General features: G+C 50.2%; 2 protein-coding genes and 1 pseudogene across 3 annotated transcripts; 1 reads left to right on the top strand and 2 right to left on the bottom strand.

Annotated features, from left to right (window-relative positions):
* The first annotated feature begins 22,020 nt into the window (after positions 1–22,020).
* Pou3f1 (POU class 3 homeobox 1) lies at positions 22,021–24,607 on the top strand. Its single transcript, XM_051171363.1, has one exon. The coding sequence runs from the start codon at positions 22,021–22,023 to the stop codon at positions 23,365–23,367; it is 1,347 nt and encodes a 448-aa protein (XP_051027320.1). The 3' UTR covers positions 23,368–24,607.
* An 18,835-nt stretch (positions 24,608–43,442) lies between these two features.
* Utp11 (UTP11 small subunit processome component) lies at positions 43,443–55,482 on the bottom strand. 2 transcript variants are annotated; one of them, XM_051171378.1, is made up of 8 exons: positions 55,336–55,482; positions 50,357–50,418; positions 48,090–48,192; positions 47,541–47,654; positions 46,807–46,900; positions 46,577–46,707; positions 44,413–44,523; positions 43,443–43,704 (listed from the first exon to the last, which is right to left on the bottom strand). In XM_051171378.1, exons 1-8 carry the CDS (start codon positions 55,396–55,398, stop codon positions 43,621–43,623), a joined length of 762 nt encoding a protein of 253 aa, XP_051027335.1. In that variant the 5' UTR covers positions 55,399–55,482; the 3' UTR covers positions 43,443–43,620. The 2 variants fall into 2 exon arrangements, with proteins under 2 accessions (XP_051027335.1, XP_051027334.1); XM_051171377.1 differs by lacking the exon at positions 43,443–43,704 and having other exon boundaries at positions 43,881–44,523.
* A 4,028-nt stretch (positions 55,483–59,510) lies between these two features.
* LOC127212144 (uncharacterized) lies at positions 59,511–59,610 on the bottom strand (annotated as a pseudogene).
* Positions 59,611–61,932: the final 2,322 nt, after the last annotated feature.

Raw genomic sequence — 61,932 nt, forward strand, 5'->3', positions numbered from 1 at the left:
CACCCACCTTTTTTCCTCCTCCTCTTCCTCCTCTTCCTCCTCCTCCTCCTCCTCTTCTTGAAACAATGCCTCTCGCTGGCCTGCATCTCCAGCTGGACTAGAGTGGCCAGCCATTGAGCCTAAGGATCTGTCTAACCCTGGGGTTACAAGCACATGCCAGCTTTCTTTAATGTGGGTTCTGGGGATCTCCCCAGGCTGACAAAGACTATTTGAATTACTAAAGACAGAGCCCCTCCCTGCTTCCCCTTCCTCATCTGTCCCTGCCTAGGGCAGAGGGGGAAAGCTGCAGTCTTTTAGAACCCTCACCATGCCTTTTCCTTAATCATTCCTGCGGCCGGGTCTGTGCTCCTCTTGACTCCAATACCTCCGATCTATTCCCTCTGCCAGTGACTCCACTCACGTCCAGTGAGTGGCTTCCCTTGTGTCCACACCTACCCAGAAGATGCTACCCCAGGACCTTTGCACTGGCCACGGTTTGCCTGCTCATTCACTTAACTGTCACCTCCCTGCACACATCTGAACCTCCCTTCTCATTTATTTATTTTTCCCTCTGTAGCAAATGTCACTAAACGCTTTATTTTCAAAGCTCAAGAGATGGCTTAATAGTTATGAGCACACGGCTCTAGCAGAGGGGACCCCAACTTGGTCCCAGCACCCATGCCAGGCAGCTCACAACACAATCATTTGTAACTCCAGTTCTGGGGGATCCAATCTCCTTTTCTGGGGCACTGCATGCACACGGTCCACAGGTAGGTGTACATGCAGGCAAGACACCCATATACATAAAGTAAAAATACAACTTTTTTAAAGGACGAAGGAAAGAAAATGAACAAGCCAAGGTGAAAAGAACAAATCCAAGCAAGCAGTCTAGGCAAAGGCCAAGAGCAGGAATTGTGGGACTCGGCAGGACCTTCCTGCAGGTTCCGGGGCTGTGCTAAGAGATATCCCTGCTCCAAGCCTGGGAGCCTGTTTGTGCGTCTTCAGTTCATACTGCTGCCTTTTTGTTTGTTTGTTTGTTTGTTTTTTGAGACAGGGTTTCTCTATGCAGCCTTTGCTGTCCTGGACTCACTTTGTAGACCAGACTGGCCTCGAACTCACAGCGATCCTCCTGCCTCTGCCTCTCGAGTGCTGGAATTAAAGGCGTTCACCACCATGCCTGGCTTTTTTTTTTTTTAACTGAACCTTTCTCTGTAGCTGGCCTCAAACTCACAGTCTTCCTTCCTGGGCTCCCAAGTGCTGGAATTACAGGTGCATTTGCCAATATAGTTTTTACAAATTTTATTACGTGCGCGCTTGTGTGCTCGCCATGGCACACCTGTGGTGATCACAGGACAACTCTGAGGAGTTAGTTTTCTCCTTCTATCTTTATGTGGGTTCCAGAGCTTGAACCAAAGACTTGGGGCTTACGCCATGAGCACCTGTACTTGCTGAGCCATCTCACAGACCCTCAGTTTGCTTATTTTTGAGGTACCAATACTCCCATTTGGCCACGCTCAAAGAACCAACACGACATCATTGTACTTGAAACCTGCAGGCCTGTATGCGTGGCTCCCAGCCTATAGGCTGGCTTGCGTGGTGTGGCCTTTATCCACCCCACTCTGTGGAGGATTAGCTTCCATCTGTCTCTTTCCTTTAGCCCTCCCCAGAAGAGGACGGCTCAGGTATGGTCCTCATGTGACAAGATGTCAGCCATCTCCTACCCAGAGAATCCTGGGAACCAATGGCAGCATATATGCTTTTTTGAGACACAATCTCATTAATTACCCAGGCTTGCCTTAAATTCACAATGTAGCCCAGGTTGGCTTCAAACTCTAAACAGTCTTCTGTATCGACATTTCATGTGTATGCTACCATGTCTGGCTATGGGATTCAGATTCCTTGCCCGCACCCCTGCCCCCGCCCCCTGCCAGTCCCTCTCAGCCCTGAACCCACTGAATCCATAGCCACTTGGATATGCACATATCTGCCTCTAAGAAGGACCAAAACCATAAGCACTTTTAGTGTCCGAAATGGCGTGGGGGATGGGGCTTCCTAGGTTCCACGCTTCCATCTCCTACACGAGTTTCCTTTTGAGGACCTGTCCCCTCCAAGGGGCTCTGCGAGACCAAGTGGAAAGACTCTAGGAGTCAACTTCAGAGGCTTGGGGCTATGCCAGTCCCACAGAGGGGGAGGCCTCAAGCTCCAGAGTTGGCCACCTTGCTCCCTGCCTCCTCCCACCTCCTCCCCAGCAGGTTATCAGCATGAAAACAGGAAGGCTGGCAGTGCTATTAATAAAACATGAAGCAGAGCTCTGCCCCATCAGGCTGCAGAGGCGCTCAGCTCGGCAGCCCCCAGGGGAGGGAGAGAGCCACTTCTGGGCCGGATCAGGGGTATCCTCTCCTCACTGATGCTAGACGCTGGGGGACAAGGCTCCATTTTGCTGACTGCTGTTTTCCTCTTCCACCCCCACCTCTACCCCTTTCATCCCCACCCCTTTCACCCCCACCCTGACCCCCCACCTCTCACTCCCCACCAACGGAAGACTCAATCCATATAGAAAGTCCTCTGGCCTGGGACACCGGACTCCTCTGGGAATTTGAAAAGGTAAACGATTTCTGCCCTATGGAGAGAAATCAAAGTACAAGGAATTAAGAAGTCTGCAAAAGAACAGCGCAAGCCTTGGTAGCAGACCTGAATTCCAGTCCAGACCCACCTACTGGGTGACTTCAAACAAGTCGCTTTCCCTCTCTGAGGCTCAGAAGAAATGATGAGAAAAAGCCAACAAGATGCTGAGACCTTCCTGCAGATGCTCAGGAAAGGGCAACTCAGGTGGCTTTTACCTCGACGACAGTGCACTTGGGCAAGCTCCTGACTCCCCTGGGCCAACAGGAAGATTACTGTTCTCCCTGAGGCATGAGAGAGAAGTTGGTGGCACATTCGTTTGCCACAGTGGGCAGAGAAAGTCCTTCGAAGAGGGACAGTTAAAGGGGAATCTGAATCAAGTGGACAGACAAACTGGTCCTAGAAAGTGAACTGGGGCCGGGCGGTGGCGCACACCTTTAATCCCAGCACTTGGGAGGCAGAGGCAGGCGGATCACTGTGAGTTCAAGGCCAGCCTGGTCTACAAAGCAAGTCCAGGAATTGTCAAGGCTACACAGAGAAACCCTGTCTCGGGGGGAAAAAAAAGAAAAGAAAAGAAAGATAACTGGGGAGTTCAAAGGCTCTGGGGTAGAAACAAACTCAGTAAGTTTAAACATGGAAGAGGGGAGAACAGAGTGCTGGCCAGGAAAATCTACAGGAAGCAAAGGGGTGGGTCACCTTCAAAGGGAGACAGAAGCCAAGGTAAAGACCTGGGTTTGCCCTGTGTTATGGTTTGGGTATTAAGAAACTCTTCACCCAAAAGATGAGTATGTTAACGGCATAGCACCTAACAGAAGGCACGTGTGGGGCTTGGGGTCTGGGGGCAATGGCTGGGTCACGAGGACCCTGCCTTCACTGACAAAAGATAGGATCTACTTGTGGGAAGTGGGTTACAGAGGCATGCCTTCAAAGGATGTCTCTTACCCAGGCCCTTCCTGACTGCTCTCCACTTTCTGGCTGCCATGAAGTGAGAAGCTTTCCTCCCCAGGCCCTCCCGCTACAGTGCTCCTCCACACAAGCCTAAGAGTACTGCAGCCAACAGGCCCTGAGCTGAAACCTCAGACAGAGTGAGCAAAATGGAACCCAGCCCACTAAAGGGTTCCTCCCTGGTGTCTGCCTCCCCGGCCTGCATCCAGAGGAAGCACTTCAGAGGCCATGAGCTGTGCACAGGCATATTCACCAAGGTTTAAAAGCCGCCCGCCCGTGGTAAACAATGGGCTCTGAGGCAGCACTGGCCACAGGAACGCCATTCAAGATTCATGTGTGAGTTGAATTTTTCCAGTGACACATCCAGAAAGGTAAAGACAGCTGGGCCTGGTGACTGATGCCTGTATCATAGTTCTTGGAAGGTATGTTCCTCCCAAGACAAGAGTTTAAGGATATCCTCCGTGTCCAGTCTGAGACTGGGGCCAGCCTAGTCTACATAAGAATCTACTGTCTCAGGAAAATAAAATACTAAAACAAGTGAACTTAACTGTAGGGATATATTTAATTTTGTCCATCTCATTAAATCACACACACGCACACACGTACGCGCACACGCACACGCACACACACATATAATACATATAGTCCCCCCCCCTCAGGCCAAGTCTTCGGATTCAGTGCACAGTCTTTCAAGTTGGCCTAGTCCTGTTTTAAGCCCTATAAGTTACATGCGGCTGCTGTTTGGGATGGGGGCAGGGTGGGGGCTTGGGGAAGGTGTAGAAAGAAAGCAGAGAGACTCAGGCAGAGACAGGGAGGAGCAGAGACAGACCTGGGGGGGGGGGGTGGTCGGTGCTGAAGCAACAGAAGGAATGAGTTCTGGGAAGGTGATGTGGGAGGTGAACGGAGAGGTTGGGGTGAGCTCCTGGGAATAAGAGCTTCTCTGCCACATGGTGACCCGATGCTGTGCTGCAGGTACAATGCAGCGCTTACTTAATCTTTCAAAGCTAGCTCAGTAGCCTTGCATCTGGCCCCTTAGGGAGCTGATAAGGCTAATACCTAGCCTGCAACCTGGGGTGGGGGAATATGAGCTTGGAGCAGGCATCACTTCTGGGACAATCCATTCCTAAGCAGGCACAGCCCCCTGCCTGGGACTGACCTGTACCTCAAAAAAGGCTTGCCTTAGGGACCAAGGGTAGTGCCTGATGCAGGCTCAGGAATAGGACCCCAGAACCTGGGTCTGCTCAGGCCAGAAGCCCTGGGGAGTCAGGCCACCTCTCTGCCTTGACTACAAAAGGAGGGGTTGGCACTGTGTAAGGCTAAGGGACACAAGAGCCACCCAGAGGACTCCTTATTCACATGAGAAAGTAATCCCTGCCCGGTTATCTCTTAGACTTGGGCTCCACAGTCACACCCACAGGAGAATTGGGCATTACTTCAGGATCCTGTGGTCTGGATGGATGGTCTCCTCAAAAACTCATGCTGAGATCTGATTCCCAGCACCACAGTACTTACAAGGGACTAGGTTGTTCAGAAGGCATAAGGCAGCTCTTGTGGGCATGGAACCCCTTGCTAAGAAAGCAAACCCAGGGCTGGAGAGATGGCTCAGTGGATAAGAGCACTATTTGTTCCTCCAGAAGTCCTGAGTGCAATTCCCAGCCACCACATGATGGCTCACAACCATGCATACTGGAGCCTGATGCCTTCTTCTGGCCTGCAGGCATACATGCAGAGAGACCCACTCATACATAATAAATAAATAAATAAATAATAAAAATTCTTTTAAAAAAGAAAGAAAGAAAGCAAACCGAAGCCCTCACATCCACCAGACTCTTCCACACATGCATCTTTCTTTCTTTCTTTTTTAACATTTTTATTTATTATTTTAAATTTATGTGCATTGGTGTGAGGGTGTCAGATCTTGGAGTTACAGACAGTTGTGAGCTGCCATGTGGGTGCTGGGAATTGAACTCGGGACCTTTGGAAGAGCAGACGGTGCTCTTAACCATTGAGCCAACTCTCTAGTCCCATGCATCTCTTTCTTCTTTTCTGATGCTGCAGATGGCCTTAGCCAGAAGCACCCAGCAAACATCATTCCAAAGGCTTGGTGTTAGCAAGAGGTCAGCAGTCCAAGGGCCTAGCTCGATCTACTTGGTGACCAAGCTAACATCCTGAACTTAGAGGTCTGACGGTCACAGGTCACAAGCCTGGTCTAGAATGGGCAGAAGCATCGTGCAAGATTCCCCACCAGGGTACACAAGTTGGACGGCCACTACCAACCCACAGCCAAGTCAGACCTCGTCCTTGGTTCTACAGAGGGGGGCAGGCAGTCCCACTGCATAAAGAGTGTCCCCACAAACCAGACGGGGAGAAGACAGAACAGAGGACTCACGGAAATAGAAAACACTCTGGCCAGCTCCCCAGAATGCTAAGTCGATAAGCAGAACTGAGCTGCAGGCTGCATCAGGCATCATCAGTCAGCAAGGCAGACGGATGGATGGATGAAAAGATAGATGGATTCATAGGTTGGTCGACAGGTGGGAGGAGGGACGCCTGAATCCACGGATGAACATATGTAGACGGATGGACACAGCCACGAATGCATAAATAGGTAGTCAGGTGGGTGGGTGGACGCAGACAAACGCATGCATGAGGAGGTAGGTAGGTGAGCAGGGCGGTGAATGGAGGGTTGATGGGTAGGCAAGTGAACAGACGTAAAAGGAGACGGTGCCGCAGTTTCCAGATCAACACAGCAGCACGGGCCTCCATGCAAGACTTGCTTTCACTTCATCTCACCAGCAGCAAAACTCCCTTTGCCAGGTTCCTCACTCACCGAAGGCAAACTGAAGAAGTACCAGGCTTCTCCCTTGGCCTCTGAATCTTGAGGAAACTTCCCTCCCTACACCTCTCTTGCACCACACATCAGTGAGGAAGGAGCTCAGACCATGGGTGTCAGCTAAGTACATGACCACGAGAAGCCGACCCTTGTGGGTTCTAAAGCACCATGAGGAACGGAGTGAGCTGAGCAGGCCACACAGCAGCCTTGCTGCCTCCAGCAGAGTGAATCTGATCGGAAAACCGGGAAAGCGGTTAAGGACCCTTCTTTTGTTCCTCCCGGGAGCCTCATGCCTGAGCTGGGGTGTGGCTTCCCAAGAAGAGCTGATAGACAAGACTTGAGCTGGGCAGAAGAGCTGGGACCAGACGGGTGAGTCTGGGTGGAGCAGGGCAGAGCAGGCGAAGAAGAGGGATGGCAGTGCTGAGATGGTAAGAGGGGACAGGAAAACTGGGTCCAGCTGGGTGCCTCCGCCCCACCCACCCTGGTGTTCTTGGGGGGGTTGGGGGAGCAAATACTGGATGCCCAATGTGACTGGCACCTAAGAAGAGGCTGCAGGAGTCAGAGGAAGACCAACTATCTCTCCAGATGACTTTCGTGACTCACTGCAAAGCTGTGAGTAAAGGCAGTAATGCATGTGAAATGCTTGGCTACAGCAAGCATCAAGGGTTACCTACTACCTGGGATAGTGCCTGGCACCAAATGGGCTCTAAATATTTGTTGGATGAATGACTGTGGCTCGGGCCTGGAGGGTTGGCTCAGAGGTTAAGAGCACTGTCAGTTCTTTCAAAGGCCCTGAGTTCAATTCCCAACAACCACATGGTGGCTCACAACCATCTACAGTGAGATCTGGTGCCCTTGTCTGGTGTGTAGGCACATATTCAAGAAGTGAAAAAAAAAAAAAGAATGACTGTGGCTCTCACTGAACATGGGAGGACAGGAGGACATATTGTCTCTGCAGCGACTGTGGGAAATGTACACGTTCAGTCCATTCATGCCCCACGCTTCCACAGCTGATTTAGAACTCTCCAGCTGGAAACCCAGAAGGGTCAAAGCACTGCCTGCCAGCAGAGCTCCCTCTCTCCACGGTGGCCCCTCCTCTTCCACAAGAGAGCCTCAATGGTCCTTCTCCAACCCACGGCTAGGGTTCTTGCCTGGCAGGGGGAGACCACCTACATAGAGATGGCCTCCAATTTCCACACCTGACGACAACCAGGAGTGAAGACTCTTGGCTTTACCATGCGTGTGTGTGTGTGTGTGTGTGTGTGTGTGTGTGTGTCTTTTATTGAGCGTGTACTGTGTGCCAGCTACCGTTCAAAGCTCTCCACACACTTGAACTCATTTCACCCTCACACCAACCCAAGAGGCTGATAAAGCTATTTGGCACCAGAGCGGGGCAGAGCGAACTAAGCGCCTTGGCTCCCGAAGGAGGCAGAGCTGGGTTCTGAACCAGAACCTTTCCGCGCCCTTGCTGTGTGACCTTGGACAAGTTGCTGCAGCAGTCTGAACCTGCTTCCTCCTCCACAGAGAGATAAGAGAGGCTCAGCCCCTCTGGGCCCTTGTGAGGATTAAGAAGATAATGGGTGTGTAAATACCACAGGGAGCCAGGCTCACAGGCCTCAGAGGTGAGGTCAGGGCCTGCCCTTCCCTCCTTATCTTACCAGTTCCCCCTGCCACGGCTTGCAGGCTGAGACAGACTTTCTCCTCAGTTCCAGGCACAGGGCTGGGCGCTGTCTGCATGCGCGCGCGCGCGCGCGCGCGCGCACACACACACACACACACACACACACACACACACACACACACACATTACTGCTGATCAGCAGCTTTTCTCTCCTTGGGCATCCGGAGCCAGGGATTTCCTTGGCAGCACCAGAGGAGAGCATTCTAAAGCCAGGCCCCCTTCTACCTCTCAGTTTCTGGGTGCCTTGGAAGGCCCTCTGAAGCTTCCACTTTCCCCCACTTCTGTGGCCCTCACTAGCACTCCAAATTCTGTCCTGGTTCTGCACTCCTTAGACAGCCCGCCTGTCATTATGATAACTATCTGTCCCCTCACTCTGGCACCTAGAGTTTTGAACCTGTCATCTGGTGATATCTCTGTGTCTCTCTCTGTCTGTCTATCTGTCTGTCTGTCTGTTTCTCTCTCTCTCTCCTCAGTGTTCAACCCACCCACTCCTGAATCCCAGGCTCTGGTTTGCCCATTCTGTGCCCCTGAACCTGCCAACCACCTACCCACAGCTTTCACCTGCACCCCACCCAACAACCCCGAACACATACACAGTCAGAGCTTCACCCGCATTCACCCTAGCCACGGCCTCTGCAGGGCCCTGAAGCCTGACAGAAAAATCACAGACACACTTTGACATTAATCAAAGACTCTCATAAATAAATATGTGTAAATCATATGCAAACCAGGTAGGAATTTACATCTCTCTCTCTCACTCTCTCTCTCTCTCTCTCTGATGAGTCAGCATCTCCAGGCACCAGGGAAGCTATCTACTGCTGCTCGGGAGGTTTGGGACAAGAGCCCTCGGCATCCAGGGGAGCCCATTGAATTCACTATCTCAGATTCTAGAATTTTCAAGTTGGAGGCATAAATCATTTAATTGCCACCGTGCTTTCCCCTACACACTGGCTTCTGAAAGCATTTAATGAGATAACATGCGACGTGCTCAGAGGGGTCGTTGGTGGTATGCGCCCAGTTTATCTACACTTCTCCTCATGTTGCCTCATCTAGCTTTCCCAATAATAGCGATAATAATCATTATGACAACAATAAAAGTAATAGGTGTTCTTCTTTCTTGGTGGCTTCCAACACCACAACAGCCCCCCCCACCCCCGCACGCGGGCGGGCAGCAGAGGCCTAGTGTTCCACCCCCCCATCCCTCCAGGCCCTACCATTTCAGTACACTCTAGCCTGGCTTCCTACTGCCAGTAACTGCAGCTTTGCCTGAGGGCTTCTGCTGGTCTCCAGGAGGCTGCTCTCCCCTCCTAGGGCAGGCCACATGTGTTGGAGAGTCAGCCCCCACGGCAAAAAGAGTGTTACACGGCCAGCGAAGCGACCCGGCTGGTGGCAGAACTCCCAGGTGTGTTCAACACGGATGCCCAACCGGCCTCTCTGGGACAGGTGTCCCCTCCACACTAACTTGCTACTCGCTGAATAAAGCTCCCACTGTTGGGTAAGGGCCGCTTCCCTGTCTTCCTCCCATGCTCTTCGAGCTGTTTCCTGGATCGCTTCCCTGGGGTCTGCTTTGGGGAAAGCTAAACCGAAACATGAGGCATCTCGAGCTCTCCTATCGACCACCCTAGGAAGAGAGGATATGCCAGGATCTGGGAGTCGGCATGCTGCTCACCTTGCCACGGGGTCCTGCTCTACCTGGCTCAGCTTCAGCTCCTCCTGCTCCCCCTCCCCCTTCCTGTTCTGCTAGGATAAGTCAGAACTCCTGGACACCCAGTCCATCTTCTACCCTGGAACCTCTCTATGCTAGGTGTGCAATGTGCTGATCTCATCCTGCAAGGTGCAGAGCTTACACTACATAGTCCCCAAAAGGCCTTTCTCAACCTAGAATCCACACCCTTGCAGCAGCTCCACTGTCTCCACTGATGCCTCCTTACTTGATACAGTCTGTACTGAGACTCTTTTCTTCTCTTCCAGAAAGTACTATGCTCCCTGTAGGCAGAAGCCTTGTCCTTTTCGTTATCTCTTCGGTGCCTGGTCCAAAACAGGAAATCAAAATCATCAGTGAAAGGCTAGCTAGGTGAGTCATGGGGTAAAGGGGCTGGCCACCAAGCCTAATAACAAAAGTTCGGTTCCCCTGAACCTACGTGACAGAAGGAGAGAACTGACCTCATCAGGTACACATGTTCCTGCATACACAGGGAGGCAGGTGGACAGACAAACACACAAACATACATACATGCATGTATACATACATGCATATAAATAAATAAATAAATAAATGTTTGTATATTTGTTTTTAAATAGCAGGGCCCAGCCAGCTGATAACATGCTAGTAAACCAATAGCATTTAATCCCAGCAATTGGGAGGCAGAGACAATTGGACCTTTGAATGCCAGAGTCCACCCTTGGCTACAGATAGACACTAGATATAGATAGATAGGTAATAGATAGATAGATAGATTGATAGATAGATACCTCATATACTATGGTTACAATTTCCATTAAAAAAAAAAAGTTCATGTCCTGAGGCCAGCAAGATGGCTCAGCAGGTAAAGGCCCCTGTAAACAAGCCCCAGAACCTGAGTTCAATCCCCAGGACTTCCTCCATGGAAGGAGAAAACTGATTTCTCTAAGTTGTCCTCTGACTTCCACACATGCCATAGCATGCACAGGTACAAATAAATACTTGTAATTTTAAATTTTTAATAAAAAGAACTCATGTCCTATGAAGCTGGACAAAGTGGTAACTGCTTCACATACCAACACAGACAAAGCTGAGATAAGACCAAGGTCAAGATTAGCCTGGGCTATATACCAAAGCCTTTCTTTCTATCTTTTTTTTTTTTTTAAATACAGAGAAACCCTGTCTTGAAAAAATCAAAAAAAGAAAAAGAAAAAAGAAAAGACAGTTATATCTATGTCTACAACTATATGTTTACATGAGAATACATCCATAGGTATATGTAACAAGCTGTCACTTTGGCAGATTAATTCAATTCTCCAAGCCTCAATGTCTTAATTGGTAAAACAGGGTAATTAATAGTTGCAAACATTTTTGTAAAGATGCGGCGCTGGGGAGGCCAGGTATGAGCAGTGAGCCCAGCACCTGCACAGAGTAAGCACTCAATAAACCCTGGCTCTTATTAAATATCATATATATGTGCAGAAGGTTCTGGAAAGCACCAAAACATGAGTCGTTAGGAGAGGTGAGGCAAGAAAGGCAGACCGAGGGCTTTCGCTTCCTAGTTCAGATACTTTCAGCGTAAAGAATCTTTACAAATGAGACAGCTTTTATCAGCAGCAGAAACCGTTACAGATACTTTTGGCTACAGTAAAAGCTACAATGTCTAAATCATGTCTCCGGAGCCCTCACTTCCTAGCCATCTCCTCCAGAAGGCTCCAAAGCCCAGAGGAGTCCCGGGTGCTCTCCTAGGAACCGGCAGCTCTCTGATGCTGGCCAGATGCCAGGCAGGCCCCACCTGAGAGCTCACTTTGCTCTACACAAACCTGTGTTGCTAATACCTTCCTTACTTCCTCTCTGCCCAGATAAAGCCCAGAACCCTGCAGCTTCTCCGTTGGAGTTCAGCCATGATCTGTGCTCCCCAGGCTCTCAGGGAAAGGTCCTGACATGTACGGGGACACTGTCCTCTTCCCTAGATTGAGTCCTGTCGCCCACCCCACACACAGGCTGGCATGCCCGGATTCATGGCTGTCCCTGCCCTTCCCTGTTTCTCCCCGCCGGCAGCAATGAACTCCCTATTTATCTTCATTTTGGTCGTGGATCAAGAATGTTAGGCACGACCCAGCCCTAACAGGCCCCTGTCCCGGTGCTCTGGGTCCACTAAGCAGACCACTGTGGCTACAGGCAATGGCCCAGTGTGAACAAGAAGGGCCCACTCTCTGAGGCTGAGAGCCAGTAGCTGCAGTCTCCTCTTGTCATCCCCCCCTTTAAAAAAAAAAAAGAGAGAGAGAGAGCACTAAGCCAGGCGTGGTAGCGAACAGAACACCTGCAATCCCAGAACCCAGGAAGCTGAGGCAGAAGGGACCAGAAGGACCATTGTTTCCAAGCCAACCTGATTTACATAGCAAGAGCCGGTCTCCAAATCCCAAGAAAATGGGGGGGGGGGGGGGAACCTAAAAGAAGGAAGTAAGATAGGCACAGCTTTAATCCCAGCACTGGAGACAGGAGGATCTCTGTGAATTCAAGGCCAGCCTGGTCTACATATCTAGTTCCAATCCAGCCAACCCTACATAGTAAGTGCAAGGCTAGCCTAACACTTGTTTGTTTGTTTGTTTGTTTTTTAATTATAGGTGCTCACTATAAACTAGAAGCTGAGCTGGGTCCTGGGGGACCCCAGAAAAAATGGAGCCAGCAGAGAAATAGACAACAAAGAGCCCCGGGAACATGGGCCCATAAATGCTATCACAGAGATGACAGAGACCACATCTCCTTCTGGAGGGAGAGGCGTTCTCCAGTGCCTTTGACCCTTGAGCCCTAACTTGAAGGGCAGGAAGCAGAGAGAAAAGCATTCTGGGAAGAGAAATTCTGGTGTACACAGGCAGGAGGCAGGGGAGGGCCTGGCTGCTTTGGGGACAGAACAGGTCTTTGTTTCTATGTTCAAAGAGACCCAGGACAGGGCCACTAGGGGCTAGGACTTGATGACAGGCACGGAAGCCTGGACACACTGCTCAGAGCCAAAGCCATTGCTGAGCTGGGTCTTAGAGGGAGCACTCTGATTTGAGTCATCCACTCGAGAAGGAAGCAGAAGCCTCCCAGACCAGAAACTAAACTGCGAACCTGTCACTGTCTTTAACCATGGCTTCTGGGAGTCACTGAGGTGCAGGTCTGGGCCACCCTTTAAGACACACAAGCAACCAGCCCATGGGACCAGCCCTGGTACAACTGCAGATAACCTGAGGCACGCCGTGTAAGAGCTCTTCCCTTAAAGGGAAGGAAAGTGAGGGTGTGAGTCCTCCACACACGGTTCTCAGCCAGAGACCAACGTTAAGACCCCAGGGTGATTTTATCTGGCATGACAAGCCCATTCCCAGGCTCAGACAGGTGTTGTTCTGGACCCAGCAGATGTCCCCAAGTCAGACACATGTCCAGAGCTCAAAGAGACATTGCCCCCAGGCCGGGAAGATGTTTCATGAGGCCCAGACAGATGTTGTACTGGGTTCAGACACATGTCCTGAGCCCAGACAGAAGCTTTCCCGGGGCCAGATAATGTTCTGGGCTCAGCCAGGTGTCCTGGCTTCAAACAGATGTTGTCTTCATCCCAGGCAGATGCTAGCTTAAATTAAGACAGATGTTTGCCACCAGAGATACATAATGATGCTGGGAGGTCTCTAGGAACACACAGTCCCTGAATCTCCCTTTGCCTCTTCACCCTCCACCTGCTGCCCCAAGAGAGTTGAAGAAGACCAGCTAACACTCCAGAAAGCCACTAAACTACCTCCTTGTGCTCCTTCAGCCCCCCAGCTCCAGGCAGCCACTGCAGGAGGAGGCAGAGCCGAACGGAGTGGTGGTGGTCAGTGAGCCACATGCGCCAAAGCCATCTGTGCAGAGGTACACAATGATGTCCAGGGCACCTGAGCTGAATGTGAGAAAGATGGGGACACTCGAGGAAGCATGTAAGGACCTGAGCCTGTCACTGTGGGACTCTAGGGGAAGTCCTGAGACCTCATCCCCACAGACACATCCCCAGCACCCAAGCAGCCGTGTTTAAAAAAAAAAGGACCCAGAGTAGGGAGAGGGTCCCATCCATCAGCTTATCCTTAGGTGGAAGATGATCTTTCTTCTCCAAAAGCATCTTGCTCTGGGTAGAAAAAAGAATGTCCCCCTTGTGGCCACAAAATTGCCATCAGGAAGCCAGAACTTTGTGGATCTCGAGATCTGAGGGACAGCCTGAGGCCAAGGGTGGAAAAAGGTCTCTTTACCTGTGGGGGAAGCCTGGCCATTCCATCTGCCCAGAGAGGTCTCTGCAGGCAGATGGCTCATGAATATGTAAATAAATCATGAACCACGCCTCTCAGCACGTGCTGTTTGGGACCATCTTCCAGACAGAACCCTCTCTGGCCCTCAAGAGCTACACCTAGGCTGAAGAAGGTGAGGAAGACAAGGTATGCGCTCACACACTCAATAAGGCATCTCCAAAACAGACGCTAGTGTATGCCCATTAGTACAAATCAAGCCCAAACGCAGTAAAACAAACATATACACTTAAAGGAAGTTTTAAAACATAAGCACAAGCTCAGCACACTTAGATACATGCAAAGCATTCATATACATGAAATAAGAATAAATAAGTTGTGCATGCCCGCATATGTGTGTGTGTACACAGGGCCAGTGAGATGGCTCAGCTGATAAAGACACTTGTGCTAAGTCTGATTATAAAACTTCAACATGCCAGCCAGGTGTGGTGGCGCACGCCTTTAATCCCAGCACTCGGGAGGCAGAGGCAGGTGGATCGCTGTGAGGTCGAGGCCAGCCTAGTCTACAGAGGGAGTCCAGCACAGCCAGGGCTATACAGAGAGACCCTGTCTCAAAAAACCAAAAAAAAAAAAAAAAAAAAAAAGACTTCAACATGCCATACCTGCTGAGTGGGAGGAGTAGACCATCTCCCACAAGTTGTCATCTTACCTCTACATGTGCACCGTGACATGCACACACCACACCACACACACACACACACACACACACACACACACACACACACACACGCACCACTATATAAAAAAATGTAAACTATAGACATATTAATTCGTGGAAGCCAACATAGATACAGTCACCATACACAAAAGCACCACCAGCCACCAGCTACCACTGAAAATACTGAAACACAAGGCAAGTCCAGTACCCTTACTAAGTATCTACACCAGCCTTCCAGCCTCCAGCTGAGCCACAGAGTCAACCCCAGCCACTTACACTAGCACTCTCTGCATTCGTTCAAGTAAAAGTGAGAAAGGAAGGAGGGAAGAAGGAGGGAGAAAGGGAGAGGGGGAAGAGAAGGAGGGTAAAGGGATGGGGAAGGGAGGGAGGAAGGGAGGGAGGGAGAAGGAAACCAAGCCCAGCCCAGCCTTTCCCAGTAACTAATCCCCTCAAATAATTTACCAATTTGTGCATGCTCCACATAGGACTATGGGCATTGGCACCAGCTCAGGGGCTCCATTCTACTAGAAGTACATTACAATAGCAACTACCGCTCCTGACGCAAACACTACACACTTGAAGGACCAGCACTCCCACCCACAGCCAGCTGAGGTGGCAAGGAAGAGGAAATACATCCCTCCTTCCCTTCACCAAGGAGAGGCAGGAACCCCAAGATTCGTGTGAGACTGTGTCTCCTCTGCCAAAAGGTGAAACAGCCCTACCTTTGCCTCCTCGCCTGCCCTTGAGCTCTAGACAGAGGGATCAGGAAGGACAGAAGACTAGAGTTCACAAAGAAGGGGGATTGCGGCTGTGAGTGGCGAGCACCTCGCTGGTACCCACCCATATGGACAGAATGACCCCCCCAAACCCACGCCCACCTCCAGAGACTAGGGACCAGTGACAGACGGTACCTGACAAGTGCTTCCAACCGAAGCCACGCCCTAGTCTGGAAGAGCAGCTCAGTGGGTACAAGTGCTTGCCTAGCACACAGGAGGTCCTGGGCTTGATCCCCAACACTGCATAATTAGTGCGGTGGCACACATAGAGCCTCCGCTCTCAGCTGAGATGGAGATGGCAAGTTAAGAGTCAGCCTTGTGGGGCTGGAGAGATGGCTCAGAGGTTAAGAGCACTGACCGCCCTTCCAGAGGTCCTGAGTTCGATTCCCAGCAACCACATGGTGGCTCACACCCATCTGTAATGTGATCTAATGTCCTCTTCTGGCCTGCAGGCGTACATGCAGACAGAGCACTGTATTCATAATAGTAAATAAATAAAAAAAAAATATTAAGAGCCGGGCGTGGTGGCGCACGCCTTTAATCCCAGCACTTGGGAGGCAGAGGCAGGCGGATCACTGTGAGTTCGAGGCCACAAAGTGAGTCCAGGATGGCCAAGGCTACACAGAGAAACCCTGTCTCGAAAAACCAAAAAAAAAAAAATAAAATAAAATAAATAAATAAAAAATAAAAAAGAGTCAGCCTTGCCTTCACAGGTCATTCGAAGCCAGCTACAACCTCCCAACCCAGGGCAAGCAGGCAGCAGGCCCCAATGGACATGGTCCTTTCTCATACCCTTCAGCAAGACCTACTGAGGGAAGGCAGCTCGTCAAGGAAAAACCTTTGCTCCTGAAAGTTGTTCTGTGACCTTCACACACGCCCTGTGGCATGTATGTACCCACACACATGCTCACACCGTACACATGGACAATAATTTAAAAATTAAATAACTAATCTGAGGAACAAGCAGTTTCTGCTGCCACCAACAAACCCAAACAGCTAATATAGAGCAAAATCAAGTCATCCGTACCCTTTGCAAGCTTCCATTGGGTGGTAACCTCGTCCTACCTTCTTTTTCTTCCTTCCTTCCTTTTCTTTCTTTCTCTTTTGGAGTCAAAACACTTTATTCAGAGGCTGGGGGAAAGGTTAGAGAGGGCCCAATATCTGCTGTCCTCCATGGGGCAGATCTTAGAGGTCTCCCATGGCTAAGAGTTCTACTACCCACCCCCATTTTTCAAAACAGAGTTTCTCTGTGTAGCCTTAGCTGTCCTGGACTCGCTTTGTAGACCAGGCTGGCCTCGAACTCACAGAGCTCCTACTGCCTCTGCCTCCCAAGTGCTAGGATCATAGGCTTGTGCCACCGCGCGCCCTGCTGAGTCCTACCTTCTTAATCACCATTGCAAGCCATTCTGTCCCATTTATAAAGGAAGCTATGAAGAGGTCAAAGGTCACAGAGATCAGGCTACTGAGACTTGCTCAGCCTCCACAAGCCCCGAGCCAAGGCCCAGATGAAACACAGGACCCTGACTCCCAGGCCCCGCTTTCCATGTGCAGCAGATCTAGGGCATGAGAAGGTTGGCAGGAGGGGCCGTGAATGCTACCCAAACCCAGCCAGCCCCCAAACAAAGACCCTAAGCCCTTGGGTGGGAGGACATCCTAAGACAAGGCACTTCCAGCAGCCCAGCCGGTAGACTCTATCACACCCTTCTTCCTTTACCTCTTCCCAGTATCCCTGATTTGCAAGGGCTCCAAGTGGTACATCTGGAGTCTGCCTCCCCCCACCACCCCCACACAACCGCCACCACCACAAAGGCTATGTCTGCAGCTAAGCCTGCCCTCTGCCCTTCCAAGCTTCCTGACTAATGGTTAGGAGAAAGCTCCCGGGGCTCAGGGACCTAAGGGGAAAGCAGCCAGACCCAGCTGCCACCAAGAGACACTAAACAGGACTGCACTTCTTTCTCCCTGAACCTGTGCTTATGAGCCACTGTACAAGTTGCCCTACCAGGGAGATGGAACTGAACAGTAACAGTGAGTGCAGCACTTCCAGGGTGCTGATGGTGACAGCCTCAAGAGTGTAGCTGCGTTCACAAGGCAGCCTCTGGGGTGGGGGTGGGGGGGGTCTATGTCTATGACCTCAGGCTCCGCAGACTGGAGCTTGCATAGCTCTGACTCCTCCCTACGAGAGAGCCCTCCCCACACCCACACCCACCCACCCCCAACCGCCGCCCTGCAGCTCAAAGGCCCCCCACAGCGAGGGCCCCATCTGCTGGAGGCTCGGTGACCTGTGTCAAATGAGCAGGCGCTCGGTCACACTCCAGAGCCTGGAGGGGGCTGTGCACTCTGGGAAAGCTGAGGAGCTCCTGCCTGGGGGTCGGCTGGGCAGGGGCCCCACAGGGGAGCCTGAGACTGGCAGCAGTCTAGCTGAGAGCTACCCTGCACAGGCAAGAAGCAGGGAGGGGAGGGAAAAACAAATAAAAGGGAAGAGCTTTCCCATCTCCTTGAGGCTAACACTGAAGACAGACCAAGTGGACCAGACTCAGGACTGAGCACAGCCCCTTCCGCTTTCTCTCCTCCCTTGTGCAGACCTGGTGGTTCTTCAGAGAGTGGATAAGGGTGTCTGTGTGTCTATGGGATGGGAGAACTCTTTGTCTCTGTTCGCCTGGGTAAGAGAGCGTGCATGGCCAGTTCCATGTGCTAACAGAGACGGAAGTATACCTATTTGTGTGAATCATGCTGTGTGCCAGCCAAGAGTCTTTGTGTGTGTGACCCCAGGGGCACATAGGTCTCCGTTATCTTAGATACGTCAGAGAAGAAAGACACATTTCAGTCTATATGAACATGCCGTGTTTGACCCTGTTTAGACACATGGCTTATTTGTCGTTAGGCATTGCTTTGTGTAACTGCGTGCTCGGCCTACTGATGCAAGACTGGAAGTTCTTGTGGTAAATTAGTATGTGCATCCCGGTGTTGGCTTGCACATTTGTATCTCTATGTTCAGTGTGGGTGCGAATACACGTCTCCCGGCATGTCCTCACCATTCCCTCTGGACCAGCCACAGGGGTGCCTTCCTTCCATGTGTATACCATGGCTGTGGGATATGGTTATGAAGAAGAGTTCTCCCCAGAACTGTGGCTACAGTGATGCCAGACCAGTAGTTCTGCAGCCCGTCAAGACTGCAGCTCTTCATGGTCGCTGACCTCCAACCGTAAAATTACTTCTGTTGCTACTTCGTAACTGTAATGCTGCTTCCGTTATGACCTGTGATGTGAACATCTGTGTTTTCCCATGGTCTTCGGCAACCCCTGTGAAAGGGCCATTTGACCCCCCAAAGGGGTTGTGACCCACAAGGTGAGAACCACTGTCCTAGAGAGAGAAGCCATTCTGGTACAGGTATCCGGCCAGGGGGCCTATGACAATCTTCAACACCCCACACGAGAAGGGAAAAGGTGCCAAGATTCCCTACGGGAAACTGAACTCCTAGGAAAAGCGGAGCTCAAACCCCATAACCCCGAGGAGTCTACAGTGTAAAGGGTCTAAAGTACCCGATGCAAAGTTAAGAATTTGGCCTTTCCTAGTTCATGCTGCTGCTTACCCCGGGGGCAGCACCCACTATGTGCCGGAAGGACGCTTAAATTACACTCTCTGTTACATCCTCGGAGCCTCGAAGCAATCATCCCAAGATGCGAACATCACTGTCTCCCCTTTAAGAAGGAGAAGCCGGAGAAGCCGCAGCCCCAAGAAGCAAGAGATTCACACAGGCTGCGTGCTTACGGGGATGTTAGCCTGGGGAGTGAGACAGGCTGGGCAACAAGCTGGTAACCTGGGAGCCTGGGTACCGCTTTTCTGACGCCAACCCCTCCATTCAGCACAGACCTAGGAACACAGCTTCCAGGCAGCCCTGACGTGCCTGCCTACAAGCATGGCCAGCAATAAGGCTATTGGCCATCTTTGCCCGAAGGCCAAAACTACCACTTCTTGCAACCTATAACAATGAGGAGAAGGATGAGTAAGGCTCAGCTCTGCTCGGTACACTAAGGATGATGTCACTAGCTCCCCTAAGGATTAAGGTGCAGGCCAAAGAATGGACAGAACAGCACCATACCCACAGGTCACTGTTTTTGAGCCATGGTGGTGACCCCCCACATTCGCACAGCATCCCATCTGTCTGCTGTCTAGACATTTCCCATATTCCAGCAGGATCAGCGTAGATGCACAGAATCTCAGACTGCCAAAGATGGAAGAGCAAAGAAGGTAAATTGGTCCCAAGCCCACAGCCCACTGTACAAATGAGGGAACAGACTTAGCTGCCCACCTAACAGACACCAAGAACAGGAAAGAGCAGAGTAAAAGCCCTTTGTGTGTTGGGGGGAGGGGTTACTCTCTGCTCACCTTGGGGAGACAGGAGGACTGTAAGACACTGTCAGTCCCAAGTTACAAAAAAAAGGAAACCCAAATTCAGAAAGAACAGACCAGAGTACTCTAACAGGAAGAAGACAGAGGAAGCTCCGGTTTGAGTCCAATCTTCAGAGTACCTCAGGCTTGGTTAGGACTGGCGTGAGAGCCTTCACCTGTAGGAATCCAAGCCTGAGTCCTACACTTAGGTCTGGAAGAAAGCTTAAGCCAGGTAAGTAGACCAAGAGAACTTGAGCTGCCTCAAGGTGATGACTTCCTGGACCAAGATCCAGGAAAACCCAGCATCCCTATGTGGGTTCAAACACATGTATTCATCATAGCCCCTCCAGTTAGACCCGAACTTAAAGGTGCCTGTTCAGGACTGTGGCCAATAGTCAGACAACCCTAGCCTCTTCCATTCCTTCCTTTGAAGGCCAGCCAGGTGCTGAACTTGGGCCACTGAGGGCTCAGAGGACACCATTTCTATACCCAGGGTAACTTTTATCACTGTCAACTCTGTCTCAGCCATTCTGAGATCGTCCCCACAGCAGCTGCCTTCAGAGCCCTTGTCTCCTTTCTTCAAACAGGCTCCATTCCACAGTCTTGAGCCGGCCTGTCGGGCAAGCTCCAAGCTAGGCCCCCCAGCTCGGCACCCTGGAACCTCTGAATCACTTTGAAACAAGACTAGAAGGTAGGTGAGGGTCTAGCAGTGGACAGAAGCCCAGCACAGGAACGGGCAGAAGTACAGAGCCTTGTAAAGGAAGGAAACAGACGAGCTGCAACTGAGGCCCTACTCACGGGCAGTGATGAAGAGATTGGCAGCATCCCACTGTCCACTTCTCCAACAAGGACACCTCAAACTCAATTCCCTACCAGACAAGCCCGAGTTGGCTCCACGGGAGACTGGACAGCTGCCAGCCTGCACATTGGATTTCTAACGTGTCAAACTGTCCTTCCCTGAATCAGTCCACCCACCCTCTCCTGCAAGTTTCCCGCCGGCATGACCCCACCGCAACAAGCACCAACGACCGAACACCGGTTCAAGCAGTGAGGAAATAGCAAGAAACGGCTATAGCAGCGCAGGACAGGGCCCGGTGTCCATCCCCCACCCACTGGTGGCGCTTTCTCTGGAACCAATCTCCACCTCAAGGTTCTCTCATTCCAGAACCCGGGAGCCCAGCTGGTTACAGGAGCTTGCATCTCCGCGCAGAGCCGCTGCTGCCCGCTGTCCTGGCGCAGCGCTGCCCACGCGGTACTCACCTGGCCTCCGGTGCCCAGGAAAAAGAAGGTCAGCCGGCTAGAGGCATGAAGCCCAAGCTGATCCGCCTCTGTCCGTGCCTGCTGCACTTTCGGGCCGGAGAGGTCCTGGTAGTTGTGACGCTAAGTCTAGAGGGAGAAGAGGGAAAACCGAGACCGTGGGAGCGGCGCGAAGGGGAGCGCATGGTGCGACTTGGCAGCCGCAGGAGGCGAGGGCGCGGAGGTGAGCAGCCGCGCGGTAACCAGTCGGGAAGCCACGCCGCCTTGCTTTCGCTGCAGCCCAGACTCGGAATCCTGGCCCGCAGGCAGCGGCACAACGCAGGGAGGAGTGCGGGACTGAGTCTCTGCCTGGAGCCCGAGCGCCTCCCGGAGCCCGCAATCCCCCCCGCCCCAGTGGGATGCGGGTGGAAATTCAGCTTGTGTGGGACGTGGGACCGACCGGGTTCCGAGTCTCCCGCGTTGCGGGGAAAGCGGGGCCCACGCAGCCGGGACCAGAGGGGGTGCGGTCCCAGTGCCACCCCCGCGCCACTCCCCACGTGGCGGCCGCGCCCCCGGGGCGTGAATGTGTACGCGGACGGTAGCGGGGGGGTCATGAATGAAGCCCCAGCGGCCAATCAGCACTGCCGGCGCGCGGGACCCCGGGAGCGAGGCCCAATGGCGAGCTCTGGGCTGCAGGCCCCGGCGGCGGGCGGGCGCGGGGGGCGGAGGCCGAGGCCGGGGGGCGGGAGGCGGCTCCGCGGGCAGCCAATGGGCGGCGGGAGGGGTGGGGCTCCCTAGCGCCCAGCGGGTCCGGGCTTTAAGCCGGCGGAGCGCGGCGGCGGGGCCCGCAGACGGAGCGAGGCGGCGGCGGCGGCGGCGCGGCGCAGCGCAGCGCAGGGCGCGGGGCGGCATGGCCACCACCGCGCAGTACCTGCCGCGGGGCCCCGGCGGTGGAGCTGGGGGCACCGGGCCGCTCATGCATCCTGATGCGGCGGCGGCGGCAGCGGCCGCCGCCGAGAGACTGCACGCGGGGGCCGCGTACCGCGAAGTGCAGAAGCTGATGCACCACGAGTGGCTGGGCGCGGGCGCGGGCCACCCCGTGGGCCTAGCACACCCTCAGTGGCTACCCACGGGAGGAGGAGGCGGCGACTGGGCGGGAGGCCCGCACCTGGAGCACGGCAAGGCGGGCGGTGGCGGCACCGGCAGAGCCGACGACGGCGGCGGCAGCGGCGGTTTCCACGCCCGCTTGGTGCACCAAGGGGCGGCCCACGCGGGCGCAGCATGGGCACAGGGCAGCACAGCGCACCACTTGGGCCCCGCCATGTCGCCGTCGCCCGGGGCCGGCGGGGGCCACCAGCCCCAGCCGCTCGGGATATACGCTCAGGCGGCCTACCCCGGTGGCGGCGGCGGCGGCCTGGCCGGGATGCTGGCGGCAGGCGGTGGCGGCGCGGGGCCCGGCCTACACCACGCGCTGCACGAGGACGGCCACGAAGCACAGCTGGAGCCGTCGCCACCGCCGCACCTGGGTGCACACGGACACGCACACGGACATGCACACGCGGGCGGCCTGCACGCGGCGGCGGCGCACCTGCACCCGGGCGCGGGAGGTGGTGGCTCGTCGGTGGGCGAACACTCGGATGAGGATGCGCCCAGCTCCGACGACTTAGAGCAGTTCGCCAAGCAGTTCAAGCAACGGCGCATCAAGCTGGGCTTCACCCAGGCCGACGTAGGGCTGGCGCTGGGCACGCTCTACGGTAACGTGTTCTCTCAGACCACCATCTGCCGCTTCGAGGCCCTGCAGCTGAGCTTCAAGAACATGTGCAAGCTCAAGCCGTTGCTCAACAAGTGGCTGGAGGAGACCGACTCGTCCAGCGGCAGTCCCACCAACCTGGACAAGATCGCGGCGCAGGGCCGCAAGCGCAAGAAGCGCACGTCCATTGAGGTGGGGGTCAAAGGCGCGCTCGAGAGCCACTTTCTCAAGTGTCCCAAACCGTCTGCGCACGAGATCACCGGCCTGGCCGACAGCCTGCAGCTGGAGAAGGAGGTGGTGCGTGTCTGGTTCTGCAACCGGCGGCAGAAGGAGAAGCGCATGACCCCTGCGGCCGGCGCGGGCCACCCGCCCATGGACGATGTTTATGCGCCGGGGGAGCTGGGGCCTGGCGGGGGGGGCGCGTCGCCACCCGCTGCGCCCCCGCCACCCCCGCCGGCCGCGCTACATCACCACCATCACCACACACTGCCGGGCTCCGTGCAGTGACCCTGCGGGCTGGGTTCCCCGCCGGCGCAGCGGTGCCTCCAGCGCGCAGTCAGCCCGCGCGGCCTGGACTCTTTTTTGTTGTTGTTTATTCGGTTGCTTTGGATTTTACAAAAAGAAAAAGGAAAAAAAAAAGCCCAGAAACTTTTAAACAAAACCAAACACTCTGGACCGACCTCCCTCTCCGGCGAGCGGCATAGGGCGGCCGAGAGGCTGTGTAGCCCGACTCCCGGGAGAGAGCAGCGAAGACCCAGAATGCGCCAACTCACTCGGGGTGCCCTCTGCCCACTGCCTGCTCCCTGTCCCTATACCCTCGACGACCCCCGCCCCTGTCCCCGGGCTGTTCGGGGCCGGATCCCGGCAGCGGCCTCCCCACAGCGAAAGGTAACGCGGTGCGGGGTTAGGGATTCCCCGGGAGAAAGCACGAAGAGAGAGGAGAGTCCCTGCAGTTCTCCCGGGTGCGGACTCCCTGTAGCCTGCAGGTCACGGGAAGGGGGCTTTCACTTCATTCTCTCCGCGCCTCTTTCGCACCAGGATGCGCCCCACCCTCTCATCCTTTCTCCGGGCTTGGTTTTTTACGGTTTTTATTTATTCGTGGAGCCTCTCGGCTCCTGGGGTCCTTCTAACTCCGCCCGCGCCCTTAATTTAAATCGCTGTATACTGTATTTATCGGGGCCCCGGAGGGGAGGCCGCGAGAGCCGCATCTGTGTATAAAAGCAGGAAATAGCCAAAGCTTTAATCTAGCCTAATTTATTTTCCCTTTCTCTTGCCCTCTCCTCCTTCCTCCAAGAACGCAAAACAAACAAAAAAAACTAACAAAAAAATTTTTTTGAGTGTTCATTTTTCGTTTCGTTTTACTGAGCCCTCGGCTTGGTTCCTGGCCTAGCGGAGAGGGTCTGCGCTTCCACGCACACCCGGGTGGGAAGGGGCATCTCCACCCGCAAGACCGAGCACGCACCGCGGGCCGCTGCTTCCCCGCCGGGCCCTGCCCCTCCTGGCCTTAACGAACGAAACTTGGAAAAGTTGGAACTATTTTTTAACCAGCTGTAGAAATAAACTGTTTCCCCAAGAACCTTCTGCCTAATTCCCTACAGCTTCCCCTGTTCTCTTTCCAGCCCCTTCGGGATGCTGGGGAAACACTGGAGAGCAATTCTCCAAAATTGGGGTGAGGTGGGAACCATGTAAATATGTGACATATGTACACACTGGCAAGGGGGGGAAAGAAACATTTTGTGCTTGGTTTTTATTTTATTTTATTTTTTTGGTTTTCTGGGTTCTCCCTCCCCTGTCCTAAAGGGTTTTGTACACCCGACTAAAGTGAAAAAGATATTTTAATATGGTTTCCTGACTTCCGACCCGTCTCTATTTATTTTCTGGATGTGTTTGGAGCTTCCCCTTCACGATTTCTTCATCAGTTTGTTAAAGTTTGAGCTTAAATTTTGTTATTTTATTTTTTATTATTTTTTGGAACAATGTTTTGGTGCATTCTCTTTGTATCTTTATTGCAAAAAAAAAAATAATGTAGACTGGGAAGTTCCCTTTATATTTATGTTATAGTAAATATTTTATTACTCACATAAACACGTACCCCAGGGCTGTGTCCTGTTCTCTTTACTGCTAGGGCTGGGCTTGTTTTTGCAGGAAGCAATGAGATTCCCCTGCTTGGTCCTCTCCTGAAGTTCTGGACTCAGAGAGGAATGGAACGATTGGCCTTCTTCCGGGTCAGTATCAGGACTGCCTGCCTGTTGCTTGGTCAATGGTTGGGGCACCTGGCCCAGGTACACCAGTCTAGAGAAAAAATGAGTTACACCCTACTGCCACTGACTTCTAAGACCAGACCAGGGCCTAGGGCAGTAAACCACTGAATTTCACATGGGACCTGGGGCCAGCCGTGCATCAGACACAAACTGACAGACACTCAAGCAAAGCTCACCTCTTCCTGGATTGCCAGCCTTGACTATTTTCCTTGCCTGACATCCTTAACTTTGAGTTTACCTTGCATTCCACGAAAGGAGGCCAGGCCAAGTATTAGGGTTATAGGGCAACTGGGAACCTGGTGGTGATCTTCCATCCTAGCCCACCTAGATACCCTGGACATATCTGGCGAGTTCAGCCTGAGGTCCTGCAAAACCAAGTCAGTCAGCCTAGGAGGGGGTCTTGCCTGTTTGCTTTGGCAAAGCTGTCTGCTTTGCAAACAACCTGCTGGGTCCCAGCCACCGTTGGAGAGGAGTCAAGGCATAGACTATGCTGTGGGAAAGGCTTGACATATGTATCTCCTAGGGTAGACACCCAAGAACATCCCCGAGGGTAGAGCTGGTGGAAGGAAGAATGCAGGGCTGTGCGGCGAGACCTGAAGGGAAAACCAACATTCAGAAATGTTAAGAAACAGCTTCCCCTTAGAAAGTCCCCATGTTGGGGGCAGGTCTCAGTTTAGTTCAAAACCCATGATGGCATCCCAGTCAAGTTTTGTTTTATTTTCCTTAAAAACAACTCTTCCTGTTTGCACAGACCGTGGCTCGGGAGAAATACAAGGTTCTTCTTACTCTTGGTGGAACAAAGATTGAAAGTTGATGGGGGGGGGAGGCTCCCCACCTGCCTGGGAAGCTGCTCAAGTCTAGGCCTTGGAGAGCACCTGGTTGAGTGGGTGATGGCCCTTGGCTGGACTGGGACTGAGGGATAACTGCCAGGTTAATGGTTCCTGGAGGCTTTGCTGGGTTCTGCCCCTCAAGAATGGAGGGTCTTGTCACTCCAAACACAAAGGCTCCTGGGTTTTTCAAGAGCTCAGCTTGCTCCCTCTGCTCCTTTTAATTTTTTTATTTCTTCAGTTCATGACTCACCTGTGATGGGCACCAGAGTCCCCACCAGCCGCTGTGCTGCATCTCCTCTCCCAGCCGAGCCTCATTGTACTTCTCAGACTTGGGAACCAGCAGGATGAGCCGTTGGCTACCCCACCTCAGCCTCTCATTTCATGCACCATTAGATACAAAACATTAAGGCTATCCCATATCTCTCCTACTCCCTAGTTCTCCACCCCTAGATGTGTTGGGGGGGGGCAGGGGTCCCAAAATGGGAGCCAACAAAACTTGCCAGCCTCTGCAGGCTTTGAAATTGAAAAGGCCTCAGGAAGACGGGCCTTTCATTGGTCTCTTGCTTACAGCTGACACCAATTGATTGATTGATTTCCTAATTGTCTGCTTAATCTTGTATAAGAGGGTGGGCTTATTATTTAAGCAAGTCAACTCAAAAATAGCAAAACAGTGCAGCCTCCCAAGAGCCAACGGCAGCTGAGGAAGAGAGGGAAAGGTGGGAAAGAGGGTGGGAGCAGATCTTGCACTGCAAGGATTTTGCTTAATGAGACACCAGCCTGGGATAACTACCCAGCGAGAACCCCTCTGGCGCATTAGGCCCTATGGTTTCTTGTTCCAGACAACCTAGGAACCTAGAGTCCTAATCCTGTGACAGAATAGTTTAGGAAAGGCACATCAAGTTGAGGGCCTCTGTATTTCCTGTATGCAGGTCTACGTGTTTGTGCCAGAGGTCTTCAGAGCTTCTGTTTGCCCAGGAGAGGCATGTGTCCCTAATATCAGCCCCCTCATCCAAAGAAGCGCAACTTTCCATTGCAGACTTGGAGTTACCGAGACCGTCTCTCACTCTTTACACTCAAAGTTATTTCCTGTAATCATGGAGCCACAGGTCGGTAGAACAGGACTGGTCTCATGAGAACACCCTCCGCTGCATGTGTGAAAATCCATGGCTGGTCCCAGAGCCACGTGATAAGGGGGCAGAATCCATATTATACAGAGAATCATCTGATCCAGAGCATTTTGTAGGGTCAGGGGCGGTTAAGGCTAGAAGAAAGGAAGGTAGCCATCGTGGTCACCTGTAGTCATCAAGGCAAACTCAGCAGGTTCCCTGTTCCTGCACACTGATATCTCCCTCACCTCCTGCCCCAGGTTGTACAGGTTTCTGTGTTGCCTGTTGTAAATCCTAACCAATCGTCCCTTGTCCCTAGAATCCAAGTGACTGTCCACACAGGTCTATCTGGCTCTTAAGCACTCTTAAGCCCACTTGGAGCTACTTGGAAGTTCCTAGATGGTCTCTCGAATTGCGTAGGGGAAGAAAAATCAGCATGACCCACCCAGGGCCTATCTTCTTCCTTTCTGAACTTTCCACATCAGGACTTGAGTCACTTAGGCAGAGGGTAGGGTGGGAGGGGCTTATCTGGCCCAGCTACTCCTGTTAAGGTTAGCCAAGCGGATCTTCCCAGGGGTCTCAGGTTAGAGACTACTGCCTGATGTCTTCAAGACACTTCAGTTTTGTCCTGTCGTTATGTGAAGGCCCCAGAGTTAGTGTTTGCTAGGTCTGCCAGGGTTTCCCCAGTGCTGCTCAAGACTCCTTGTGGGAGGACTGCCCTCTATCGGTTCCTAAGCTGGGACATGACACCAGTCACCAGAAGGACCTCGTTGTCGAGCAAGCGAGCATGCCCTCCTCCTGAGTCAACTTCTGGGTGCTTTCTCTGTAGGTTTTGCCAGCTAGAGTAGAGGTGACTTCAGGCCCCAAAGGAAGCAATCCTGCTTCACACACAGACACAAATATGCTCATTTTTGACCCTTCTCTTTCCATCTACTGCCTGCCCACTCACACAGCCATGCTCAGAAACCCACTACCACGTGTTACTCTTTCATCCTACTTACACTCCCATCTCTCCTCTCACTAGCTTCTCAACAGTTAAACACACACAAACACACGCACACACCCCCTCACCCATACCACTGTTTGGCGCTTTCTGGTGGTTGGCACTGAACTCTTGGAAGTCCAGGCACTACTGTCCGCTGTGACATTTAGCCAGACCCTCTCCTGTCGAGATTTCTAAGCACTTACCCCACAAACCACTTTCCAAATACATGCCCGCTCATCACTGCCCCAGCTCCTCCCAGATCGCTTTCTGCTCCTTTCAGATAATTAAAGTTAGGCTGTGTGTTTGTATGTATGTGTGATCTTATTTTTTAAACACACACCCCCACACATACATATGCGTGTGTATATATGCAAACACACACACACAGCAATTAGCTCTATCCATTCCACCATCATCCTTGAACAGTAAAACCTAGCTATGCACAGGCCCCACATGGCCCTGTGATGAACCCAGCTTCACCTAATCACAGGCTCCTCGTGTCTCTCTCTCCTTCTCTCTCTCTCTCTCTCTCTCTCTCTCTCTCTCTCTCTCTCTCTCTCTCTCGCTCTCTCGCTCTCTCTCTCGCACACACACACACACACACACACACACTAGCATTTCATGAAGTAATATCCACTGTACATTACAAGACTATAACCCACCCCCTGCTTCCCACCTCCCTTCAGAGCATCTTAATGGACTCTCCTCAGATGACCTAAGGACCAGGAGCACTGTTTCACAGTCCTTCCTATGTCTGCCTCATCCCCAGCCACACACAGCAGTGGACACATCTCCCTGCTGAGCCTGACCAGGGTGGGGTCTGGCTTTTATTAGGCTGCAGAGACAGCACGGAGGCATATGGTCTCGTACACAAGAAATAATGTTCATGTTAAATCAGACCTCATGCATAATGCATGGTGCCTGATCTCACATTATTTTGGGTGTTCGTCAAAATCAGTGTTCTTTCTTGTGAGGGCTCCTGAAAAGAAGGGAAAAAGGCGTTTGCTAATTACACCCACAGCCTGGACCCAGGGATCCCACAGAACCCTGGGAGCCTCTGGCCCACTTCACCCACCAGTGGGTCCTGTCCCCTCTCTTTTCCTTTGCCTTCTCACGTGGAAAGAGGGCTTGCCTCGGGTTTGTAGCAGGCATAAGGCCCTGTGTTATTTTTATTTCTTTTCTCTCGGCTCTCTGTCCCTGGAGGGTTCTGGGGAATAGCGGTGGCTCCGTTGCTCTCACACCCGATTCATTTGCCGTTTTATGAACTCCCGGTTGATTCATTGCCTCCCTAAGTCAATGATTCACTCCTGATGGCTTTTCAGAAATCCTTCTTGAAGGGCTCCCGGTTATTCAGCTTTGAGCGGGAGCCTGAGCCGAAGTAGACCTGGGCCCTGCACTGCTCCCTTAGCCTGGCGTCACCCTGCCTGGGCTTTTGCTGAAGCTGAACTGAGGAGGAGGGGGTACCCGCTCCGTGCAGAAGCTAGAACCTAAGCAGGCAGCTCACAGCCAGGTCTAGCCTGTGGCAAAGCCCCCTTTAGCATCTGTGCATCACCTGCCTTCTCCTGTGTCATCAAAGTCCCAAGGAACTTGCTGTGACTCAGGAGAGGCAGAACACTGAGTGTAAGCACAGGGGCTGGAAAGCGAAACAGACCTGGAGACGACCAGTCCTAGCTCCATCTTTCATCATCCTGTGACCTTAAGCCAAGCAATTCACATGTCCGTGCCTTGTTCTCCCAGAACAATGACAATGGCCGTTCTGTATTATAGAGTGGCTTTGAGAATTAAGTGGGGTAATGCGCATGATATTTAGCATAAGTGGCGGATAAATCAGAGTTGTTTTACCTGAGGCCTGAGCTTAGACATTGGGGTACCGGGAAAAACACGGTAAGATGATGACCTTTGACCAGGGACCCCATTTCTTCCAAGGGCACTTTTATGTCGTACATACCCCAGCATTTACCTTTTGCTTTGAGTTTACCGTGTCACACAATATCGCCCCATTTTATAAAAAGAGGAAACTGGGCACTAGAGAACATTAGCTTAGCCAAGGCAGCAAGATCAGCAAATGCCAGCAATCAGGGTAGAAGCCATTTTATCTGACTCCTTAGCCCCTGTTCTTTTTATACTAAGGCTAAGGGCAAAAATAGTAGCCAATGCCGGGTGGTCACTCAAGCAGGGAAAGCTCCAGAATTCAGGTGTGGAAATTGGGAATTGAGGGTGTTAGAGCTATTGACTAGACTCTACATCCCTCTCTCCACTACTCCGAACCAAATGAATCCTACAGAGTTAAAGAAAGTTAGGTAACTTGCCCAAGTTAATTCGGAAGATCAGGACGTCTTCCTGATTGGACCCCCTCCAAGCCTCCACATCCCGAGCAACTACGTTGTAGCCAAGGATGGAGACCTAAACATCTGCCCAGGCTGCTACACCTACTTACAGGCCTGGAACCTTCTGAAAAGTTCCTTCAACTGTCTGTACCTCACTTTCCTCTTCTGCAAATGAAGATAACAGTGACTGCCCCCACAGAACCGCAGTGAGGACTTGATGATCGAGCTAATACATAACATAAACACTTAGAGCCTGGAGTGTCGTGAGTGCACATTAAATGTTAGCTGTAAAAAATAATTTTATGTGTACAGTATGTATTATTGCTGAGCTGTTGCAGAAAAAAAAAAAAGAAAAGAAAAAAAAAAACAACATCAAGTGCTTCCCCTAGCACTACTGCCCTCCTAAAATGATTTCTTTTCATTCATAAAACCACTGTAGGAAATGTAAGTCTAAAATTCTCATCCCCAGTCCACAGGTGAGGAAACCGAGGCCCAGGGATATTAAAGGCCTTCCTCAGAGGGACCCAGAAAAATCAATGCTAGGTACAGCTTTTAAGCCTATTGCCTACTTCCAGTCTGTGGCACCCCTTCTCCCCCAACCTTGTCTTCTGATGTTACAATACTAAGTACAAGTACCATGTACCAAGGCTTTGTACTGGGCTCTGCGGAAACAGCACTCAGAGGCATTAAGTTGGACTATGAAGAGTGGATGGAGATTTGCTCAAGAGTCCCTGGATCAGGGCCTGGTTCCCAAAGACAGTCCCTCAGCCCCCGAACCATCAGACCCCTCCCCCACTCACTCACCCTTCCTGGACCCCGAACCTTTATGCCTTTCCCTGCGCCGTTCAGGACCCTCCTCTAGCAGACCCTGGCACATTTTTGACCCTAGCACAAAAAGATTCGGTGCAGGGTCAAGGCCTCCAAACCAGATGGGGGTCACAAACCATGAGATTAAATCTGACCGAAGCTTCCTTCATGGCTGCAACCCTGGCCAGAGGTTAACCTCTAACCTGTATAGCTCAGCCTCAGATTCCTGGGTCCCCAACCCAGATCGTTTGTCACCACGGACCTCAAAATATGAAATAAGCATTTCCTCCCCCCCCCATTCACTTACCCATCAGTCCATTCTCCAGTCATGCACTATTCCATTCATCAAGCCACCCACCTATGCATGCAACCATTCATCTAGCACCTACCCAGCTACCCACCCACCCAGCTACCATCTATTCGGCCAAACGCCCTGCTTAACGGATGTAGAGAAGACCAATGCCGCTAACCGGCACACGCTTCTGGCTAGGTCTCATTCCCTTCCTGTACTCCCAACACCCCCACCCCACCCCCACCCCACCCCACCCAGCCGGCCATAGAGGGTAGGTGTGTGAGAAAATGATGTGGAAGGAAACAATGAAATTTGTTGTTGGATCTGTGAAATTGTTTGTGTCAAAGTGCTGGGACCCTTCACACTCCACTCATTCCTCCAGGGCCCCAAAGGAGGTGGGGTCCATACAGCCTCTGACATCAGTCTAAAGGGTCCTAGGATTCCCCTTAGCTCTCGTTTCCTACCCCAGGAATGTCTAGTGCTCGCCTAAATGTACGCGCTGGGGAGAAGGCGCTTAACATAGCCTCTACCAAGGCCAGCCCTGGGTTGCCTTTTTCTATCAAAAGTGGCAGGCACATCTAAGCACCAGGGAGATATACGGGGGTGATGTTCTGTTCCCAGCCCTGTCACTACCTGGATGTATAACTGAGAACACCCCCTTGCCATACCCATCACCTCAATTTCCCCCAGTGCCGTTTTGAGGATGCTGCCTGCCGTTTAGCCTGGGTGGGCCTGCTTCTTTGACAATGGGGCTTCTTCTCCAAGCAGCCCACACAAGAGGAAGGATAGGGAGATGACGTGGTTGGCGTCCAGGGCCCTGAGGACTCAGCTCTAGCTATTCGGCCCCCCTCCCCTGACACAAACAATCCTCAGTCACCTCCCCCTCCTGCTCCCCAGAATCTGGGCCCAGCTGGAGCCTGCTATGCCCTAGCCACCCCATGAATCACCCCTCTATGGTTTCCCCGGGGGAGTGGTCCAGGGAGCATCCTACGCGCCACGAGGGGTGAGGGCCAGAACTGCTGCCCTCAAGCAGGCAGTGTCCACAGAAACAATGGGGGGCCTGTGGCTAACAGTCGGAATGCAGCCATTGTCCTGCCCTGGCCCCCCAACCCCAAGGCCTCAGGTCCCCAGGCCAGGCAGGCTGGCGTGGTTCAGTGCGTCAGACTCTTGTGTACCAGGGCTGGGCACACATGACCTGCAGCTTACCTTCTCTGGGTAGGCAGGAGGGTAGGCTGATAGGGCAGACCCCACCTCCACAGCCAACCTCACAAAGGGTCCTCCTGCACAGAATGAGGCGCAGGATGGGGCCCCGGGAGCAAGGGCAACCTCTAGCCTACTCATCCCTGGGATACTCGGAGACCAGCAGCTCTGAGACCCAAGCTATACATCACAGTGGGGAGGGGACCACATTAGAATAATGCAGGATTAGAGAGGGGTTGCTATAGCGACGTATTAGGGCAATACATCTAGGGATCCCCAGCCCTTTGGTGATGTATGGCTCTGCTCAGCTGTGGGGAGTAGGGGGAGGGGACCTGTCCCGCCCCTCCAAGGGAGAGCAGACACCAAGCACTCCTCGCTGGAGAACATCTGCCTTAGAAACTAAAAATAGGCATCTCAGATCCCTGTCAAGACTGAAAGGGTTACCCTGCCAGCCCCCACCATACCACTGTCCAACACTCTCAGCTCCAGCCTTAGCCTCAGCTTCGGCCAGTGTTCCATCCCTAACCTCAGCCCAGTACAGCTCCTGCCAGGCTCCAACGTTTGTTTCATTGATAAGAGGTAGTCCCATACAGTCTCCCTGAACATGTGATGGGATTCATGGAAGACCGTATAGAGGTCAAGGGTCAAAGTAGAAAACAGAGCCTGCAGTGGCCTGTATCTTTAATCCCAGCACTCAGAGGCAGAGGCAGGCAGATCTCTGTGAGTTTGAGGCTAGCCTGGTCTACAGAGTGAGTTACAGGACAGCCAGGGCTACGCAGAGAAACCTTGTCTCAAAAAAAAAGGAGAAGAAAAAGAAGCAAAAAGAAAAGAAAAGAAAAAAGGAGGGGACAGAGATGAGACAGTCCACAAACTCTCCTCAGGCAAGCCCCTGGAAACCTCACTTGAGTGAGATCCAGGGAGTAAATGTTAGCACAGACACTATCCCTCCTCACCCCGCAGCCTCCTTGTGCTGATGCCTAGCATCTCATGCAAGTCTGTCTAACTTCCCTGGATATGATCCCAGGGCCACAGAGAGGCTATACAGAAAGGAAGGAAGGAAAGAAAAAGAGAGAGAAAGAAAGAAAGATGAGGCTGCCAACAAAGAAAGACAAAAATTTTTTTTTCACTTTCACATAATATTTGTACTGGTATGCAACGAAGTCGGAGGGCAGGCTGCCCTCCAAGCGCACTCTCAGTTATTTGTACTGGCTCGCCCACCTCGGTCGCCCTGGACCTCAGCTCCTTAGGGACATCCGAAGACTCTCTGGAGATAACCCCTATTGCTTCACCTACCTTAGAACTGTGGTGAGATGAGGAAGAAAGGAAAACCTGTTTCAGGACCCCTCTTCACTCATCTTGACCCATCTGTGTACTGTGTACATGTGTGTGTGCAGGACGTATGTGCATGCACATGTGTGTGCATGTGCGTACCCTGCTTCCTCATTAAATATCTTTTTAGTTTATTCATTGAATACGATAGTTATACAACTGTCCCAATTCTGCTTGTCGTTTGTTTGTTTTTGCTTTTTGTTTTCCTTTGAGACAGGTTCTTGCTTACACAGCCCAGACTGTCCTTACACTGGAAGATCCTCCTGTGTCAGCCTCACAAGTGCTGGCATGGAGGTGTGAGCCACCACGCTGACTTTATCCTTTTTCACGTTTGAAGATGACGCTGAGGCTCTGTCACAGCCTAGGCTTAGGGTGTAACAAGATGCGTCCACAGGAGTCAGCCTCCATCACTGCCATCTTCTACAGGAACGAAGAAGACCCAGGCCAAAGCATGAGACAAAGCCTCATCCCTGGTGCTAGTCCTCTCCCACTCACCCCACACACCCCCCGAGAAGCACGGCCTTCACTCCTGATGGAGAAGAGCTCACACAGGATTTCCCTCTCTTCCTATTTTTCAGCCTGTGTGTGTCTCCGATCCCACAGTCAGCCAGACACACACAAATACATTCACAGTGCACACGCTCTCACATGTGCTGCCGGGACAGAAGAAAGAGTAAGAAGAGAAGGTAGGAGGAGGACAGAGTGTGTGCCCAGAGGGCAGTTCCTGGGGTCGGGTGGCAGTGTGCCCAGGGTACTGAGTGGGCAGGAGACCTCATGGCTTCCTCTCTTCTCTAGCCAGCAACCAAAGGTCGGCTCAGGCGGCTCGGCCACGTGCAGTCCACCCACAGCCCTGGTCAGGTCATGTGAGACCAGGACTTAAGTCTTGTCAACACTCCATTGTCTCCCAGAGGCCAGCCTGTGTGGAAGAGGAAAAAAAAAAAACCCTCTCCAGCCCAGGCTAGCTGGTGAGTCTCCAGGGCCTTGATCAACCCCCAAAGGGATGCTTGGCTCAGGGGTCCTTCAGTCTTCATTCATAACGATAGCGGAGCCCAGCAGGACCCCATTCCTCTTTGGGATGTCACACCTTCCTCAAGAAGTAGGGAGCAGTAGCTTTCCTTGGCATTGAGAGAGGGAGCGAAAGGAAGAAGCAACTCTCTTTCCCCTGTTCTTCTAGGGGCATATATGCCACCATGTGACCCCCCAGCCACCCACCTCACCCATTCTGCAGATGCTCTGGAGGGAAAGAGAGCGCAGCGGAGAAGGCTAAGACATGGCCCTGAAGGTCATCTTGTACGTCAGCGCTGGGAGGGGCCCTGGAGACCCTTGCATCCTGGCTCTCAGCCTGGACTACAACACAGGCTCCATTGACTCCTGTGTACCCTCTTTCCCAAGATCCCCCACAAAGCAATGGGCATATGGCTCCTACCCAATGGCTCCTGAGACACAGGATCTACCCGAGAAGAAGGCCAGAGTTGGCTAAAAGGACAGACACTGGCCCTGTGCAAGAGTCTCCAGGCCCAGGCTGAAGGTCATGGCCATCCTTTAGGCCCGGTCCTACCCAGTCTGGAATGGAGTCAAACGGAGAGCCAGCTAGGGTACATTCTCTGCCAATTCCAGCACTGCCTACGCGAAGTCCCTATGTATACTTTAAGGCTATCCCCTGACTCAGCCTCTACCACTGAGATGTGAGGCAAAGCCACCCTGGTAGACTCTGTCTCTTACCGTGTGCCTGGGGGGAGGGGCACTGGAGGGAAGCTGGGGCTGAGGAGCTCCATCCAGTAAGGGGAGGGCTGCCCCACCCCCGAAGGATGACAGAGAGATGATTAAACCCACAGAGAAGATTGATAACGGTGCTAAACAGCTGCAACTCTGCAAGGTGGGCTAGGGACAAATCTCATCTTGTCCTGGCAGTGCTCAAAGCACTGGGGGGCTGGGCCAGCCTGGCTGAGCTCATGACCTGTGCAAGCTCCTGAACAGGAGTGGTGGCTGGTGGCGGGGGTGGGTGGGGGGGGTGGCATTAAAAGGCTACTCCCCACTTCTTCCTCCTGGCCTATGACAATGGCTTCCAGAGCTCACCCCAGAGACCCCCGCCCCCTTAACACCTGGGCAGTGCATCCCTTCTTGGCAGTGCCCCCTTCACCCACAGCATCTCTGCCTCAGCTCTCACTCTTGTTATTATTAGATGTGATTTACAGCGGAAGCGCTGAGTCAGACAAACTGAGATTTTCCCCCTCGACAGAGGCGGTGGGAGAGAAGAGAGTCCAGGGGAGGTGGGCAGGGGCCTCAGGAGGGAGCTAGGAGCTGCGGATGCGGGACTCCAACTGGTAGAATGAGCAGGGAGTTTTTGCTGCTGTTTCTCCCTCCTGCTCTAGGGCCAGAATCCTCACTTGGGACCCTTGGACATTCAGACTCCTTTTTCTGACTTCTCATCTGACTTTTGGGCCTGTCTTGGTTAGCCTCAGATTCCCTTTTACAAGTTTAAGAGGAGAGCCCAGAAGTCCCGAAGTCTGGAAATGAAATGATACTGGGCCCTGTGTCCTCAGAACAACTCTGAAGGTGGTCCCTGGCTCCCAGAGATGGAGAGAGGCAGCCGGAAAAGCCCCTGCCACCCTACCCACCCCCCCCCCGCTCCTCCCCCTCTGCAAACAGAGACACTAGCACTGAGTTCCTGGGTAGGCAGGGTATCCAAAGGCCCAAGATTGCCTGCAGGGAAAACATACATTTGTGCTTCCACCTTGTGCAGAAGAGAGTGGTGGGCCGGTTGGTCTCTGCTCCCTGGGTCTCTGACTCCCTGGCAGGGAGGAACTGGGCATTGTTGCCAAAAATAAACGTTCCTTCTCCCGCTCCGTGGCTCCCGGCTCCCCGCTCATTAGGATGCGTGGCGTTTGGCTGCGGTCCCACACCTTGCAGCTCATTATAAATATGCAGTCGCTGCTGGCGCTACCCCAATCATCTCTGCAATCAGAGCTTTTAATTAGGTTAATTAAATTGTATCAAATCTCGCAGGGACGCAGTTCACTGATGCTGATGAGGCAGCCAAAACAGACCCCAGCTCCTTGGCTAATGAAGACCGCTGCCTGCCTGAGCAGTGAGGGGGCAGGAACGCATAATAAAGGGGTGCCGTCCTCTGGGAGGAGCTGCTGCCCAGGCCCAAGCTCTGGGGAGTTGGGAAAGGGTCTTCAGCTAGCAGGTTGGTCTTCAGCTGCAGCGGTCTCCCAACCCCAGAGACTATCAGCTTCACTGGAGAACCAACCAGGGTAGCATCAGGAGCCCAGACAGGTGGGCAGTGTTAGGCCTAGGCACCTGCCACCCCCTGCTACACAGTAAACACTATGCGATGAGATCCACTGGCTCTATTTGGGAGCGCCTTTACTTCTTCCACAGACTATTTTAGCAAGGCAAGTGAGTGCACACGCATGCGTGTGAATATCCAGGCATGATGCAGAGAGAGGAGACAGAGACACACACAGAAAGGAGGGGAGAGAGAGAGAGAGAGAGAGAGAGAGAGAGAGAGAGAGAGAGAGAGATGTCACTGCCTCCTTGGTTGTCTTATTAGCCTGAGAAGAGGCCAGGCTGAGGCTAGGAAGCCCATCCCACTGCTGGCCCAGTCTCCATCTGTCATGGAGGCCATCTGCCCCTGGCAGGGGGTAGTTTATAATGCTACCAGCCTGAGACAGGAGGGGGTGGCACCCTCCCCTCCCCAGCCTCTATGTGCCAGATGGACCCTGTATTTTTCCCACCTACCACTCTACCTAAAGAGCCCTCTCTCAGGAAGAAACACTAGTCTCAGACCTACAGGATCAAATTAGCTGGAGAGATGATTCCTTCCTACTCTGGTCCCTCCTCACCCTGAGCTGACTGCTCCATGGCCTGCAACCTACCCATGGGCCCCTGGAACCCATACACACGTGGGTCGGTCTCCCTTCCCCTAACTGGCAGGTACTACCAGGCCCCAGTCCTCTCTTAACCCTTCAGTCTCTGATTGTGTCTCAGAACAACAGGGACCTTTTCAGTGTTTTCAAGGTGAAGTTGTCTATTCCATAAGAGCTGCTTTTTTTTTGGTTTAGAAAGGTGTGTGTTTTTGGTTTTTGATTTTTTTTTCTTTTCCACCCAGTAATGTAAAAATATGAAACTCGAAACCAACCCCCCGACATTTGTCACTTCAGAGAGAAGCCTTTGGGGTAACAACAACAACAACAACAACAACAACAACAAAAACACCCTGTAAATTAGTCAGACTGGCTCAGGGTAAGGGAGAGGAGTGCCCGCCTGCCTCCAGGCACCAGAGTTTCATTAGCACTGCTGATCTGAGCATGGCCATCAGGTGACAGTGCAGACGGGAAAAGGCTTCCTTGCCACCTTCCTTAAACCCTCAGCCTCAGCAGGGCCTAGCCTAGATCCTTCTTTCTATTCTAGACCAGCAGGGATAGACTTGATGACCTCCCAGCACTAAGTGTGGCCCTTCATGTGACAGGATATGACCATCACCTTTCCTAAGACCATAAGATGGACAAGGAGAGGTGATGTAACAGAGACAGAACCTCCCCAAAAGCCATGACAGTGGGGCTGGGAAGAGGAGACAAGCAGAGAGTTGTTTCCCCTGACCAGGCGGTCTAGGGGAGGCAAGCAGAAACAGGACCTGACCGGCCTCTTCTGGCCTCCTGAGTCTCAGGAGTCGACTTGGGCTATAGAAAGCAAGCTAAGGAAGCCAGCCGGGTGTGGTGGCACACATCTTTAATCCCAGCACTAGGGAGACAGAGGCAGGGGGATCGCTGTGAGTTTGAAGCCAGCCTGGTCTACAAAATGAGTCCAGGACAGCCAAGGCTACACAGAGAAGCCCTGTCTTGAAAACAAAAGCAAAAACAAAACAAAACAAAAAAACAAAAAGAGAGAGAGAGAGAGAAAAGAAAAGAAAGCAAGCTAAGGATCAAGTCCAGGCCTTGCAATAGTCTAGGCCAAAACTCTAGCACCAAGTGATACCCTGGAGCCCCCAGGCTGCCACCCTCCCTCCCCCTTCCCCCGGATCTAGGAATAGCAGCTTTGCCTTTCCTGTTGCACTGTTGCTCTGGTAGCCATTATGCTACAGACTCAGAAGCCAGTGGGAACCCTGCCAGCAAGGAGGCCCCATGACCTGGCTGGCTAGAGAGTGCACCCTCTGACCCCAGGAGGCAGCTGCAAAGCCCAAGAAACCTGCCAGCTCAGCCTCAGACAGCCTACCCCCCCCACCCCCAGTTCCCCACTCCTCTGCGGCTTTGGGCCAGGACTCCCACCCAAGGCTCAGTGCGCCCTTCCCAGTGCCCTGTGCACGACGAGGCTTTGGGAACTGGCAAGCTGAGATGGCTTTGGGATGAAAAGAGCCCAGAACCACACACCTCTAACTTGCCTCATGGTTTCAAGTCCCAGCAGGCCCTGGCCTCACCGGCCTCCACAGGCAGGCAGAGCAAGCAGTCTGCTTGTTGGCTGTTTTCCCCTACTGAAGGACGTGCAGCTTTGATTGTACAATGACCCGCAGCCAGCTGCACGGGGGAGACCGCAAATCACAAGTCAACCCTCAGAACTGCACAAAAGGAAACCCCCTACCTACGACATCCTGATGGACCCACCTCTGGGAAACCTGAGGCTTTGGGAAAGACACTAATGGTCCCTACAGGATCCTCATTAAAAATGGGAAAGCCACAATGCATTCAAAGTAAAGGGAAGATTTTTGTTTTGTTTTGTTTTACATGGAGCTCTCCTCCGTGGCATTAAATTCAATAAACAAATCCACTCTGGTGGGCAAGGAGGTTTTGGAAGAAGCTACTGCAGTAGACATAGGCTCACTGATAAGCAGCCCAGCAGAAAGGCAGCAGCTCCACCTGCTGGGCCCTTCCCCACCCACCAGTTCTTTCCACAGACGGAAACTCAGAATTAAGATTCTTGTATTGAAAATAAAACAAGGCCTCGCCACACTACTGGTTTAGTTGAAAGGACCCTAAGATGTGGCTACGAGATGACTGGGCTGGCCTCAGGGACTCTCCCTTGGACAGATCCATGGCGTCTGCAGGGTTCAGGTGGCCGCCGTTTAAAACCGTGGCTGAGGCAAGATATGACCCAAACAAGAGTACTGAGTCACAGGAAAGTTCTCCACTTCCACAGGCTGCCCACCACAGCCCCATGGCACAGCCAGAGTGGTATGCCAGGTCAACAGGCCGAACTACCCCGAGCCTAAGGAGTTGGGTACAAAGAACACAAACCCTACTGAGTGTCCTGTCTTAAAGCTGAGACCTATTCTCAGAATGCATGAGACTGGAGCCTGTGATGGGTTAACGACACGGGACCACCAATCTCTCCCCTTAGTTCCTGGGCCCGTTCAGACACAATAGCTTGTAACTGTAATTCTAGCACTTCTGATGAGGCAGAATAATAAGTTTTAGAGCCGCCCACGCTAGCATGAGGCCATGCCAAAAATAAAAACGAGGGGTTTGGAGAAGTCGCCCAACAGCTAAGAGCACTTGCTGCTCTTGCACAGAACCCTTGGGTCCCAGAGACAGCCAACAATGGCTCCAGTAACAAGGATACACTGTCTTGTTCCTTTAATTTTGATTACCTCCAGCCTGGAAGCTAGGGTAGCCCAAACACAATGGTCTTTGTGGCCCCTTTGGACTCAGCACAAGGCCCTTCAAGTATCTCCATTGGTGTGTGTGTGCCCGGAGGGTGGGTGCACGGATGTGTCCATACCTGTTTATGGACAAGTTGTTCCCGCCTCATGCATTTGTTAACATGAGCACCCCGGCCGTGTTGTGTACTTTTGTGTGGGTGTACTTTATGAGAAGGTGGTCAGGTATATTCCCAATCCTCCTCCACCTTCCTACCCAGGAATGACAAGATTCCGAGCAGCAGTGCCTGGCTGCTTACTCCAGAACAGACCACCCCTTAGTCTGTAAGTCCTTAGCACGTCAAGAGTCCTTTCCAGTACCTTCTGAGAGACCCACCCTCACCTTGCTCCAGTCAGTGTTACCCACATCTCCGTTGATGGGAAAGGTGGTCTGAGCCTGAGGCCACTGGCATTAACTGAGCTTAGCACCTCTTCACAAACTGAGTTCAGCCTGGGAAAGCCTCCTTTCTAAAGGCAAAAGCTAGCTTCTGTTCTCTGAAACCTTATTTTCAGGGACCCTAGATCGGAATGCACAGTATACATTCTGAGAAAACAGGCTCTCAATGTAGGAACCCAGTAGCCGTGCCACTTATTAATACCTTATAAAATAAAGGGTGTGTGTGTGTGCCTGGAGAGATGGCTCAGAGGTTAAGAGCACTGGCTACTCTTCCAGAGGACCAGGACTCAATTCCCAGAACCCACATGGTGGTCACAATCAGCTATAATGCACCAGACATGCATGCAGTACAGACATAAAGGCAAAGCTGTTATTTACATATTGAAGAAAGAAAACTTATCAGACTGATGAGGCTAGTCCTCTCCAGAAAGTGGGGTGTGAACAAGACTCCCAGAACCCTGTTCTCAGTTCTCCCACATCTTCTGTAAGCAAGCTCAGTCCTGTTCTGACTGGCCATGGCCTACCATCCCTATATATGGGCAAGGAAGGGAAGGGTGGAACCTAGGGAAGAGAAGAAAACAGCTCCATATAGCCTGGGGTCTATATTCTCAAGTGAAGTCATTTATAGCCTTGGAATCAGCAATTGGCCAGGAGCAGAGGGCAGGAGCAGAGCCAGGCCTAGTGTTCTGATGTGAGCTTCCTGGACTAATAGGAACTCTTCCAAGGGTGTCTATCTTTGCATGTAAGAAGGGAGAGATGGACTCTCGGACAACTTCTGAAGCCACCCAAATAAATGATGACGACAAAGACCCCTCTCCCCAGTGATTCTTTAGCTGGGTGTTTTGGCATGTCTGTAATCCCAGGCCTTAAGATGATAAAAAGGCAGGAAGATCAGGTTCAAGGGGTTCAAGGTCATCCTTGGCTACACAGCTAATTTTAGATCAGCCAGGGCTCCATGAGATCCCATCTCAAAACACAAACAAAAAAATCTTGATTCCCTTGCTATGTGAACTTGAGGAATTAAGTTTAACCCCCAGAACCCACTTTTTTTTTTTTTTATGTTGTTTTTGTTTGTTTGGTTTGTGAGACAGGGTTTCTCTGTGTAGCCCTGGCTGTCCTGGAAATCACTCTATAGACCATACTGACCTTGAATGCAGAAATCATGCTCAGTGGTGGGGCACGCCTTTAATCCCTGCATTTGGAAGGCAGAGGCATGTGGATCTCTTTGAGTTTAAGGCCAGCCTGATCTACAGAGTGATTCCAGGACAGACAGGGCTACACACAGAGAAACCTTGTCTTAAAAAACTAAAAAAGAAAAAAGTATACACCACCAAAGCCCAGCTCCAGAATATACATTTCTTAAAAAGATTTATTTACTTATTATATATAGTGTTTTCCTTGCATGTACACCCACAGACCAGAAGAGGGCATCTGATGACATTACAGATGGTTGTGAGCCACCATGTGATTGCTGGGAATTGAACTCAAGACCTCTAGAAGAGCGGACGGCATTCTTAACCGCTAAGCCATCTCTCCAGCCCCAGAACCCACATTTTAAAAGCCAAGTGTGGGAGCTGATACAATGGATCAGCAGATAAAGGCCACCAAACACAATCTGACTTCTGGGACCACACAGTGGAAGGAGAGAACCAAACCCAGTGAGCTGTCACCTGGCCCAGCATCCCCAACAGGTGTGGCGTTCTACTCTTGCAATCCCAGCAAAGGGCCGGCAAAGACAGGGGCTCACTGGCGCTGGCCTAGTCTAAACAAGAAGTTTAGACCAATGAAACAATGTCTCAAAACAACAAGGACTGATGACGCTAGGGGGTGACCTATGGCCTCCACATGCACCACCATGCATGTGCACCCACACAAACATAAACATGGAAAAAACAAACCAAAAAAATGAAGGATTTTACTTTTTACTATGGTTTTATATAGTTTTGAAAAATTCAGTAACATAACAAAAATGGAACAGAGCTAATGATTTAATTACACATTATAGTATAAAATTTACTTTATAAACAAAAGCCGATGTATAGCTCTCCCAAATAGGGGACAGAAACCAAAATGTCCACAGTAGCTGTTCACCTCTGTGCCCTAGCCCCAACTATGAAAAAATATCTGTTGTTCTTAAAGGCTGAGAATATACATGGTTTCATTTATTTTCTACTTTGTTATATGAGATTATATAATTTTATAGGAAAAAATAAGTACTATTTGGTTTTGGTTTGTTTTTGTTTTTTGAGACAGGGTCTCTCTATGTAGCCTTAGCTGTCCTGGACTTTTGTAGACCAGGCTGGCCTCGAACACACAGCAATCCACCTGCCTCTGCCTCCTGAGTGCTAGGATTAAAGGTGTGTGCCACCACACCCGGCCCATAAGTACTATTTTTGTAAGAGACTGAGTTCACAATACAGAAACAATGATATGGGGAAAGGTTTTTACTATTTTCATAGGAAGATCAAGTATCAGGTTAACAGTAAGTCATGATTACAAAACAGAATGACCAAGCCATTTGAACTAATAAAATCTGAAGTTATTACAAAAGGAAAAAAAATTAAAGAGTTCTTTTCAACACTTTTCAACACTTCAACGTTTTCGGCGAGTCTGGAACCTGTAGATAGCTGGGGAGTTCACTGTTTCTTTCTTCACCTTCACCTTCCTAGTCTTATCCTGTGAGAGTAAAAAGATGACCAGTAAACAGAAACAGGGTTCATGAGGCAGGAAGCCAGCAAGCTGGCTCAGGGGGCCCCGACACAGGCCTCCCCCCAATTTAGAGGAGCCCTAGGCACCTACTTATGGAGCAGCTTAACCTCTCCAGGAGCGCACAAAACGCTACCAGCTGTGGACAATCTTTGGGAAAACTGAAGAGAGAGCGGCTCAAGTAATTATTTTGTTTAAATTATAAATTTAATTCTCTCTCAGAACCCCAGTTGGGAAAGGCCAACCTAAATGATCTGCAGGGCTGAAGAATTTGACATTTAGAGGAGTGATAATGCGAAGGAGCTTCTTAAATTCCTTAGCTCTGCTATTTAACTGCACAATGTTGTCTATTTTTAAACACCAGTGAGTGGCATGCACTGTTTTGTTAACCTGTTTAAATGTTACAGGAGCTGCTCCTAAGCTATAAAGTCCATATGCTACCTGATCCTACCCTTTGCTGCTCCAAGGCGCTGGCTAATAACCCCCTTATTACCTTCTTAATCAAGGAACACTTCAACAGTGGCAGAGCGATAGACACTGGCTCAAAGCACTGCCCCCAAGGAGCAGACATTTTCACTGCTGTTGATTTACACACAGCCGAGAGCCAGTCTCAGTTAAGACCTTTATAAGAAAAAAAGAAAGGAAGGAAGAGAGCAGGCTCAAGGCTCCTCTCCTCACCATAAGATCTTTTCGTGCTTGAATTTTCTGTGCCACAACGAACAGGTTCTTCTCCCGCTCAATCCGCTGGGTCAAGCAATCATACTGCCTTTGTCTTTCTTTAGCTATCCGCTACAGAAGAGACATTTTCAATAAAACAATTAACACGGCAAAAACGAGTAAGAACCTGGTTCTTGAGTCCAACTCCATCAATGGTGTCATCAGTCCCGTCCTTACTCCAGAATCACCTCACCGTGACTCTAATAAAGATGCCCACTTTTAAAACAGCGACCATGCAGACCACCGTATCAGTATCATTTTACAAATGTAGGAACCCAGAGAAGTCAAGTCACTGGCCCAACAGGGGGATAGTTTGCTTAAATCACAGTCAGGACTGCCCTGAGCCCTGCTTCTAAGAGTGTTCCCAGAGGCACACTAAGTGGGCTCGAGCTCTGAGTGCTGCAGTGCTGGAGCTGAGGGCAGCCCCCGCCCAGGACTGGAAGCCTGCACAAAATGAACAGAGAACAGACGGACCTGTGGTGAGCAGTGCGCCGGGCCTGAGAGTCTAACCCTAAACCCCCCAGAGCACAAGGAGGACTTGAGAAGACTCAACTGCTGAAGACGCCCTGGAGACTCCTGGGGGGCCTTACATTTTGGAGACCTGTAAGCATCTGAGAAACTAACAAGAGCTTTGGCTTCTTCTCTGAGACGGCATACAGACTATCACTCTGCCTGGAACCAGAGTCTTTAGGATTTTGATTTTTGGGGGATGTTTGGAATATCTCCATGTACACGAGATAATTTAGGGATAAAACCCAAGTCTAAATAAGAGATTCATTATTTTTCATGTATTCCTTATATACACAGACTGAAGATAATTTTACACAGTATTTTTAGCATGCCTGCATTTTGACTGTGGCTCATCTTATGATATCAGGTATGCAGTTTCCCACTGTAGCAACCTATCAGCACTCAAAACATGACAAATATTGAAGGATTGTTCAACCTCTATGTATATACATACAGAAACCTGTATGCACAAGCACATATATGCACATATATGCACAAAAAATGTTGGTGATGGAGGTCCACAGAACTCTTCAAGCCAATCACAGATTTTTTTTTTTTTTATCACTTTCAAGTTGCAGACTTACAAGTTGCAGATGCACCAGTGGTAGTCCCTTAATAAAAGTAATTATGCTTTAAACAAAGCACAGCACTGGGCAAACAGGGCAGTCCACATCCTCTTACTTTCAGGACCTCTCTGACGGCAGGCCATGCTGTAGTGTCTGTGAGGACCACTGTGCTACCTGAGGAGCACCAGTGACTCCGCTAACTAGCTGACAAACACAATTATCACGAGACCCCGTCAGCCAGCCCCTTAGCTGCAGTGTTCCGTACAGAGAGGGGCTGGGCACTGGGCCTCAGATTCAACAACTCACCAGCTCTACTGCAGGCTCACAGCAGCGGTTGCAGACAGCTTTTGTTTTCACTTTATTGCACAGACTGTCAAATTTATGGGATTACCCAATATAGTCAAACTAATTAGGGGTATTTATATTACTAAAGCAAGTTTAGCTGCCTCTGAGCTAGAGGAAACTGCTGTGAAATTAAACATTGGAAGCAAAACTGATGCAGTGTAAATGATTCAAATCAAAACAGAACAGCTGTCTGCTTGAAACACATTGACAGCATTTTTTTTTTTTTAAATGAATCAGTCAGAAGTGAGAGTTCAACTCCAGAAGGTTTTGAGAAAAAGCCTGTCATCTCCACAACCCCGTGATGTGACAGAAAGTACCATAAGGAAAAGTCAATACAAAACCTTGGTTACAACTGAGTAATAGGAAAACATTTTAATATGCGTATTCACTGCTAAAGGTTCTAGATCAAAGCACTACACACACACATCCCTAATCCTCAGGGTTCCTTCCCCATCTGCATTTTCTAAGTGCTGACAAAGGATGCATGCACCAAAAGCACAAAGGACCACATCAGAGCTGGATTCAAACCCAAAATCTCAGCGGCTGACCACTATGGCACAAATGAACGAACTCCACTCCCATCACCAAGCCCTCTTTTCACTCGTCAGGCCAGTTTTAGATGTTTTCTACAAATACTATAGGAAATGCAGTGGCCAATCACAACCACAGACCAAGAGAAATAAGCCTCCCCCACCCCCGCGTACCTTGAGTCGCGTCCCGGGGGTGACCCCTTTCACTTTCTCCTTCTGCAAGGTCTCGATCCTGGGTCTATTAAAGACTCTGTCAACGAGCTCTGGGGCTGTTTGCAAGTGAGTTGCAATATCAAACCTTTCAACTGAAATTCAAGACAATCTTTAAGGCACAGGTTGTCCCCAGCACCACACAACACACAATGACATGGCAGACCATCCCAGACACCATCAACATTTCATACCTTCCTTTTTGGTGTCAAAAAAGAACACGTGCTTATTCTGTTGCTTCCCCTGGGAATCCAGCAGGTGGAGCTCTGATTTCAGCCTTTCAATTTTCTAGAACAGGAATATGCTCTCTTTAAAGTGGGCTCTTCCAGAGTCTCAGAAATAAACTTACAAGAACTTAAGACATTTCACAGCCTCATTGTCAGCCAGCAAATAATTCATTTCATTCTTTTTTCTTTTTTGATATTCTTAGGTACTGCCTGTCCTCATGGGATCATCACCTGTCTGTCATTATACTTTCTCAAAGATTTGATTCTTTTAAAAGAAAGCACTTAAACTTACTAAGCACCAACTATTTATCAAGCACCAGACTAGGCACTCTACAAGACTCGACACTTAAACTGTATGACAGAAATAAGCCATCTCAAGGACATTAACTGGCCCATAACCATGGGGCTAGAAACTGCAGGGCAGGAACGGAAGCTGCACTTGCCTCTTCCCCAGCCTGACCTCTAGTCCACCAGGCTGACTATCGTCTAAGGCACCGTCACACTCAAGCGCAGCGCGACGGCAGAATGCGCTGATCACTTGAGATTATAGAATTGTTTCTTTTGCTGTTCTTCTTTAAACCAGAGCCTCTATATTGACTTCCTCCACCTCCCAAGCTCTGGGACTAGAGGCATACGCAACCACAATCTGCTATGTGCTTTCTTAACTAACCAAGTAATCAGAACAAGGAGTAAGCTGTTACCTTCGCTTCCGCAACCCTTTTCATCTCTATGTATTTGATATCCTGAGTTCTCATCAGCTTTAGCTGCTCTGGTGTTGCTTCTTCCTTGGTCTCTTTGATAATATGAACTCCATCCTAAAATTGAGGTTTAACAGATCCAGTCCTTAGTAGAGTATGACCATTAGTAGGCTGTTAGCACAACCCACATTTAAAACAAGAGAAGCAAGTGCTGAATGCACACTAAGAAGAATCCAAGGCCTCTGGCCACTGACATCCACCTTGAACAGAGCACACCTCTGGTCATTTACTCTTTGAACAAGAGGCTGGGGGCTCCATTTGCAATATCACAATAAAGACAAATAGAAAAAACAAAAATCAAGCAGGAGATGGGCACAAAGGTAGGAGCCTGCTGACCAAGAAAAGGACATTCTGCCTTGGACTCTCAGCAGGAGCACCTGGTCCACCTGGAAAAGGGCCAAGGTAAGCCAAGGATGCTTCTTCACTCCAGCTCATTGCCCAGCCTCACTTCCCAGCACTTAGAGCTCCAAAAACTATCTGTTTCACACGTACCTGGAGCTTAACCCGAGTCATTTTATAATAGAATTCATCTGGATTTTTTTCAAGAGCCTTCTTCCGGAGAGCTGTGAGGCAATCTTGTTTTTTATGATAGTCACTAAAAAAGCAAGTCAGAAGAAATGTGTTGTAAAAGATGAAAAAAAGAAAAACTACTCACACAAATGAACTAACTACATGCATTTAAAAGTTCATAATCTGATGCACACCTGTTACCTCAACACTTAGGAGATTGAGACAGGAGAATCACAAATTTGAAATCAATCTGACTTATAGTGAGAGCTTGTCTCAAAAAACAAACAAAAACCCTCAAAGCAAACAAAAATGAAACTACATCAAACAAATTATTTGTTTTATCTACCTATCTATTAGTTTTCAAGACAGGGTTTCTCTGTATAGCCCTGGCTGTTCTGGAGCTCTTATTGGTTTTTTAAAGATTAATTAATTTATTTATTTATTTATTTATTGTGTATACATTATTCAGCCTACAGGCCAGAAGAGGGCACCAGATCTCAGTATAGATGGTTGTGGGCCACCATGTGGTTGCTGGGAACTGAACTCAGTCAGGACTCCTGGAAGAGCAGCCAGCAGAAGCACTCTTAACCTCTGAGCCATCTCTGCAGCCTAGTGGGTTGGTTTTTCAAGACAGTGCTTCCAGGAGTTCTCTGTGTAACAGCCCTGGCTATCCTGGAGTTCACTGTGTACCCCAGGCTAGCCTTGAACTCATAGAGTACTATGCCTCTACCTCCTGAGCACTAGGATTAAAGGTGCATGCTACCACCACCTGGCAAAACAAAACTGTAACCAAAGCAGTGAGTAGACCTGCTCCATGGTCCACTGCCACTGAGTCAGGTTCTCCATAAGACCTACAGTCTTAAGAGCCCTCTGCTCCGATCATACCTAAAATTACCTCTCTCCAGTCCATTGTAGTGCCACTTAACTGTTACAAAAGGACACCAAGTAAAACACAACTTAAAACACCTTTTAAAGGATTCTAGTACAAGCTTCAGCACCCAGCATTGCCATCATATAGACTGCCATACAGCAGAACAAGTAGAGTGGTGACCTCTACAGCCATGGTGGTTTTGTATCCAGGCTCCAATATTTCTGGCTAAGTAACCCTGGGTAATAAGCTAAATAACCATTCTAATCCTAATGTCATATATAAAATGAGTGTAACAGTAACCCACATCAGAAGGCCGTTGGAATAAACAAACATACAAACTATCTCCTAGAATATTGCCTGACCCAAGCACAGCACTTAGGGCTGGGGCTATAGCTGGTTGGTAGAAAGCCTCTCTCCAATGTATACGGCCCTAGATTCAAGTCTCATTTCCCACCACACCACAAAAAGGAAAATAGTCACAGTAAAAAGCTCTGATACACACCTTTAATCCCAGCCCCCAGGAGACAGAGGCAGGTGGATCTCTGAGTTCAAGTCCAGTCTGCTCTACATAGTGTCAGGCCAGCTGGAGCTACATAAACTTTTTTAAAAAATTAAAATCTGGGACCTCTAGAAATCCATTTAATCACCACTACCCACCACACCAGGAGCATAAGAACCTCAGCTGACTTGTATACAAATAAGCAATTACAAGCACTTTGCAAATCAAGTGCTAAAGAGAAGAATGGGCATAATTGTTTATAAAATCCTCCCAGAGTTCATCACGGCCCACTCTCAGGCTTATGAATCCATCCTCCACATCTCTCCACTCCACACCACATATAATGACGTAAGAGATTCAGCAATCAAATTTTTTTTTTTTTTTTTTTTTGGTTTTTCGAGACAGGGTTTCTCTGTGTAGCCTTGGCCATCCTGGACTCACTTTGTAGACCAGGCTGGCCTCGAACTCACAGCGATCCGCCTGCCTCTGCCTGCCGAGTGCTGGGATTAAAGGCGTGCGCCACCACACCCGGCTTAGCAATCGGAATTTTAGATTGTATCTTTCACTTCAGGAAAAGGGAACAAAAGGATTCAGCATCTGGTTCAAACACTAAGGTGGAGGCAAATCAATACCACTGAGAAAACCATCTGGAAGGGCATAAAAAAAAATTGCGCTGCAAGTATTTAAATAAGTAATGCTCTGTCTGAACAAAGGGAAGCTTGGGGGCGTCACAGGAAAATCTCTAGCAGGCTGCCAGAGCTTTGAGTAGTTTATCAATGGCAGGAAATGATTCCCCAGTTGGACACTTGGGCACTTTAGCTGTAGTAGAGTACACTGTAAGCTTCCTGGCAGCACCTCTATCAGAAATACTGGACTCACTTTGCACGAAGTTTGTAATCTTTCTTTTTCTCCAGCAAACCCAGACGTTTTCGAAAGCCAGGCTAGAAGACAAAAGGGAAAAGAAGCACTTAATTCTCTTAGCACACACATGCTCAAAGCAACGTGATACCGGACAGGAACAAGGCTCTGTTGGGCTCAGTAAATCTGTGTCCTTGGAGCCAGCCCACTACCCTGTCCCTCCCTCCTCCCCTCTGCTGGGCCTGCAGGGATGAGGGCTCCTCACAGAGCCAGACAGGTCGGATCACAAGCACCACCGTAGGAGGGTTCTTGGCCTATTAAGGACAGAGCGAGGCAACAATGACTCGGCACTAAGCGAGCAGTTGCCAGTTGTACTAAAATTACTACCAACTTAATCCAAGGGCTTAAAAAATACTATGAAGGGAAAACATAGTACCAAGAGGCAACTGTGGTAAGGGAGCTAAATTTAGTTTTCCGACCTAGGTTCAATCCATCCTTTACCTCCTAACAACCTGTGACCTTGGCCAAATAAATCATTTAGCATCTCTGAGCTGTCATTTCCTAACTAAAAATAAGGACAGTGCGGCTAGGTAAAATGGTGCTTGCCTGCAATCGTAACACTTGGGAAGCTGAGGCAGGAGTATTGCAAGTTCAGAAACAATAAAAATAAATAGAGAACAGCAGAGACAAAACCCAGTACCATGGGAAAGTACTGTCTGACATACATGTCTATAGCATGCATGGTCCAATGACTACATCTTGCTATGTCCATGTAAAAGCAGCCATTACTCTGAGTGCCTAATGTCAGGTTTAAATTGGTACATTCCTCTAATCCAAGAATTTGAGAAATAGAAGCAAGTAGATCAGAAGTTCAAGGCTAGCCTGAGCTACACAAGATTCTGTGTAAATTATGTGTGTGTCTATATTAGATGCTTTTCCAACTTTTTGATGTGGTGGAAGGCTTCTGAGACAGGGCCAATTCATAACCCTTGGCCTACTTGAACTCCTGATCCCCCTCTCTCCACCTGCAGACTCTAGCCACCATAGCTGGCCTTTACTAGGTGCCGAGGATCAGCTGAGAGCCTCTAGCATGCTAAGCGAGTACTCTAGCAGCTGAGCTACATGCCTAGCTCAACCTACATCATCCTAACAGCTCACAATTATGTAGCTACTGCATGTGTTACACTTGTTGCATATTCCTATTTTGTCTTCATGACATTACAAAAAAGCAAAGCATATTCCAGAAGTGGGTTGACCTTTAGAAAACATATTCAAGAATGCAGAACCAAGGCTGGGATGTACCTCAGCTGGTAGAGCACTGGCCTAACATGCAAAAGTCCCCAGGTTCAATCCACAGCACCATGTAAGCCAGGCATGGTTGCACATAACCTGTAATACTTACAGGAACACAGGAGGGAAGCTAATCATACCTTCAAGGTTGCCCGGCAGTGGTGGTAGCGGCTATAATCCCAGTACTCAGGGACCCAGAGGCAGGGGGATCTCTGTGAGTTCAAGGCCAGCCTGATCTACACAGAGCACTAGGCCAACCAAAGCTACATAGTGAAACACTGTTTCAAAAAGGACTTCTCTGATGTTTTTCAAAATTATCTTTAGAGGCAGTGGTGGCACATGCCTTTAATCCCTGCACTCAGCAGTCAAAGGCAAGTGGATCTCTGAATTCCAGGCCATCCTGGTCTACAGAGCAAGATCCAGAATAGCCAGAGCTACAGTAAAGAGACGAAAGAAAGAGGGGGGGGGGGGGGGGGGCGGGGGGAGGAGCTTAGTCAAAAACTTGGGCTGGAGAGGTGGCTCAGTGGTTAACAGCAGTGGCTAGTCTTCCAGAGGGCCTGGGCCATTCCCAGCAACCATGTATTCCTTGTCTATGAGTGTTTTTCCTGCACATACATATATGTAGCATATGCATGCCTGGTGACCTCAGAGGACAAACAAGAGCATCAAATCCCCTAAAACGCAAGTTATCGGTGGTTGTTAGCTGCCATGTGGGTGCTGGGAACCAAACCTGAGTCCTCTTCAAGAGCAGCAAGTGCTCTCAGCCACTGAGCCATCTCTCCAGCATTGGTATTCAGTCTGTGTGTCTGAGTGAGGGTTATCAGATCTTCTGAAACTGGAGCTACAGGCAGGTGTGAGAAGCCATGTGGGTGCCAGGAACTGAAACCGGGTCTTCTACCCCTCCTCCACCCACCCCAACCCCCATCCCCCAAGACAGGGTTTCCCTGTGTAGCCTTGACTGTCATGGACTCACTTTATAGACCACGCTGGCCTCAAACTCACAGCGATCCACCTGCCTCTGCCTCCCAAGTGCTGGGGTTACAGGCATGCGCCACCACTGCCAGGGGAAACCGGGTCTTCTGGAAAAGAAGCTAGTACTCCCAACCGCTGAGCCATCTCTCTCCAGACCACTAAATTTTACTTTTAATACAGCAAAGGGAGACTGACAGAGAAGGAAATGTCAAAGGTCAGGGAACAACACTGAGGTAGAAGTCTTGACATCATTAATGTGTGAATGTACAGATGCATTACAGAGAAAACTAGCACCAGTCGGCTGCACGGCTTCAGAGATAATGATCTTCCTCTTCTTCAGCACCTGTAAAGCAGGTGTCTCCAAAGGCCATTTTGGTTACTTATATGGGGGTTTTGTGTGTATTCATGATATGTGTGTATGTGGGTGCACACACCACAGTATATATGGAGGACAGATACCTTCTCAAGAGTCCACTCTCACATAAGGAGCCATGAAATTGAAAGACCAAGCAGTGGGCCAGGTATGGTAACGCACACCTATAATCCCAGCACTCGGGGCGACAAAGGCAGGCGGATCTCTGTGAGTTCAAGGCCAGCCTGGTCTACAAAGTGAGTCCAGGACAGCCAGAGCTACACAGAGAAACCCTGTCTCGGGAAAAAAAAAATTAAATTAAAAAAAAAAAAAAAAAAAAGACCAAGTATATGGTATATGAGAGTGTTGGGAGGTCAGAAAGGGAAGGAAGAAATGTTGTAATAAGTTATAATCTAAAAAAGAAAAAAAAAAGTCCATTCTTTGCTTCTACTTTTTTTTCAAGGCAGGGTTTCTCTGTGTAGCCTGTCCTGGACTCTACCTTTGTAGGCCAGATTGGCCTCTCTAACTCACAGCGACCCACCTGCCTCTGCCTCCCTGGGTACTGGGATTTAAAGGCTTGCATCACTGCCCCCACCTCATCCCTTCCTTCCACTTTTTTGTTTGTTTGTTTGTTTTTCGAGACAGGGTTTCTCTGTGTAGCCTTGGCCATCCTGGACTCACTTTGTAGACCAGGCTGGCCTCGAACTCATAGCGATCCGCCTGCCTCTGCCTCCCGAGTGCTGGGATCAAAGGCGTGCGCCACCACGCCCGGCCCTCCCACCTTTTTTTTTATGAGTTCTGAGGCTCTAACTCAGGGCCCCAGGCTTGTGCAGCAAGTACATTTTACTGGCTGAGCCATTTTACCAGCCCATTTTGCTTTGTTGAAACTGTCTCATGCAGCCCAGGGTATCCTAAAACCTGATGGATTACCCTAAACTCTTGATCCTTTGGCCTTTAAAAAAAAAAAAGAAGAAGAAGAAGAAATATTTATTTGAGGGGCTAAAGAGATGGCTTAACTGTTAAAAGCACATTCTTCTCTTCCAGAGGATGCACAATCATTTCACGGCACCCATATCAGGACATCAGGCATGTCACAGCTGCCTATGACCCCAGCTCCAGTATGCCCAAAAGTCCCATAGACATAGGTATTCATGGCACACACCCATCCATAGACACACACGTAAGGTAATTTTTTTTTAATTTAAAACAAGTAAGATTTAGAGAGAGAGAGAGAGAGAGAGAGAGAGAGAGAGAGAGAGAGAGAGCGCATGTGTGTGTATATGCACGTGAGTGCAGAGCCCTAGGAGACCAGAGCAGGTGTTGGACTTTCCAGAGTAGGAGTTACTGCTATTTGTGAGCCCACAAGGTGGGTGCTAGGATTTGAACTCTGATAGAGCAACCAAGTACTCTTAATGGCCAAGCCCTCTCTCCCGATGTTAAAGCCTTGTTTGAACCAGTTATTATGTTATTTCGGAGAATAGTAGAGTGTATAAAGTGATTCTGCACATATTTTTGTTTCTTTCACATATCCCCACACTGACACATTCTCCTGAAAAACCCCACAATTAATTATTCTAACTAAATTTAGTGGAATCCTGTCTCCCTCCTTTCTTCCTACCGAGGATGAAATCTGTTTTACTAAGGACTTGACAGACAAACAGCTGCCCACTGAGCTGTTATGTCTAGGATTTTTTTCTTTTTAGATTCTTATTTTGAGACAGGTCTAAGTTGCCCATGCAGGCCCTGAATTTACGATGCTTCTATCGCGGCCTCCAGAGTAGCTGTAATTACAGACATGGGCTATCAGGTCCCACAAGGTTTGTAAATGGGCAAGTGACTCTCCAAAAGGGAAAAAATAAAGTACCACGAAGCCGGGTGTGGGAAGGCGGGTGTGTGACACACACCTTTAATCCCAGCACTAGGGTGGCAGAGGCAGAGGCAGGCAGATCTTCCTGAGTTCAAGGCCAGCCTGGTCTACAAAGAGAGTCCAACAGAAAAACCCTGTCTCGGGGGGCAAAAAATCCCACGCCCAAACTTGGGCCCATTTTAGGAAAATATCTTCCGTCACAACTCCTGCAAGCATGAGGGCGCCTACCACCTCTAGTCACTCGGTCTCATTCGTTTTAACTTTGGCCTCAATTTTCCAGGGGGAAGGCATCTGACACGCCTCGCCTCACTCAATTAACCACAGAACCTCCTATCCAGAGAATGACAATCCCCCTAACCCAATGACAGCTCCCGGGTCTCCCGGACAAGGCACGCCGGTGTCAGGCCTCACGTGTCGGGTATTTACAGAAGGCAGATGCGCTAGGCAGCATCCCAACGCTGGGACAGGGAGGGGGGCGGTGACCACTGGCCAGCGACCATGGGGCCTGCGAGAGCTTACCTGGCTTCGTTCTCGGTGTTCCCGCTGCCGGGACTTGGCAGCCTTGCGAAAAGCCGCCGCCATGCCTACGAAGGTCTAGAAAATGCTCAGCAAACACCACCGCCTAAGCCGCCGCCGCGCCTAACAAGATTACCGGAAGCAGGCCCAGCGGCTTGCACTCTATTGCAGCCTATCAGAAGCCTACTTTACCGGAAATACATCCCCGCTCAAGCGGCCCAAACAGGAGGCTTCTGGGAGATGTAGTTTTCGAAGCTAGAGTCCCTTGATTCTTCAGCGCTCCTTCTTCTGGCATTTACTGATTCTAACCTTCGCTCTCTAGGAGCATGTGGTAGCTGGCACGCCCTCGCCCTCTGGCTGAGCTCTGTGTGCTGTTACCTGCGACTCGGCCTGAGTTAAAATTTAAGTGGTGGCACAAGGCTTTAATCCCAGCACTTGGGAGGAAGAGGCAGGCAGATCTCCGTGAGTTCGAGGCCAGCCTGGTCTACGAAGTGAGTACAAACAGCCAAGGCTACACAGAGAAACTCTGTCTTGAAAAACCAAACAAATTTAAGTAGAGCATGGCGTGGTGGCTCACACCTTTTATACCAGTACCCTAGATGCAGAAGCTGATGAGTTGATGTGAGTTCAAGGCTAGCTTAGTCTTAAATAATGATTGTCAAGACAGCCAGAGCTATATAGTGAAATAAAACTCCGCCAAAGAGTAATAATAACAAGAAGAAGAAGAAGAAGGAGAAGGAGGAGGAGGAAGAGGAGGAGGAGGAGGAGGAGAAGGAGAAGAAGAAGAAGAAGAGGAAGAAGAAGAAGAGGAAAGAAGGAAGGAAGGAAGGAAGAACTAGAAATGGCATTAATTTTACAATATACTAGAAAGTGCACTTTAAGACCACGTTTGGGCTGGGCGTGGTGGTCCACGCCTTTAATCTCAGCACTCAAGAGGAAGAGGCAGCCAGATCTCCGTGAATTGAGGCCAGCCTGGTCTACAAAGTGAGTCCAGGACAGCCAAGGCTACACAGAGAAATCCTGTCTGGAAAAAAACAAAACAAAACAAAATTAAAAAAGACCACGTTTGGCTCTGCTGCTGGCTACTGGCTATGTGACTTTGAGCAGGTTTCTTGACTTTAATGAGCATCATTTTTCTCACCCATAAAACAAAGATAATAATAGAATACTGGTCTTGCTCATAGGAGTGGCAAAGGCCTTGAGTTGCAGAATTGTATCTTTAAGCAGCACAGAAGAGACTCACCTGATAGCAATAAAGCTCTGAGTCCTTCACAACCACCTAAAAAATGGCTGGCTGCATGGATAGAGCCGGGACCTGTGGGGGGAGTATTCTGATCCCAGCTCTGCTGCTAACCAAGGAAAGTTAATTTTCCTGAGCTTTGATATGCTCATCTATTGTAAAATAATAATATAATTCTATACCCACATAATTGTGAGGATTAGATGACATGCTATGTTTAAAGTGCTTAATGCTGTGTTTACTTGTTAGTAAGTTTACAATAAAATTGTTTTGTTTCTATCTTTTATTAGGTTTGACTTAGTCTAATTTGGTTTGGTGTTTTGAGGCAGGGTCTGGCTATGTAGGCCTGGCTACACTGAAACTCACTAGACAAAGCTGGCCTCTGACTCACAGTGATCCCTTGCATCTGCACAGTGCTGGGATTACAAGTGTGCACCAGCATGCCCAAATATCGAGTTATTTTTGTCATCACTAAAGCTGCCTCTGAGGAGCACAAGGGAGAGTCTGACCCAACCAAGCATCACAGCAGTATTTGAGGTTATTTGCTGTGTCTCTCTCCTCTCCTCTCTCTCTATCATCCTCCCCCCCCCCCCCCACTACAGGAGACTAATCTTCTGAGGGTCTTTTGGTTTGGTTTGGTTTGGTTTGGTTTGGTTTGGTTTGGTTTGGTTGAGACAGGATCTCACTATGTAGCTCTGGCTACCTTCAAACTCACTACGTAGACCAGGCCAGCCTCAAACTCCTCACAGAGATCCATCTGCCAACTGCTAGGTTTAGAGGTGTGTGCCACTCGGGCTTCAACAGACTCTTTAATTGCATCCATTTTACACGACACTGGTCATCTCGCCAGCTTAAAAGAAAATGGCATGGAAACCCTCTTCAGAAAGTCCAGGGGACAAGTGGGTATGAAAAAGATCACAGTATGAGAAGTTTTTTTCCTGCCTCTACACACTTGGTTTTGCCCAGTTAGGTCCACAGGCATTAGGAAAATTCCATTTTCTCTGTCATCTTTGGAAAGCAAGCTACTTCATGATCTAGTCTGGGATTACCTTTCCAACCTCATCTTAAAAACTTAGCTGATAGAATGGCATACAGACGGCAGCTGTATGCAGGGCCTTGGCCCCTGAGTAAGCATCCGTGGCCAGCAGCACCTGCGGATGCCCCATCACTGGCCCCTGGAGGTGGGGGACTCTCCAGGAGTTAGCCCTAGATTGTCCCTGTACAACTTACCACCTCTTAGCTTGGCATTTACAGTCCCATCGTCAAAATCTTTATAAAGTGATAGCAATAACCAGGTCACATGGCTTTTTAGTTTTATTTTTTTAAGACTGGGGAGATAGCTTAGTGGTTAAGAGCACTGGTAGACCTGGGTTCAATTCCCAGCACCCATGTGGTGGCTTACAACTGTCTATAATTCCAGCTCCAGGAGATCTGGCATTCTCACACAGACATACATGTAGGCAAAACACCAATGCACATAGTAAATAAATAAATATTTAAAAAAAAACTAAAAGAGGTGATATCTACCATACACATGGGGCCTACACACAGTATTTAACTGCGTGTTCTCCCTTCTCACTGTGCGCACCCTGCCAGCCATTCATTCATCCTTATGGGCTTGAGAGCGCAAAGAAAGTTTCTAGGGAATTTGAAAGAAAGTGTTTACCAAGTTTGAGGCCTGCGGAGGGCTGTGGGCGCTGAAGTGTTAAGAGTGAGCAGGGTACCCAGGGAAGGAAGGGTATTTTCTCACTGGGAGCAAGGAGGTCTGGCTGGGTTGCTGGCACTGTGATTCAGCGGCCACAGGGAGCCATGAGAGCCGAGAACGTTCTTTTGAAAACTCTTGCAAGGTAAGAAGACTAGATGGGTCTCCTTGAGTTGGCGATAGGCAAGTGTGTGCACGGATCTCCTGGGTGGCGGAAGAAACAAACATCCCATTTAAGCAAAGCCGGTTGCCAAGCGCTCTGCTTCCAGAGCTGGCTCAGACACACCTGTTCCTCAAGAAGGGGGAGAGGACAGATGGGGAGCAGGAACAGACAGTCCAGGAGGCTGATCCCTGAGCTCCCTGGGGCACATCTTTCTGGGCCAATGGAGAGGGAAATGTGAGCCCCCTGGAAATGAAGAGGAGAAAGGGCACTGCCCCCACACCCCCATGCCCCCTTCCCCCTCCCCCGGGCTGGCCAGAGCCAAAGATGTCCTAACTTCCTTTGACCTTTAGACTCTAAGTCCTAACAGCAGAACCTTAGCACTTGACCATGAAAAGGAAGAAGGGGAGGGTTCCCCCCCCCCCACCTACTGAAGACTTATTGCATGGTCTTACCCAGTCCTCATTGATGGTGTCCTTGAGGGAGAGATTGCCTTACAGAGAGATTCGCTGACTACCCAGGTCATGGTTAGGCTCACTTTTGGCATGAGAAGCTTTGACATTTGACAGTCTGGGTTTCAATTCTGACTTTGCCATTCTTGGCAGTTAATGCATTTGTGCTCCCTCCCCCCCCCCCCCCCGCCCTCTCTTTTCCTCTCTCCAGGCCCTTTTTCCTACAAGGTCCTCACTACATAATCCTGGCTGGCTATAGAGATCGGACTGGCCTCACAGACATCTGCCCACCTATGTTTCTTGAATGCTAGAATGAAAGGTGTACAATACCTTTAATTTTCCATTTTCCCATCTTTTACTTTGTTGTTGTTGCAGGTTAAATGATTTTAACGGAACAAACAGTTATACAATAAAATTTCATGTAAAGGGGCTGGAAAGATGGCTCAGCAGTTAAGAGCACTGGCTGCTCTTCCAAAGGATCGGGGTTCAATCCCCAGCACCCACATAGCAGCTCACAACTGTCTGTAATTTCAGTTCCAGAAGTTCTGACACCCCAACAGACATACATGCAGGTAGAACACTAATTTACTTAAAATAAAATAAATAAATCATACAAATTATTTTTAAAATATGGAATATTTTATGAGCTTACATGTCATCACCACACAGGGACCATGCTAATCTCTGTATCATTCCAATTTTAGTTATCTGTGCTGCTGAAACAAATACCATTTTCTCGCCTTTGAGAAGAGGATTAAAAATGTGTATTTAGGGCTGGTGAGACAGCTCAGTGGTAAAAAACACTTGCTGTGAGAGATGGTGGCCTTAGATCATGACCTAAACCTAGGCTGGCAGACTCTAACTGACTCTAGGGCCAACAAGATGGCTCAGTAGGTAAGAGCACTTGCCACCAAGCCTGACTTTCCCCAAGAACCATATGGTAAGAAGAGAGAACTCATTCCTACAAGCAGTCCCTGGCTTCCCACATACGCATGGGTTTTTTTTCAAGACAGTGTTTCTCTGTGTAGCCTTGACTGTCCTGGACTCGCTTTGTAGATCAGGCTGGCCTCAAACCCACAGTGTTCCACCTGCCTCTGCCTCCAGAGTCCTGGGATTAAAGGCATGTGCCACCACACCTGGCACACCCCAAATTTTACATTTGTTTGTTATTATTTTTTTATTTATGTGTGTATGTTTGTGTTCATGTAAATGCCATGTGTGCTACTGTCTGAGGAGACCAGAAAAAGCATCAGTTTCCCTGAAGCTGGAGTGACAGGCTGCCCTGAGGTGCCAGACAAAGATGCCGGGAACTGAGCTCCGGTCCCCTGGAGGACCAGAGTACTGGCTAGTCATGACACAAAGAAGAGTAATTTTTGGAAAAGGGAATCTCAGTTTTAAAATGCCCCCACCAGCTTGGCCTGTGGGAAAGCCTGTGATGTGCTTTCCTGAAGGGGCCCTGCATACTGTGCACAGTGCCACCCTGGGCTGGTGGCCTTGGACACTATTAAAAACAACCACCACAAAATAGGCTGAACAAATCGTGGTAAACAAGCCAGCTAAGAACCACACGTTCGTCCATGGTTTCTGCTTCAGTTCCTGCTCCAGGGTCCCGCTGTGCTCAAGTTCCTGACCTGACTTCCCTTAGCAATACTGTCTAACGGAATTGTAAAATGGAGTAACCCCTTCCCTCTCCAACTTGCCTTTGGTCATGGTGTTAGAGAGCCAACAGCAAGCAGTCTTACCCACTAAGCCATCTCTCTAGGTCTTCTTTTAAAAAAAAAAAATGTTTTTAAAGACAACTGACTCCAGAGGGTTGCTCTCTGATCTCCATACAAGCACACAGGTACGCTAGCACTAGCACACATATGTGAGCTCACACAGGCAAACATACACACCACACACCTATGCACTAGATATATGGATGGATGGATACTTATTGGATAAGTAGGTGAGCTAATGTATGTAAAATGTTTAGGGAATGGGGCCAAGTGGGAGCTCACAGAGTCCTGGCTCTGGGTAAAGCCCTTTGGTAGCACCTCAAACCATCAGGAAAGGACAAAGATGATGTCGAGAGGAAGGACCTTTCCTGCTTGCTCTTGGTTCTTCCTTTTCTGTAGGTTCCCGTGCTGGTTAGGGTTTCCATTGCTGTGAGGAAACACCATGGCCAAAAGTACGTTGGGAAGGAAACAGTTTGACTTCCACTTCCACATCGTAGGCCATCATTGAAGGAAGTCAGGACAGGGACTCAAACAGGCCAGGAACCTGGAGTCTGGATCTGACGCAGAGGTCATGGAGGGCGCTGCTTCCTGGCTTCATCATGACTTGCTCAGCCCTCTGCTTTCCTATGGAATCCAGGACTACCAGCCTAGGGGTGGAACTGCTCACAATGGGCGGGGCCCTCCCCCATCAATCACTAAGAAAATGCCCTACAGGCTTTCCTACAGCCTTAGCCTTTTTTTTTGTTTTGTTTGTTTGTTTGTTTTTCGAGACAAGGTTTCTCTGTGTAATGGCCCTGGCTGTCCTGGACTCGCTCTGTAGACCAGGCTGGCCTCGAACTCACAGCGATCCAGCTGCCTCTGCCTCCCGAGTGCTGGGATTAAAGGCTCTACAACCTCATTTTGTTGTTGTTGTTGTTGTTGATTTTTTGTTTTGTTTTTTGTTTTTTTCGAGACAGAGTTTCTCTGTGTTAGCCTTGGCTGTCCTGGATGTGCTTTGTAGACCAGGCTGGCCTTGAACTCACAGCTATCCGCCTGCCTCTGCCTCCAGAATGGTGGGATTAAAGGAGTGCGCCACCACGCCCAGCCTCTACAACCTCATTTTATGGAGGCATTTTCTCAGCTGAGATTCCCTCCTTTCAATTAACTCTAGCTGTGTGAAGCTGACATAAAACTAGCCAACACAACTCCTGATCACTGTCCTCACCTATCCCAGAACCGACAGACCCTTCTTGCTGTCTCCTCCAACCAGGAATAGTGTTCCCTCCATCCTTTTAGACAGAGAATTCTCTAGACCTGGGAGACAAGTCCCAGAGGAAGGGCCCACCCTC

The sequence above is a fragment of the Acomys russatus genome, chromosome 29 (genome assembly GCF_903995435.1).
Source record: "Acomys russatus chromosome 29, mAcoRus1.1, whole genome shotgun sequence".
Lineage (NCBI taxonomy): Eukaryota > Metazoa > Chordata > Mammalia > Rodentia > Muridae > Acomys > Acomys russatus.

Coding starts and splice junctions, on each gene's coding strand:
- Pou3f1 (XM_051171363.1), top strand. CDS start 22,021: ATGGCCACCACCGCGCAGTACCTGCCGCGGGGCCCCGGCGGTGGAGCT.
- Utp11 (XM_051171377.1), bottom strand. CDS start 55,398: ATGGCGGCGGCTTTTCGCAAGGCTGCCAAGTCCCGGCAGCGGGAACAC. Junction 48,193..50,356: donor GATTACAAACTTCGTGCAAA/GTGAGTCCAGTA, acceptor TTGCTTTTTTAG/TGACTATCATAAAAAACAAG. Junction 44,524..46,576: donor CCCCCGGGACGCGACTCAAG/GTACGCGGGGGT, acceptor TCTCTTCTGTAG/CGGATAGCTAAAGAAAGACA.